The sequence below is a fragment of the Macrotis lagotis genome, chromosome 4 (assembly GCF_037893015.1).
Source record: "Macrotis lagotis isolate mMagLag1 chromosome 4, bilby.v1.9.chrom.fasta, whole genome shotgun sequence".
NCBI lineage: Eukaryota > Metazoa > Chordata > Mammalia > Peramelemorphia > Peramelidae > Macrotis > Macrotis lagotis.
The window spans coordinates 187031259-187101524 of record NC_133661.1 but is presented as its reverse complement, the minus strand read 5'-3'; the positions used below and the strand labels follow the sequence as shown (position 1 = coordinate 187101524).

The 70266-nt window shown below is 41.4% G+C and overlaps 5 protein-coding genes across 6 annotated transcripts in view; 2 read left to right on the top strand and 3 right to left on the bottom strand.

The window, feature by feature from the left end:
• Positions 1–21798: 21798 nt before the first annotated feature.
• Positions 21799–29424, bottom strand: KLHL33 (kelch like family member 33). The gene is made up of 5 exons (XM_074231972.1): positions 29365–29424; positions 28250–28998; positions 25179–26103; positions 24530–24697; positions 21799–24061 (listed from the first exon to the last, which is right to left on the bottom strand). Exons 2-5 carry the CDS (start codon positions 28977–28979, stop codon positions 23557–23559), a joined length of 2328 nt encoding a protein of 775 aa, XP_074088073.1. The 5' UTR covers positions 28980–28998; positions 29365–29424; the 3' UTR covers positions 21799–23556.
• An 11008-nt stretch (positions 29425–40432) lies between these two features.
• On the bottom strand, positions 40433–45932 carry OSGEP (O-sialoglycoprotein endopeptidase). The gene is made up of 11 exons (XM_074234969.1): positions 45721–45932; positions 45018–45137; positions 44721–44896; positions 43048–43143; positions 42626–42675; positions 42382–42460; positions 42094–42159; positions 41876–41966; positions 41445–41520; positions 41207–41305; positions 40433–40892 (listed from the first exon to the last, which is right to left on the bottom strand). Exons 1-11 carry the CDS (start codon positions 45833–45835, stop codon positions 40853–40855), a joined length of 1008 nt encoding a protein of 335 aa, XP_074091070.1. The 5' UTR covers positions 45836–45932; the 3' UTR covers positions 40433–40852.
• Positions 45933–46231: 299 nt separating this feature from the next.
• Positions 46232–48385, top strand: APEX1 (apurinic/apyrimidinic endodeoxyribonuclease 1). Of its 2 annotated transcripts, XM_074234970.1 has the most exons (5): positions 46232–46482; positions 46697–46832; positions 47018–47199; positions 47429–47621; positions 47750–48385. In XM_074234970.1, exons 2-5 carry the CDS (start codon positions 46763–46765, stop codon positions 48268–48270), a joined length of 966 nt encoding a protein of 321 aa, XP_074091071.1. In that variant the 5' UTR covers positions 46232–46482; positions 46697–46762; the 3' UTR covers positions 48271–48385. The 2 variants fall into 2 exon arrangements, with proteins under 2 accessions (XP_074091071.1, XP_074091072.1); XM_074234971.1 differs by lacking the exon at positions 46232–46482 and having other exon boundaries at positions 46589–46832.
• Positions 48386–48393: 8 nt separating this feature from the next.
• PIP4P1 (phosphatidylinositol-4,5-bisphosphate 4-phosphatase 1) lies at positions 48394–52247 on the bottom strand. Its single transcript, XM_074234972.1, has 7 exons — positions 51997–52247; positions 51596–51786; positions 50967–51073; positions 50450–50555; positions 50163–50215; positions 49961–50051; positions 48394–49321 (listed from the first exon to the last, which is right to left on the bottom strand). Exons 1-7 carry the CDS (start codon positions 52157–52159, stop codon positions 49178–49180), a joined length of 855 nt encoding a protein of 284 aa, XP_074091073.1. The 5' UTR covers positions 52160–52247; the 3' UTR covers positions 48394–49177.
• A 15869-nt stretch (positions 52248–68116) lies between these two features.
• PNP (purine nucleoside phosphorylase) overlaps positions 68117–70266 on the top strand; it is a 12356-nt gene continuing 10206 nt past the window's right edge. The window contains exon 1 of the mRNA XM_074234967.1: positions 68117–68266. Coding sequence (XP_074091068.1) covers positions 68256–68266 — 11 coding nt within the window. The 5' untranslated portion in view covers positions 68117–68255. The remainder of the gene's footprint in view (positions 68267–70266) is intronic.

The window sequence follows — 70266 nt, the reverse complement described above, 5'->3', positions numbered from 1 at the left end:
AAAGGTTGGGGAGTGAGAATGAACCTCAAACTTATCTGAAAAAGAGAGTTAAATATTTATTTGTATACAATTTGATGGGAAAAAAAGAAAGCTTATCAAATTCAAAAGGGAAACAGGTGAGGAGGGCTTGGAGGGAAGATATTAGGGCAGGAATAGTTCCAAACAAAACAAAGTCCTCATCCTGAAGAAGAGATTAAAAAAGAAAGGCCAGGATTGGGGTGAGGTGGATGGTGGAGGGATGACCGAGGAGTGGGGGGGAGATGGGAGTGGGGTGGAGGTGGGGCTGCAGCTAGCACCAGCCCTCAAGTCAGGAGTCAAATCCAGACTGACACGTGTGACCCTAGGAAAGTCACATGTCTCAAATTGCCTAGCTGAAAAAAGAAAAAGAAAAAAGGACTGGAATCTAAGGGAGTGCCATTAATTGAGGAATGGCTATATAAAATTGTGGCCTTATATTGGAATATTATTATTTTGTTAGAATTGACAAAAAAGACAAATTCAGAGGATGTGGATAGTGTGAACTGATGAAAGATGAATAGAATCAGGAGAAAAATTTATACAAAAATAACCTTGAGAGGCTTAAGAACTCTAATTAAAGCTATACCTAAACATGTTTCCAGAGGACCCATTGATGAACTGTTCTCCCTTCCTCTTGACAGAGAAGTGATAAACTCCAAGATACAGAAAGAGTCATATGTTTTTGGACACTGTTACTTTGTCAGTTTGTTTGTTTGACTATGCTTAGTTTCAAAGGGTTTTTTGGCCCTTCTGTTTTTAATTGATGAGACAAAAAATGAATTTTTTAAAATTCATAGAGGAAAAGAGAAGGAAATTCAGAGGGAAGCATAGATGAGCTAGACAGTGTTGAAAGTAAGGTGTAATTCATTGCATAATCTTTTAACAGAGAGCGTTATGAAATGGAGACAGTTTCATATATAATTCTCTTTGGTGTTGTGTGTGTGTGTGTGTGTGAAAATGCTTATTATGTATGTGTTCAAATTCAGATTTAAAAAAAAATTAAAAGCAAGAAGAGAAAAACCAACCATCATAGTATGATAGGAGCAACATTTCTTTTCTTTTATTTTTTTAGGTTTTTGCAAGGCAAACGGGGTTAAGTGGCTTGCCCAAGGCCACACAGCTAGGTAATTATTAAGTGTCTGAGACCAGATTTGAACCCAGGGACTCCTGACTCCAAGGCTGGTGCTTTATCCACTATGCCACCTAGCTGCCCCCATTTATTTTCTTATTGCAGTTTTTCTGATGGTTCTAGTTTCCTGACTCAGATTTCTGATGTGGGTGCTTATAAGTTTCCAGCCACATTAAGTCATCTCTAACTTAGTGAGTGCTTGAAACAAATCCATTTTTCATCCTTCCTCGTGGCATAATTGTAGGCAAGTCACTTATTCTATTTATGCCTTAAGCAATTAACTGTTACTTACCTACTAATATACAGAAACAAGAGGTAAAATCTGCATTGATGATAAAAGTTTTCTCCACAGAATTTTTACCTGAATTTTCTGTAGAGGATGACTATGAGAATGCAAATTTCTATTTTTATCACCTAGTCTGATATGTTTGGGTAGATAGACTGGACAGAGTGCTAGGCCTGGAGTCAGGAATACCTGAGTTTGCAGTGTGTGACCCTGAGCAAGTCACTTAACACTGCTCACCTCAGCTTCCTCATATGTAAAATGAATTGAAAATAAAATGGCAAACTACTATTTTTTTACCAGTGTTTTACCAAGAAATATCCAAACAGGGTTTCAAACATAGGATAGGGATGAACAATAATGAATATGATAGGTTTGCATACTAATGCCTGGACATAGAATATATCATTTGGGAAAATTTATATATATAAAATATTTATAGCAACTCTCTGTGGTGACAAAAAATAAAATATGAGTATCCATTGATTTGAAGATAGTTAAATAAATATGAATGTAATGAATGTATATATATGAATGTACTGAAATTTTCAAAGAAGACCATGACATCAGGGAGGTGATACCATGAGAGAAGCATGTGAATTAGATTTGAGTGAGGGATGCTATGTTAAGTCACTTTATCTCCTCCAGAGCCATCTAAGTCCAGTGACCATATATGAATCAGAATGACCAGGGATGTCCCTGGATGGTAAGCAATCTGGGTTAAATGACTTGCCCAAAATCACACAGCTAATAAAAACCAAGTTATATGGCTGGATTTAAACTCTCATACTCCTGATTCCAAGTTAGTATCCTATCCAATGCAACACCTCACTGCCCAGTGCAATGAAATGATGATGTTTGTCCTTTGTTCTTGAAGACCATGACATCAGGGAGGTCAAGCCATGACAAGCATGTGAATTGGATTTGAGTGAGTGGGTCCAGTGCTACATCACCAACCTCACTTTCTCCTTCAGTGCCATCTGGATCAGTGGGCAGATACGATTCAGGAGGACTGGTGTTGGCCCTGGATGTGAGGCAATCAGGGTTAAGTGACTTGCCCAAGGTCACACAGCTAGTGAATATCAAGTGAGGCTGGATTCAAACTCCCCTACTCCTGACTCCAAGGCCAGTGCTCTATCCACTGCACCATCTACTTGCCCTCTGTAATGAAATATTATTGTGCTAAAAAATACGATGAAAGTGATAGTTTCAGATAAACCTGGGAAGAGATGCAATCTGAAATGAGCAGAAAAAGAATGACTGGGTGGCTAGGTGGTGAAGTGGACTGGCCCTGGAGTCAGGAGTACCTGGGTTCAAATCTGGTCTCAGACACTTAATAATTACCTAGCTGTGTGGCCTTGGGCAAGCCACTTAACCCCATTTGCCTTGCAAAAAAAAAAAAACTAAAAAAAAAAGAATGACTTATACAGCAACAATCTTATCTCTGACACTCTCTCTGATAGTGGGCCACTCAACCTCTCTAAGTTTAGTGCTCTTAAAAAAATATACATATATAGGTTCTTATAAAAAAAATATATATATATATGTATGTATGTATGTATGTATGTATGTATGTATATGCAAGGAGAAATCCCTTTCAGAAAGGGAAAGTTTCATGGAGAAAGTTAACACCTCAAATTATGTATTAGTTAAAATAATTAAATTTCATGCACAGCTCCATACTGTTAGCTTGTTAAGATGGTAAAGGGCCAAGCTATCAACAACCCAGGCCTATAACAGCCTCCTAGCTCTTAGCTGTTGCTGCTTAAATAGGACCCCAGGCACCTTTCTGTCCCAGGCTCCATTCATCCAGACCTCATCAGCCCTGAGCCAATTCCAGGAATCAGTCATGGAAATGAATGGAGGAGCACAATTCCTCAGACTTGTTTTTGGTTCTCTGGATTAAGAGAACCTAATTCTATATAATCTGGAGCCAGACGGTCATAGTCACATGATAGTTTTGAAACCAAGCTGTTCATCTAGTGTGATTTGAAGAACCTTGCTCAAAAATATCTCCTTAATCAACCCACTCAGCTTCTTTATTAGAAATTCTCTTCTTTGAGTTAAGAGAATATCCCTAGCTGAAATGCAAATGTCCTAGAAGGATAACATACTAAATTTCTGTAAGTCATATAGCTTCATAGGAATGAGTGTATTAGATTTTACCCACAAACAAGTTTTAGTTGAGAAAGAGGACATTGGAAAGACCTGGGGTTAAGTGACTTGCCTAAGGCTACATTAGGTAGATAATTATTAAGTGTCTGAGGTCAGATTTGAATTCAGGTCTTCCTGACTCCAGGGCCAGTGCTCTATCCACTGTGTCACCTAACTGCCCCTGGAAGCACATATCTTGAATGCTTTAAATTTCTTTCTGTGACTTTGCCAAGTATCATAGTGCACAGAAACTATGAGCATCTTCCATAAATAAAGGCATGAAAGTTTTTGTATTTCTGAACTAAGGTCAGTGACTTCAACTCAGCCTGATTATGCTGAATCATTGTTTTGGGCAATACTTTACTGTGCCACTTTACTGCCCACCATATTCAACAAATCCCAAATGGATAGGGGGTCTAGGATAGGGGGTCATCTCATAAATTAGGGGAGTAAGGAAGAAGATATCTTTCATACCTATTGATAGAAGTGTTCACCAAATAAGAAGTAGAGGAAAAACCACAGGAAAAAATAGATAATTTTAATTATATAAAATTGAAAAGTTAATTTGATTTCAACTAAATTAATGCAAAGTTAGAAGAAAAACCAGCTAAATAGGTAAAAATGTTTACAGCAACTTTCTCTGTCAAAACTTTAACATCTAGGAGTGGCTAGGTGGTGCAGTAGACAGAGCACTGGCCCTGGAGTCAGGAGTACCCGAGTTCAAATCCAGCCTCAGACACTTAATAATTACCTGGCTGTGTGGCCTTGGGCAAGCCACTTAACCCCATTTGTTTTGAAAAAAAAACCCCAAAAGTTTAATATATATATATATATATATACATATATATATATATATAAAGAATTGAGAGAAATGCAGTGTGTTTTAGTGTAGTTTTGAACTTGAATAGTTTGAATTGTTTAAAATAGCACTTTTAGAACATATTATTTTTTTTTAAAAAAGAGCCATCCATGAGGCAGCTAGGTGGCACAGTGGATAGAGCACTGGCCCTGGAGTCAGGAGTACCTGAGTTCAAATCTGATCTCAGACACTTAATAATTACCTAGCTGTGCAACTTTGGGCAAGTCACTTAACCCCATTGCCTTGCAAAAAACTAAAAAAATTTTTTAAAAAACCCATCCCTCAAAAGAGAAATGGTTAAAGGTATGTCCTGCAATTGTGGATTAGCTAGCCAATTGTAGTCCATAAAGGTAATGGAATATTATCTGACAGAAATATTAAATGTGACAGTTTCAGAGAAAGTTGAAAAGAACTAATAGAGACCAAAATAAGCATATCAAGGTGTAATAGTTTTGCAACTAAAAGTACCTCCTCATCCTTTAGGGCTAGAAGCACCTCCCATCCCTATTATGTATTTTAGAGTAGTTAGAAATACTTCAAGAATGAACTAGAAACTCTCCAAGCATGATGTGTGGTTAGCAGCACACTGTTCCCTCTTTGGCCAGAGATGACAAGTCTTTGACCATAGACCAAAGACCCATGATCTTTGACCAGTGCAAGTGCAGTCATTACCAAACCTCACCAAAATTTACCTTCATAACATTTTACCCTTCATTAGCATGTTATTATAGATGCAAATCCATGCTTCTCATCATGCAGTTGCTGACATGTCTAGGAACTAGAGTTGGATATTCCCTTTCCAGTCTCCAGTTCCTCCCTGGGCAGAACTTTTATCCACAACTCCTCCCAATTCTGCCCTTGAGGTAGAGGTTTTCATTTCTCTTCCTCTTTAAAGCTTATAAAGAGAGCATCACTCCTGAGCCCACCAACCAACTAGTCCCCATTAGTTCTGCTTTTTCTTTTTGCATCAATAAAAGCTTCACTCACTGAGAAAGAGATCTGGTCTCTTGGGTATATCTTACCATTGAATCTGCTCTCTTTCTGCACTGGTAAACCTTTAACAACCAACTCTCCCATAGCAAGGGAAATGATTTATGCAGTCATTATAAAATTGCAAATAAAAACAACTTTGAAAGACTTAGGAATGCTGATCAATACTTGCTCCAGAGAACCCATAATGAAGCAGCTGACTCACTTTCTGACAGTGGGTGATATACTAAAGGCACAGCAAATTTGGATTCAACATGGATGAGGCAGGAATTTATTTTACTTCACTTAGATTTGCTATATTTCCTTTTTTAATGAGAATGATGATTTGGAAAGGAGAATAAAACTAACAATTGTGATGCCAAAAAAAGAAAGAGGTTATTGAAGCATTTTTTTAAAATGTGCGGAAAAGAACAGAAGATAAATGGGAGGGAAATCCAAATAAACAGGACAGCTTTGAAATTACTTGCTGAATATGCCCTATATATAGTTTCATAAAGCAAGTTATATATAATAGAGATTCATGGTTTCATCTACAATCCCTTCTCTGTCATAATTTGAGCATGACTCAGATCCCCACTCCTGTAAAAACAGGTGACCTCTAAAGTTGTTAGATATAAAATCTCATTTATTATCATATTAATAAACTAGGCAAAGAGTGGTAAAGTCATTTAACTGGAAGAGAAAAGGAAATTTAAAAAAATAATTAGATACATGCTCAGCCATCATTCCCCAAATAAATATATTCCTTTTTTTTTTACTTCCCCAGCAGACTTCTGTGAGGAAACTTCTTTTTATTCATTTGCTTTTTGTCTATAAGCAAGGGAAAATACTATATCTAAGTTACCTCACTTCTTATAACTACAGTTCAATAAATGTTTTTTGACTGACAGTCAGAAAACCTACTCTTCTACTCTGGTCTTGGCTCTGCTGCTTGTCAGCTCCATGTCTTGATACCCCTTGTTATACTACTCATTTGTTCCTTCTTACTTTCCTTTGTGCCTTTTCCCCACCCAGTGAATGATCTTATTTTTACTTCTCTCTTCTGCTATCTTATCATAATATAACCCTACTGCTTGTACAGCACCCTTGCAGGAATTCAAAGTCTCAGCCCCTTATCATTATTTTAAACTCTTGGAAGTTTGGACCTAATGGAAAATGGAGTCTAATTAAGATGAGTATTAGCTTTCAACACATTTCCTCTTTTAGGAGCTTTTTTTTGTGAATGTGAACTTCAGTTGATTCCCACCCCCTCCCCATTGTACCAAGATCCATAAATTAAAAAAAAAAAGGTTCCTCATCCCTCATATTCATTTTAATTGCTATATGTGGCCTATAAGCACTTTTCTTGTAGGAAGGAAACCTACCTATGTTTTACAAACGAGATGCTAAGGTTGAGAGAAGGGTAATGAGAGAAAGTAACAAGTGACACAGACCTTTTGACTCCAAGTACAGGGATATTTACATTATACTCATTGCAACCCTTGAAGAAAAATCAATGGAAATCACTTGGAGCAAAATTATTCTGTAATAAAAACAGTTCTCTATACCCAAAGGGCAACAAAAGTGTGCATACCCTTCAATCCAGCAATACCACTACTGGGCTTATACCCTGAAGAGATGATGAAAAAGGGTAAAAACATCACTTGTACAAAAATATTCATAACAGCCCTGTTTGTGGTGGCAAAGAATTGGAAATCAAGTAAAATGTCCTTCAGTTGGGGAATGACTTAGCAAACTGTGGTATATGTATGTCATGGAACATTATTGTTCTATTCGAAACCAGGAGGGATGGGAATTCAGAGAAGCCTGGAGGGATTTGCATGAACTGATGTTGAGTGAGATGAGCAGAACCAGAAAAACACTGTATACCCTAACAGCAATGTGGGGCGGGTGGGGGGTGATGATCAACCTTGATGGACTCGCTCATTCTATCAGTGCAACAATCAGGCACAATTTGGGGGGTATCTGTGATGGAGAATACCATCTGTATCCAGAGAAAGAATTGTGGAGTTTGAACAAAGACCAAAGACCATTACCTTTAATTTTTTTAAAAAAAATTATCTTATTATGTAATTTTGCTGTTTCTTATACTTTATTTTTATTCTTAAGGATATGATTTCTCCCTCATCACATTCAAATTAGATCAATGTATACCATGGAAACAATGTAAAGACTAACAGAAAGTCTTCTGTGGGGGGAGGGGGAGGGAAGTGAGATGGGGGGAAATAATAAAATTCTAAATAAATAAATAACTTTAAAAAATAAAATATTAAGTTCAAAAAAATAATGAAAGGCAAACATTATTAGGAGCCCCAAAAGAATCTTAAGGTCAGTGTAAGGCTCCAGGTTAACTAACCCCTAACTCACATTTTGCAGACTGGATCTTCTGGGAAACAACTATCCAATTTCAAGCTATTATGCAGGTTCATCCTTGGAACCTATAGCTTAGAAACTTCTATTTATGTTGTAACCTTTTCTCTAGTCAATTCAATCCTATAGCTCCCTATAAGTTATTCCCCAGTCAATATCTGATTTGTGGGAGAAGTCATAAAGAGGCAAGTTTAGACTTGATGGTGGGTAAAACTTTCTTACATTTAAAACTAAGCAAATGTGGAATAGGCTGCATGGAGATAAAGTAAGTTCCCTTCATTGAAGGTCCTTAATCAAAGACTAGATGATCAACTATAAAACATTCATTTTTCTAGGGGTGGCTAGGTGGTGTAGTGGATAAAGCACCAGCCCTGGAGTCAGGAGTACCTGGGTTCAAATCTGGTCTCAGACATGTAATAATTGCCTAGCTGTGTGGCCTTGGGCAAGCCACTGAACCCCATTTGCCTTGCAAAAACCTAAAACCAAAAAAGAGCATTCATTTTCTGATTGAACTTAATGGCCTCTGAAACTCCATCTTTCTCCTCTCTTCTACTCCAGTTCCACATGCCCAGTTCTATATAGACTATTTCTACTTCAATATCTGACACATTAAACTTAATATATTACAAACCATGTCACCTTTAGAAGTTAAGTTGATGGACAAATACTTTGTTGTAATCGCCCTAAGTTTTGAGTCCACCCTTCCCAAGGGACAAAGTGGCATAGGGATAAGTGTTGAAAGAAATATTTAGATTTTTGTTTTGCTATGTCTTCTCAGTAAACATCTATTTGTAAAAACTAATTGCTATTAACTGGTTGGGTAATACTGGGGTACTAGTCCCTGTAAGGTATCAAGGATCTAAAGGAGATATGAATTTGAACTGGTAATTGATATTGGGGAAAACACACTAAAATGGAAACTTAAGATGATAAAATTAGTAAATTACCTGGTAATCCCTCATGAGTATCCATAGAACTCTAAGGGACAGATAGAAACTTTTTTGGGGTGAACCAACTCATCAATGTGAATCAGAATTGGGATAAAGATTCACAAAATTTACAAGAGCTATACTTATAATGAAAGATGATTATTCTTCAGGCAATTTCATAAAACTAACCTTATAATATCCTGACTTTCAATAGAAAATATAGTCTTTAGATTCAAAAAAGACATTGAGAGAAAAAACACTTTAAACTGTGAACTATATAAGATTGTATGTAATCAAATGCTTAATGATATGCAGAATCTAAATACTCTAGAAGTTCATGGAAGGGAAGATTAAGCTTGTTTGATCTCTAAATGCTGTAGTCTTGCCCTCTGTTGCCTCCATGAGAATAAAGGTCTTAGAAGGATAGAACTATTACTTATCAATCATCATCACTCAAACCTTTTGATATTTCCTGTGCCAAAGACCTCAGACACTTTGCATTATAGTCCAATGCATGAGAGTTCTTCAAAGACATGTACAACAGAAAGGAGCACAAGCACTGACATATAGGGGAAACCATCCAGATAATCTTTGAAGGATATCAGGATTTGGATAGGAAGGAGGTATATGAAAGGGGTTGGGATAAATAGCTTAAGTAAGGGAAAGAAGGAATAAATGTGGCATATGTTAAGGATGATGAGGTTAGCCTTATTAGAAGGGAAAAAAAGGTCTGTTTTGTATTTTTAAATGCACAGAGCAGAACGAAAGTAAATTCAAAAGAAAGCAAAGGTAAGAAGGACAATTTTAAAAATAACACAAAGATATTTCTTCATTAGTTGAATTCTTTCACGATAGTGACCTTGACCCAAACTTCAATTTTATGAGAAAGCAGATACTGATTCTAGAACTAAATGCATATTTTTTTATCAAGTATATAGTACTTTGGGAGTAATTCTCCTGAAGAGTTCAGAACTGAAGCTTTGTTTATCTTTCCCTGACTCTGTTCTCAAATATTCTTCTTCCTTCTATCTAAGAGAATATGTGTAGCTTTGTAGATTAGGTAATTATTTGAATGAAGATTAGCCAAATCAGTTGCAATGCTGTGAACTAGATAAAAATAACACTAATCTTTTGACTAATAATGTTAAATGATGCTCTTGGTATTTATAGTAAGCTATGGTGAGTATTCACAGACTTTTGCTAATGAAGATGCAAATGCATTACAGGAATATCAGACAGAATCAATTAAGAGACTTTGGTCAGTGTCCTATGATGCTTAACTGTAATGCACTGCTATGTAAGTTCACAAAACATATCAAGTTTCTGTTTTGCTAAAAGTGAGTTCTGAAGATCATATAATATTTTTTAATATTTTAACATTTTTACCAAAATACATTTTATAAAATGTGAAACATAATTCATCCTTTTCTTTGAACAATAGAAAAATCTTAAAAACAAATCATTTAAATGAGTGTTGTATTTTTCAAAAAATAGCATTGATTTAAAGAAAAAGCATGTCTTATTGTCATACCCCATTTAGTGAATGTAACCTTAGGTTTTTTTAGTTTGCCAGGTTTGAAGTTGCTTCTTAATAAAATGAACAGCAATGAAAATACATGCCGAACAAAACAGTTACTGGAATAGCTTTTTGCTATGAAGTCTAGACTAAACACTGGATATTATCTGCTTTCAATGATTAGCTAAATTTTGATTTTTGAACGTAGAAAGCATAAATAGCTTATTTCTCTTTGAAAACTAATAGTAAAGGGTTCAAATAAAATTTGTTAACAAGCATTTGATGATTTTTATTTTTAATGAATGTTTAACATATATCCAAAAGCTTATTTCTATGCAGCTTATTCACTAAATACTGCTGCTATAGCAACTTATAGAAAATACTATGTGATGTGCTGCAAAACACGTCAACTTGCTTCTGGATGTTAGTTTTACATTGAATTAGATGTGTGATGATAGTACTTTTTTTTGTACAAAGACAGATCACATATCATATCTTTTGGAAATGTTGAGGAAAGTATGTAAGTGGTTATTTTACCTCTTCGGTGTTCAAAGTGATAACTGTTAGATATTTTACCTAATGCTTTTGTAGTTTGTCTTTATCATCGTGTTTCTTTCAATTAAATTTACTTTACATAAAATAAATAAAAACAGAAAAGATCTTAAAAAAAAAAGTAAATTCAGAAGAAAGCCCAATCAGAAGGTTTTTTTTAATTTTAACATTTATTTCTTGAAAGAGTTTGAATTTGGGGAGGGCAGAGCCAAGATGGTGACAAGAGAGGATCCTGTCTTAGGCGCTCTCTCATAAAACTTCTAAACTAAGGACTCTAACTAAATTTTCGAGAGACAGACCCTACAGAGGGACCCAGTGAGGCAGTTCTCCTACTCAAGGTAACCTGGGAAAGAGCAGAAAGGCTCTGCACCCTGGGGTTGAGGGGTGGCCAGCCAGAGGGGTGGCCCACCAGAAGGAAAGAACTTCAGCCTCCCGCAGGCAGTCCTAGGACAGGGGGAGCCACGGCTCATAGCAGTGGGGGAGTTCCCTGACCTACGCCCTGGGGAACACCAGGGACAAATTGGGGGAGCAGCAGGGGACCTCTGCCAGAAGCCCATCCTTCAGGGCACACAGCAAACAGCCTGGCCAAGGCAGTCCAGATCCAGAAAACAGAAGCAGGCGGAGCTGGTAAGCAGGAGCCTCCAGGGCATGAGCCCATTGATCCTAGGGAGGGGAGTGAAGAGAGAGACTGCAGAGCTCTGCCCCTGGAACAGGATGCTGGGGCTCTGGCCACATTCAGATCCTGATAACAGTCTAGGCCCCCCCCCCCCATAGAACAGTAGGGCCCACCCCCACCTCAGCCCCATGGCAGAGGGGGGGTGCATATAGTCATTCACAGACCAGGAGGGAGGACAGATCCTCTTACACTGAGATCCTTATGGGAGTGTCCCAAAAGCTCAGGAAGCACTCCCAAAGCAGGCTAAGGCTGGGAAAATGAGTAAGCAGAGAAAAAAGAGGAACACCATTGAGAAATATTTTGCCTGTGAGCCCAAGAAGGATCAAAACACTCAGTCTGAAGATAAGGAAGCACAAGGTCCTGCATCTAAAGACTCCAAGAAAAACAGATATTGGAATCAGGCTATGACAGAGCTCAAAAAAGACTTTGAAAATCAAATGAGGGATTTAGAAGAAAAACTAGGAAAAGAAATGAGAGAGATGCAGGAAAAACATGAAAATGAAGTCAGCAGCCTATTCAGGGAAATCCAAAAAAATGCTGAAGAAAATAGCATGCTATGGGGTGGCTAGGTGGCATAGTGGATAAAGCACCAGCCCTGGAGTCAGGAGTACCTGGGTTCAAATCCGGTCTCAGACACTTAATAATTACCCAGCCATGTGGCCTTGGGCAAGCCACTTAACCCCGTTTGCCTTGCTAAAAAAAATTAGCATGCTAAAAACCAGCTTAGGTCAAATGGATAAAACAGTTCAAAAAGTTATTGAGGAGAAGAATGCTTTAAAAAGCAGAATGGGCCAGATGGAAAAAGAGATAAGAAAGCTCTCTGAGGAAAACAAATCCTTCAGACAAAGAATAGAACTCAGGGAGACTGCTGAATTTACAAGAAATCAGGATCAATACTTGAAAACCAAAAGAATGAAAAATTAGAAGAAAATGTGAAGCATCTCATTGAAAAAACAACTGAGGGCAGCTAGGTGGCACAGTGGATAAAGCACCAGCCCTAGAGTCAGGAGTACCTGGGTTCAAATCCAGTCTCAGACACTTAATAATTACCTAGCTGTGTGGCCTTGGGCAAGCCATTTAACCCCATCTGCCTTGCAAAAACCTAAAAAAAACTGATATGGAAAACAGATTTAGGAAAGATAATTTAAAAATTATTGGAATATCTGAAAGTTCATGATCAGGAAAAGAGCCTTGGCATCATTTTCAAAGAATCACTACAGGAAAATTGCCCTGATATCCTAGAAGCAGAGGGCAAAATAGAAATGATGAGAATTCACAGATTCCCCCCAAGAAAGAGAGCACAAAAAACCAACCTCTAGGAATATTATAGCCAAGTTCCAAAACTCCCAAGTCAAAGAGAAAATATTACAAGCAGCCAGAAGGACACAATTCAAATACCTTGGAGCTGCAATCAGCATCTCACAGGACTTAGCAGCAACTACATTAAAAGCTCATAGGGCTTGGAATATAATATATCGGAAGGCAAAAGGCTTGGAATGCAACCAAAAATCAACTACCCAGCAAAACTGAATGTCCTCTTCCAGGGAAAAAGATGGACTTTCAATGAACCAGGGGAATTTCAAATGTTCCTGTTGGAATGGCCAGAGCTGAATAGAAGGTTTGATCTTCAAATACAGGACTCAGGTGAAGCATAGAGACTGGAAGAGAAGGGGAAAATATGAGGGACTTAATGATGATGAACTGCATGTATTCCAGTATAGAAAAATGACACTGACAATACTCATATGAACCTTTTCAGTTAATAGAACAGGTAGAAGGAGCTTTTATAGATGAAGCACAGGAAAAAGCTGGATTTGAAGATAAAATATGGTGTAAAAATGGAGTCAATAGAAAAAAAAGGGAAATGTAATGGGAGAAAGAAAAAGGAGAGGGGGAATAGGCTAAGATATTTCATATAATATGATTTTTCTTTATTACAATGAGCTATTGCAATGATATGGAAGGGGGAAAGGCAAGGGGAAATGAGGAAATCTTTACTCTCATCAGAGATGGCTAGAAGAGGAAACAGCATATATACTCAATGGTGTATAGACATCTGGAGTAAGAAGGAGAGAAGGGGGACAGAGGAAGGAGGGGATGTGAGTGATAGAGGAGAAGGTGGATTATGGGGGAGAGTGGTCAGATATAACATTTTCTTTTTTACTTTTTGCAAGGGGCTGGGATTGGATGGCCTGTCCAGGACCATAGGGCCAGGTAGATGCTGGGCCTAAGGGGTGGTATGGGGGCTCGGGGCCTCTTGGCCCCAGGGCCAGGGATCTGTCTGCTGCCACTCAGCTACCCTACAGCAGAGTCAGAGTGAAAGGAGAGAGAAAATATAGTACATGGTAGTGGAGAAATATGAAAGGAGGGAGTTGCAATCAGCAATGGTAACAGTGGAAAAATATGGAAGTACCTTTTGTGATGGACTTATCATAAAGAATGTGATTCGCCCATGACAGAGTTGTTGGTGTTGGAATAAAGACTGAAGCACATTTTTTATTATTATTATTTTGGGGGTGGTGCAGGGCAAATGGGGCTGGGTGGCCTGCCTGTGGCCACATAGCAGGGTGATCGTTGGGTGTCTGAGGCCAGATTCGGACCTGGGTGCTCCTGGCTCAAGGACCACTGCTATGTCTGCCACCCAGCCGCCCCTACTATTATTACTATTTTATTTTATTTTAGGTCTTTTTTTTTTCTTTTTTTGTGGTTTATGCAGGGCAGTGGGGTTTGGGTGGCTTGCATGTCACACAGCTTGGTGATTGTTTGGTGTATGGGGCCGGATATGGGCTTGGGTGCTCCATCTACTGTGCCACCTGGCCATACCTACAATTATTACTATTATTTTTTTAATTTTAATTTTAATTTTTTTCCTCTCCCCTTTACTTTATCATTCAAGTGAGTCTATATTTTTGGGGGGGAGGGGGTATTTTGTTTACTCTTAAACAAGAATATTTTATTAATGTATAAAAAAATTGTACAAAATGAGAATAAACACTAAATTTTTTTTTAGGTTGTTTTTTTTTTTGCAAGGCAAATGGGGTTAAGTGGCTTGCCCAAGGCCACACAGCTAGGTAATTATTAAGTGTCTGGGACCAGATTTGAACCCAGGTACTCCTGACTCCAGGGCCAGTGCTTTATCCACTATGCCACCTAGCCGCTCCTTGTTTTTCACAATTATTTATGGAATTGTGGATCAAAAAGTCTACTCTTTCGTGAAATATTCTACGCCACCTAGCTGCCCCCAAAATAAATATTAAATTAAAAAAAAAAAAGAAAAAAATCTGAGTAAGGAAAGGAACATTTCCATACACAGAACCAAAAAAGGAAAAAGGGAATTCTATAAGAAATTATGAATTTCCATTTTATACTGCTTGTTCTTAAAAATAATCACCAAAAAACTATAATAAACACTATAATTATTTTTAAAAAAAGTTTGAGTTTTTAGCTTCCTTTTTATTATTTTATTTTACCAATTAGTTGTTATGACAGTTTTTCATAATTCATCCACATACATATTTATAGGTTACACAAGCTTCTTCCACCCTCCCTTCCCACCCCACTCCCCTCTGTGGTGAACAGTCTTGAGAACACTGTACATGTACATTTGTGTTTAGCATGCTTATATATTAGTCATTTTCTGTATGAGGAAAAAGGACTAAGGAGAATGAAAGGAAAAAAATGGTATAGAAAGGAAAAACATAAGGGAATTTTTTTAAAAAAGATCATAGTGTTCATTTAGATTTTGTAATTTGTTTTTTTTGTTTTGTTTGTTTTTTTCTTTGTTTGAATGTCAATGGTGTTTACTCAAGCAGGACAGTTTAAAAATAACATGAAGATATGTAATAAATTTCTTAATAAGTAAATAGTATGCAATGAAGATTCATAGTTTCATAGAATAAATTATTTTATGTTCTATTACATATATAGCCTGGCTCCCTTTTTTTAGTATTTATTTTCAGAATAAAAATATTAAAATTTAAAAATAATTTCCCCTTTTCCAGTCATAGCTGTAGTTCATTCTGGTCTGTCTGTCTGTCTATCTATCTAGCTAGCTAGCTAGCTAGCTAGCTATCTACCTATCTACCTTTAAAGAATGAAAGACTCATGCTACAGTAGAGATAATGCTAAATGAAAAAGTGGGACTAAAACATGGATGGCCTTGAATGACTAAAGAATTTGGATTTGATTCTGTAAAGAGTATAATCAATCAGTAAGTATTTATTAAGTTTCTACTATATTCCAGACACTATGCTAAAGACTGGGAGAATACAAAAAAAGAGGCGAAAGACTGTCCCTGCCCTCAAGGAGAAGACAATGTGCTAATAAATATATACAAAGTAAATTATATACAAAATAAATGGGAAATGATAATCAAGGGAATGACACTGAAACTGAGAGAGGTTGGGGAAGGATATCGGTAGAAGATGAAAGTTTAGATGGGAATTAAAGGAAGTCAGGGAAGTCAGCAATCAAAGTGGAGGAAAGAGAGCATTCAGACACAGGGAACAATCAGAGGGAATATCTAGTGCCACAAGATGGAACATCTTGTTTTTGGTACAGTCAGGAGACCAGGTCCCTGGATAGAAGAGTATAAGTAGGTGATGATAATGATGATATTGTTTGTTCTTTGTTTTTTTTTCAAAGAAGACCATGACAAGCACATGAATTGGATTTGAGTGAGAGGTGTTGTGCTAAGTCACCAACCTCACTTTCCCCTCCAGATCCACGTAAACCAGTGGTCAAATAGGAATCAGGATGATTTGAGATGGCCTTGGATGTGAGGCAGAGTTAAGTGACTTGCCCAAGATCACATAACTAGCACATCAAGTGTCTAAGGAGAAATTTGAACACAGGTACTCCTGACTTCAGGGCTAGTGCTCTACTCACTTCAACATTTAATTACCCCATGGACAAGGGAGTAAGGCATAAGAAGATTGAAAAAGTAGGAGACTAAATCATGAAGGATTTTGAATGCCAAACTAAGCATTTTATATTTGATTCTGTGGCCATAGGGAGTCACTTGGTTTCATTGAATAGGGAAAGATGACATGAACAGACCTATGTTTTAGGAAAATAATTTTTAGTGATTGGAAGATGAATTGGAGTGGGGAGAGACTAGAGACAGGCAGTCCTACCAGCAGGCTATTGCAATATTTCAGTTGTGAAGTGATGGGGGCCTACATTTGAGTGGTGGTAGAGAAAAGAAGGTGATGTATCCAAGAAATATTATGAAATTGAACCTACTGGCCTTGGTAACATCTTAAATATGGGGAATGAGAGATAGTGAGGAATCCAGGATGACTCTGGAGTTACAAGATTAAGGGACTGGGAGATGGAATTGCCTTCTTCAATAATAGGGAAAGTGAAGAAGGATGGTTTAGAGGGAAATATAATATGATCTGGTTTTGGAAATATTGAGTTTAAGATGTCTACTGGACATCCATTTCATGAACCCTGAAAAGTAGTTGGAGATTTGAGATTGGAGATCAGAAGAAATATTAAAACAAAAAGGTTGAAAGAAAAAGAGTATGAACTTCTGAGGTCCCAAATATTCTGTTTCTTTGGCGTAATGTTTTTATATTATATCTCTGAACCCCAGACTATAGAGTTGAAAGTCATCACATAATTGGCTCCTGCTCTGGCATTTGACATTAAGGAAGAGATATATCATCTGCTTTGTCATTGCATCCTAAGGATCATAGAACTTTTGCATCTGACTTGTAGCTGAAACTTCCCGTATCTTTCCTTCTCACAAAGTTATCAGCTTCCCTTTGCTCAGGAATAGGAAATACAAAAGGTCACTAAGAAAGTAATTTCTTGGGGTGTCTAGGTGGCATAGTGGATAAAGCACGGGTCTTGGAGTCAGGAATACCCGGGTTCAAATCCAGTCTCAGACACTTAATAATTACCTAGCTGTGTGGCCTTGGGCAAGCCACTTAACCCCATTTGCCTTGCAAAAACCTAAAAAAAAAAAAGTAATTTCTTGGGGGCAGCTAAGTGGCACAGTGGATAGAGCACCCGCCCTGGAGTCAGGAGTACCTGAGTTCAAATCCAGCCTCAGACACTTAATAATAATTACCTGGCTGTGTGGCCTTGGACAAGCCACTTAACCCCATTTACCTTGCAAAAGAAAAAGTAAGTAATTTCTTAAAGTATAGAATCAAGCAAAGGGAAGTTGATGACTGTGAGAAATCAAGAAACAACAAAACCAAAAGAATGAAAAACTAGAATAAATGTGAACTATCTCATTGGAAAAAAAACTGTTCTGGAAAATAGATTCAGAAGAAATAATTTAAAAATTATTGGACTACCTGAAAGCCATGATCAAAAAAGAACCTAGATGATTCAAGAAAATTACTCTGATATTCCTGAAGTAAAGGGTAAAATGAAAACTGATAGGAATATTATAGCCACATTTCAGAGCTCCCAAATCAAGGAGAAAATATTGCAGGCAACCAGAAAGAAACAATTCATTTATCATCGAGTCTCAGTCAAGATAGAACAAAATTTAGCAGTTTCTCCATTAAGGAATCATAGAGTTTGGAATATGATATTCTGGAAGGTAAAAAAGCTTGGATTGCAACCAAGAATCAACTACTCAACATACTGTCAGGGAAAAAGATGGATATTCAATGAAATAAAGGACTTTCAAACTTTCCGGATAAAAAGACCAGAGTTGAATAGAAAATCTAATCTTCAAATATGAGACTCAAGCAAAGCATAGAAAATTAAACAGGAAAGGTAAATGATAAGACTTAATGATGTTGAACTATCTATATTCCTGAACTGAAAGATGATATTGATAATGTGTACTTTCTCATGTAATAGGGAGATAAGGAGCACACATAGACAAAGCATAGGCAGGAGCTGAATATAAAGGGAAAATATATTAAAAAGATGGAGGTAAAGGATGAGAGAGGAATGAACTTGGAGAAAGGAAAAAGGGGAGGTAGAATGGGGTAAATTATATAAAAGAGGCAAGAAAAAGTTTGCGCAGTGGAGTGAGAGAAGGATAAGTTGACAGGGAATTATCAAAACTGGCTCAATTTTTTCAATTGGATATAGAAATCTATCTTACCCTTAGAGGAAAGTAGGAGGGAAAGAGATGGGAGAAAGGGGTGGGGGGGGAGTTGATAGAAAGGAAGGGAAGATTGTGGGAGTGGGAGTAGTCAGTTGCAAAACACTTTTGAGGAGGGACAGAGTGAAAGAAGAGAAAGAATAGAATAAATTGGGGGTGGGGAGAATAGGATGGAGGGAAATACAGTTAACAATAGTAACTGTGGGGGAAAATATTGAAATATGCTTCACTTTTTAAGACCTTATTTCTCAAACATAGAGAATATAAAAAATAAAAGTCATTTTATAAAAAAATAAGAGCCATTTCCCAATTGATAAATGATCAAAAGATTTGAATAATTTTCAGATGAGATTATCAATGTTATTTATAGCCACATTAAAAAAAATCACTATTGATTAGAGAAATATAAATTAGAAATTCTGAGGTACTAACTTATATCTAGTAGATTGGATAATAGGACAGAAAGAGAAAATGACAAATGTTGGAGGGAATGTAGGTTAAATGAGACATTAATTCACTGTTGGAGAAGTTATGAAATGATGCAATAATTTTGTAGAGCAATTTGAAACTATACCCAAAGGGCTATCAAACTATGTCTACCCCTTGACCTAGCAATGCCACTACCAAGTCCATAATCCAGAGGATATGAAAAGCAGGAAGGAAAAGGACCTATATGTATGAAGATATTTATAGCAGTGCTTTTCTGATGGTAAGAAACTGGAAATTAGGAAGATGCCCATCAGTTGGGAAAGGCTGAATAAATTGTGGAATGTGATTATGATTATGTGGCATGTAGCTATTCAAAACCTGGAAAGACTTATATGAACAGATTCAATGGAAAATGTACTATTAACAAAGTAACAACATTGCAGAATGATTATCTGTGAATGACTTACCTTTTCTCAGCAATGTTGTGACCCAATACAGTTCAGAAGGAATAAAGAATGCTCTCCACTCCCCCAAACAAAGCTGATGGTATCTGAATATATATTGAAACACACTTTTTAACTTTATTTTTCTTGAGATTTCTCTTGGGAGGAAGGGGTCATGTTTGCTTTTACAACATGACTATTATGGTAATGTTTGCATAACTACACATTTTTAACTTATATTAAAATAACTCACTTTCTCAATGAGAGGGAGTGGAATGAAAAGAAGGTAGAGAATTCAGAACTCAAAGTTTTCAAAATGAATATTAAAACTTGTTTTTACATGTAACCGGGGGAAATTAAAATGAAATAAAGTATCAAAGGAAAACAAAACACTAAACTAAGACTGAGAGAAGTTAAATGACTTGCTGAGAGTCAAATAGTAAGTTTATGAGTCAAGATTTGAACTTATTTCTTCCGAACCAAAGGTCTAGCTACTTGATAGTTCAGGCTTTTCATTTAGATTATTGCAAAAGGCATCATGACTGTCCTCCCACTCTCTGATTTCTCTCCTCTTCTGTTATTCATTCTCAACACAGTAATTTTACTGATCATGTAAGATACTCAATAAACTCCAGTGGCTCCTTGTTTTCTCTAGGATAAGATATAAATTCCTATTAGCCTCTCCTTAACTACCTTATAATTTAAACTGCCTTCTATTTATTTCACTTTACTTTCTTCATCACCAATTTTCTCCTCGGTCTTTGCAATATGATTTCTACCTCAACTATTTTACTGAAACTTGCTTTCTGAAATATCATCAATAACTTCATAATCATAAAATTCAAAATCTTTTGAGGCCTCTCTGGCTTCTTCTCAGTTTTTAGAATTATTGATCACTCTGTCCTCACTTGGAGAGTCTCTCCTCCCTTGACTTCAGAAACATCGTATTTTCCTCCTTTGCTACTACCTCTCTCTCACAGCATTCCTTCTGTCTCCTTTGCTGGTTCCTTGTCTTCTTCTGGATCTTCTAATATGAAAGTATTCCAAAGTAGCCTTTTTTTTTCCTTCTCCCTCTATATTCTCTCCCTTAGCCATTTCATTCAGCCCTGTAACTTCTTCACTACCTCTTTCTAGTCTCAATTAAGCATTCACTTCTTCATAGCAATCCTTTTATTCTTATTCTGGTTGATTCTCAACAACAGTTTTTCCAAACTCTTCTCTTCTCTACTCCTACAAGACCCTTCCCCCACATCCTTCTTAGCAGAGGATCTAACTTGCCTACTTTACTCAAAAAATTGAGGCTATGAATCCAGTTCCCTGTTTTTTCACCTTTGAGTCTCTGGGGGGAGAGATTGCCTTTAACTGTGCCAAAGCAAGCTCTTCAATTGTACTTTTTATCTTACTCCCTCTAGTCTTCTCTAGAAGCTTGCCTCTCTTAAAATTCCAGTTCTTTCATTTTCTATTTTTTCTCAATCATTGGTTCCTTCCCTAATGCATACAATCAAGCCACACTTTTAAAAACTTTAAATTGATCCTTCCATGTGTTCAATTTATTACCTTATATTTCTCCTCCCTTTTAGGGCTAAAGTCCTGAAAGTTGGACTATTCTGATTCTATCATTTTGCTGAAATTACTCACTTTAGAATTGCCAATGATCTCAGCTGATAACTCCATTAGTCTTTTTTCAGTTCTACTCTACTTGATTTCTCTTAGACTTTTGAGTCTCTAGACTACGTCTCCTCCTTTCCATGATACTGCACACTTTTGGTTCCCTTACTTGGGTGACTGGTCCTCAATCTTTGCTTGATCAGCATTCATCTTCTACTCATGAGGAATTGAAGATACTCAAAAATCAGTTCTGAATTATTTTCTCTTTTCTTTTCTGTTCTCTTCTCTCAAAATCTCTAACTCTTTAACATTTGACAATTAACCATACTCTTTCATGAAATATTCTTCTCCCTTGGTTTCTGAAACAATGTTATTCTGGGTTGTCTTCTCAAACAACTGCTTCTTTTCAGTCTTCTCTCCATTCTTCTGCTTCTCACCCATGGATTACCCTCAGGTTCTATTTTCAACCCTCACTTTTATTATTGTTCTGTATTCTTCATTGGAAACTTTATTTATTCAACACTCACTTTTAAAAGAATGACTTGACTTTGAACCTTAACTTCCGCATACTTTCAACAGGCTGTATCTTCAACATGTTTTTTTTTTCCAGTGGGAAGGTGGTAAAAGGAGGAGGGAGAGGGATTAGCAATGGAGTCGTCAAAAAATAAAAATAGTGCTATTAAGACATTTTTTTAAAATACATAGAATAGAACAAAAGAAAGGATAATAGGAAACAACAAACAGGATGGCTTTAAAAGTTACATGATAAATTTATTAGATATTTTAAAAGAAAAGTAAGTTAAGTTGTACATAATAGATCTGCAAATTCATGTACATCCTCTTTTTTCCTATTCTGCTTTGTTGTAGAAATGCTTTCTTAAGTTATAAAAATTAATAAAATGTAATCGTATCCCTGGAGCACCATCAAAATAGTTACTTGCCTTTGACTAAATGGACACCAAATGTGCCCCAAAACACAATAAATCTTTGCCCCAATTCTCCTTATCTCAGAAAATAGGTGATTCAAGAAAATCCCAGGGAAAAGAACTAAAAGGGTTAGGGGATCACCTGTACAGTTCTCATGGTCTTCAAATGATTCTTCTATCTGTCTCTTGCTTACCTGGGAAGTCTTAAGTCAAAAAATGTTTTTTTTTCCATCTACCTCACAATCCATCTTAGGTCTGGGCATGATGCCAGTTTAGGAAAGATCTAGGCACTAGAGTTACTTAATTCAGCTTCCATCCCATAAACTACAACCCCTTCCACTATAGGTTCTTTTAACTTCAACTCTATCTCACTTTCCCTTTCCCTTGACCAAATACAACCCACACCCACATAGATATACATATTTACTTCTATCAACAGTATCACTGAAGTTCATTCCTAGACACTGGCACTTCATAGGATTATAGATTTAGAACAAAAAGAGACCTTAGAGATCTTCTCATTTTAAATATAGAAAAGTGAGTACTGAAAATACTAAGTGATTTTGCTCAAAGTCACACAGTAAGTTTTTGAAGCAAAATCTGAACCCTGGTTGTCCTTACTCCAAATCTGGCACTTTATCCAATGCATTTCCTCACCTCTTACACCCCTAGTCAAGAGCTGTTTTGCTTGAGACTTCAACCTTATTGGAACCTAGAAGTTCTCCACAAGGAGAAGTGATGATTAAGATACAGGAAAAAACCATACTCAATCTAAGGGGCTATTTAAGGAGGAATTTGGTCTGGTCAAAGGGTTTAAACATTTTGAGGACAGGACTATTTAATAAGGTGAAAGGGAAAGATGAGGAAGAGAAGGACTCACTGTAACCCCCCTCTCCAAAGTTTATAGGATTTTCCTTGCTTCCCAATTTCTTTTATGATCCTTCCATACACTACTATATTACCTATGTGAAGCTACACAATTCCATTAGGATTTTGGACCTTGGTTCTTTATCCATAAAATGAGGGCCTCTCTTAATTCTAAAACCTAGGATAATCAGAAGCCATTGCCTGTGTCATACATAGGCCTACTGTCAGGTCCATAACCCTTGGTTGGAGTTGAACAAAGTTTTTCCCCCACCTAAGGTAGGTATTCTTTACTTCCCTATCTCAGGGGTTCTTAATTTGAGGTTCCAAATGTCCATTTAAAAATATTTTGTTAATTATATTTCAATATAATTGATTTATTTCATATTCCTATTTATTTTAGATTGTGTACAATATTTAGAAATATTATTCCGAGAAGTGGTCCATGTGTCACTGGACTGCCTAAGGAGTCCATCACACACACACACACACACACACACACACACACACACACACACACACACACACAAACACACAATTAAGAAATCCTGCTGTGAAGTTTTTCCTTCCAACATATAACCTATTGGTTTTCTTCTCTTAAATTCTTCCCTTCTTTCTCACATCCTCAATCTGCATATACTGATTCTCCATCTTTTTCTCCTTCTATCCCACTCTTTTCTCTGCCCCACTATGGATTTAAGTCTGAACTAAGTCAGTTCCTGGGGTTTGCAGCTATTCAGGAGATAGACGAAGGACACAGGCAGACATCTCGGCTCGGGGCCGGGGCAAGGTTCCCAAGCAAAGCCATCGGCCTAAGCCAGGGCAGTAGGAGTGGATGAGGTGGGAGAGAGCATATGTTTGGTGGCTATAGCCTCCCAAAACTAGCATCTCCCCTTGAAGAGCAACTCCAGCAGCTCCCACATGGGGAGAAGGCAGGGGTTCCAGGCTCATCCAGGTGTCAGTTCTGGGTTCATAGGCTTCAGAACTAAGCAGGTCTCCAGCCTCACCCAGGCCCCCTGCTACGTAGAGTCGTCCACCCAGTGCCACCATGACGTGACCTGCCCGAGGGGTCTTCATGGGACTCAGCAGAATCCATGATGGCTTGCGAGTAGGGTTGTAATTAAAGAGGGAGGCCAGGTATTGATTAGTCCCATTGAAGCCTCCACTCACATAGACCTGACCATCCAATACAGAGGCTGCATGTGCAAAGCAAGGTATGGGGAGGGGTGGTGCTGTCCTGTAGGAAGAACAAAGGACTCTCAGTGGAAAAGGGCAGTAGATATCCTCAAATTCCTTCTTAGATCTGGGTCTCCTCTCTCCTTCTTAACTCTAGATGTTTCTAGCCCCTTCATGCCCCTGCCCATCTTGGGTCAGTTAAATGAGGGCACTCTGATATGAATGTGGATAAGTCTGGGTATCCCATTATCCCTAACAGAGATGGAAGTACAAGCAAAGAAACAAGATTTTTGTTCCAGAAGGGATTGAACTAGATAACCTCTATGATCTCTTACAACTCTGAGATTCTATGACTGAAATGACAACTTCTATCTGTTTATTTTGACATTAAAGGAATAAAAGGTCATCTTGTTTAGGATAAATAACTACTGAAGTTTTAGGAGAAGTCTCTCCATCACCAATTTCACTAGCATATAATAGGCACTTAGTAAAGATTTGCTAATTGATTGTTCTCTTCTCTCTTGCTTACCTCCAAGAATCTAGCTTGGGATCATAGGCTTCCACCAAATCCAAGGCAGCCCCATTGTCTCTCCCACCCAAAGCATAAAGATATCCATCATGAGCCACCAGTGGGAAGAAGGATCGGGCCTGCCACATTGGAGCCAACTCTTCCCAGTGATCTTGGCCAGGTGCCCACCTATGAACACACACAGGAAAGAGAGATGGATAGAGTTAGCTCTGGTCTCTAGAAGCTACTCCTGAATCAACAAATGTTCCCTTTCTTCTACCCTCCCAGTAGAGATATCTGACTTTCATCCTTGAGCTCCCCTCTCCAGATCTGGCACCTATTAGAGAGGGCAATCCTGCAGCTCTTACATGCCACAGTTCCCGTGTGGACATGTGACCAAAACAGACACAACGCAGCAGAGTCTCAGCTTCAGGTTCTCTGCCAATGGGATGTGCTTTCAAAATAGAAAGATAAAATAATCCCCAAAGTTTTCCTCATGTAATCCCCTACCAGGTAACTATGGCTGGAAGACGGAGAACTTTGGAGATATCTGATGGCTGCATCAAAGATTCCACCTGGTTGGAAACAGCCCTAGAAGAAGGGTGGGGACCTAGATAAAAAAGACTGTCCTGATCTGTATTCTATCCCAACTACATCTTCTCTCCCATACCTGAGGACTGAAGCCAAGGTGTCTGAGTGACTGTAGTAATGCTGCCCTCCACACACGTATAGTTCATTCCCAGTGAGACTGGCAGCACCATGTCGGAAGCGCCCAGGAGGGGGCAAGGCAGGTAACTTACCCCACTCCACTGTATGTACCAGCCCTACACCACTGCAGAAGGCCCGGGCCCACCACACCCCTCGGGATGGCTGACTCTGAGCAAAGTCTGGAGAGATTCCATCTCCACCAATCACCACCAGTGCCCGATCAGGCTCCCGCCTCCTTTCTTGACCTGGCACCTCTGCCTCTACCAGAATCTGATGCAGCAAGGATGAGGGCAGAGGTGGGGGCAATCCCGCAGCTCTCACACGCCGCAGTTCCCGTGTGGACATGCGACCAAAACGGACACAGCGCAGTAGAATCTCAGCTTCAGGTTCTCTGCCAATAGGATCTGCTGCCAACCAGTGCCATGCAGCCTCAAAGGCCTCAAATTCTTCCTCTATATGTAGCTCATCACTGGCCAGCAGGTTGGCTAGAAAGGGAAGAGGCAGATCTGGGAAGGTAGGGCAGGAGGTCACAGCAGGCAGATGGTTGAGGAGATAGTAATGGGCTTTGTCCCAGAGTCTCTCGAGTCCTGGGGCTTCAGCCACAGGAAGCAAGGCTAAGCATCGGAGAGGGTTAAGGCCTCGGGCCAGGGCTCTCTGGCACAAGGCCAAGCAGGAGCCACTTTGGTACTGCAGGGCAATCTGGGTGGCCTTCAGGAGCCCAGGCCAGTTTGTTTGCAGGGCCCCTGAGTAGGCAAAGGAGACAAGGAGCTGCAGGTCTGGGGCAGAGACTGTGCGCAGGACAACAGCTGAGCCCTGGGATTCCCTCATCCCACTCAAGAGCATTGCCCCGAAGAACTCGCTCCCACAGACCAGAGCCACTCGGTGAACTGTGGGTATAGGAAATTTGGAAAAACATGGGGTCAGAACAGATACTGGGGCCCCATCTTGACCCTGACAGTTTTACAATGCCAACTTCCTATATTGTTCACTATAAAATATAGAAACCCAATATTTCAATCCAACTAAGGATTGTAATAGAACATTATTTAATTTTTTATTTCATTTTGGGGGGTGGTGCAATGGAGTTAAGTGACTTGCCCAAGGTCACATAGCTAATAACTATCAAGTATCTGAGGTTGGATTTGAACTCAGATATTCAGACTCCAGGGCTACTGCTCTATCCACTGCATCATCTAAAAGAGAATTAGATTTAGAGTCAGGGGACTTGAGGCATAATCTCAACATTGCTCCTCCTTCTTTGAGAACAAAGGAAAAATATACCTAGATAATAAAGAGCAATGTTGTGATTACACACAGGTCCCTTGACTCCAAATCCAATTCTCTTTGTACAATCACACTTTGACTCTCCTTCTCTAATTACATTTCTTCTATCTACCTGACTGATAGATAGTTCATAAGCTAGAATGTTAGAGCTGAGTCAGAAGAGACCCTGATTTGAATCCCATCTTTAGCACCTAATAACTGTGTGACCCTGGGCTGATCCCTTAATGTCCATGAAGTTTCAGCTTTCTTCTTTGTAAAATGAGTATAATAATGTATTCTACTACCACTCCATAAGGTAGTTGTGGGAAAAATGCTTTCTTTGTAAACTATACAAGTCTAGAATAGTGCTTTAAGATAAGAAGTGTATTAAGCCCCCTAATAACCTCTGGAGGCAGACTTTTTTCTTATCCTCATTCCCTGAGTCTAGAAAGTTCCAGTGACTTGTCCAAGATCACACAATTATTAAATGTCAGTAGGATGATTTGAACTCAGATCTGCCTAACTCCAGATCCTAAGCTCTCTCCACTTCAACGCATAGTTTCCTCTCTGGCTATTGTTACAAAAGTCCATCTTAGATCTAATTCCCCTTCTTCTTCTCCCTCCCATTGTAAAGATGAAGAAACTGAGGTTTAGACTAAGTAAGTAGGCATGCCTAAGTTCAAGGAGTCAATTTGTAATTGAGCTGATTTCCTTTGAGTCTGACATATAGCAGCAACTTGGGGAATGTGCCAGTATACTTTCTGCATTCATTGAAGCTGTTTTGCAGTTAACATTACTTCAATGCCAGTAAATTGGTCCCTTTCCAGGACCTCATTGTTGGCAATCCTATGCTGCTCAGTTGGATTCATTAGGAATGCTGCTTAAACTTTTCAGGGAATCAGATGTGACTTATGGTCGGGGGCCAGAAACACAGTCCCAAAGGTTTCAGTAGACCTCAATAGACCACAAGGGCTGGATTTTTCATTTGGCCTCTGGCCCCTAATGCTTGTTATGGCACCCCACATATTTGTTATTGTTCAGCCGTTTCAGTCACATCCAACTTGTCATGGTCCTGTCTAGGGTTTGCATTGGCAAAGCTATGACAAGAAATATTTCAGAAAGATATGATCTAGAATGCCAGGGTCATTTTGGAATGGGAGCTTTAGGATCACACCAAATTGAATTCAGAGCAAATACTTGCTTAGCAATTGTAGGAGACCCAGGTCTGCCAAAGGGTGTTAAGAATATATATCAATTGATAATCACTTTTCCATAACATTCCTTCCTCTAGGATTGTGTCTGATCAGAGCATGACCAGATCAATGAGGCCAAGGTCTTAGGTTTATCCTTCTTTGCCCCAATTGGCTGCTGCTTGTGTCTACTGCCACAGATTGTACTAGCCCCAGCCAGCTGTCTTGAAACTGAATGTTGTTTATCTCAAGAAGACAGAGTTAGAAAGAGTGCAGGGTCAGTGTAAATCTATCACCACTACTGGCAAAACAACTCAAAGCACATGTTCTATTTGACAATAAATCCTTGGCAACTCACATTTGTAAATAGAGAACGCAAGGAAGTTATATATAGACTTAAGTCTATATATCCTTCAATCTTTTGCATTCAAGTTTCACCTTAATCCTTTTACTTTAGTGAATACCCAGAATTCTGTCGGCAGCTGCCCTTGCCTCCCCTCAATTCTTCCTCATCTCTCTCTCTCTCTCTCTCTCTCTCTCTCTCTCTCTCTCTCTCTCTCTCTCCTGTCCAGGTGCTTACCCTTCAGGTGGCAGCCCTCTGCTTCCAGCTCCAGGTCACAGCCAATACCCTCACGATGGAGCTGCTGGATGCCACTCAAATTCTCTCTCAATTCCTCAGCTTGATCCGGTCCCTCCTGCTCCTTGTCTCCTTGGTTCTGATCCCCTTCCAGTTTCTTTACCGCTGCTGCTGCTACCCGAGGGGCCCCCAATATCTCTGCCACGGCCACTATATCCCCCAAAGCGGTGGGATCTACCACCCCCTCATAGGCAAAGGTCAGTAGGGCCTCCCAGCCCCTGGGGGCCACATCCAGCTGTACGGGTGGTCTTGGGGCCCTCTTCTCTTGCAGTCGGGAGCGAAAGAAGCTGCTGACAGAAGCCAGGACCACCCCGTGTGCAGCGTACCTTCGACCTTGCACGATTATCTCTTCATCCTGCAACAGGTTGGAGTCGCGAAGCCGTCGAGCTTCTGCAAAGAACTGGCCTGGGTGCTCCTCACTCACTAGCTCCTCGGGTTCCCCTTCTTCACCTTCCTCCAGGGACAAGGTGGGAGAAGGAAGATCTCCAGAGGCAGAGGCCCGGGAGCCGGGTTCTTCCAGAGGAAAGGGGAGCAGACCTGGGTCTTCATCCGGGGAGGAGGGCCAGGTGGGGCTTCTCTGGGTTGTTAAGGAGAGGCTGGGGCAGTCCTTCCCGGACTGAGGGGAGAGGGACCCCTCGCCTGGCCGGCAGATCTCGGTGCCTGGGGAAGTCATGGCCCGGCACTAGCTGGGTCTGAGGGGAGATGAGAGAAGGGCGAGAGAGATTAGGCGCCTGTCAAAGCTGACTGCAAACTTAGGTAAAATGCACCTCCATCCCTGTCACCACCCACCAAGTCCGTGAAGTGCCAGACCTTGCGTCCTTGAGGCGTCCTGCCACACCCGCCCCAGTCCTACCCTTTGCTCCCACTCCAGGACAGTCCCCTTTGCTCAGTCTTTCTGTGGGAGCCAGGCAATCTCCCAATAAGAAGGAGATAGATTCAGAGCCCCAGGGAATATTCTAGGAACCCTTCCTGATCCTGAGTACTGCAGAGTGTTTGCCCACCTATGTCCTGTCCCTTGCTAAAACTGGTCACCTTCACAAGCTCGCCATCCTTCTCACCTGAGTGCTGGGCTTTCCTCTGAGCCCCAGGGAGAGGGAACTTGTGGGGCCACCCTGGCCTGTCGTCTCGCATGAGCTAATTATAGACGGGTAAGGGGGTTGAGGTTACCGCTGCCTGGGTTTGGACACCCAATCCCCAGATGACCTCTCTTCCACTTGTGGATAGGGAGCTGAACATAAAAAAAACTGTCAGGTGGAGACTGAAAGGGGAGGAGTGAAAAGAACCCAGGGAAGCTGTTAGAGCTGGAGGACCGTGCTGGGAGGATAGGAAGGAGAGCAAAGGAAGAGAGATGTGGATTGGTCTCAGGCAGATGGCGGGGAGGCTCTTCTACTAATTGAGAGAGGTTTTTTTGGGACAATCTCCCCCCCACACACACACACACCCAAAGCTTTGACTATTGATTTTTCTGTTCTCTAGAAAGTCAGGATCCAAGAGGAAAACTATGCTACAGAAGAGGCAAACAGAAGCCAGGTCTATCCCTATGGAGAACCAATAGTCTAAGGGTAGAGGGCAGAGGGCAGGGTTTAGGGCCACAGATCTAATAGGCCCCATCTCCAAGGTCTTTTGGGAAAAGAATAGTGTACTCCAAAATATATTCCTGATAGAATGTTCAAATAGTGTATCCTCTTTTTTCTTCTTTTCCACCCATGATTGACTGACTCTTGGAATGGGGAGTGGTGTTGTGTGGGGCATAACTTCAATCTTGGTCCCAGGAACCAATCCTGAGATTGGCTGAAGTTCAAGACTTTGGGATTCCCCGGGAGTCATATCTCTAGGATCTTTCCCCTAGAGCTCCTCTTCACAATCCTTCTTCAACTTTAGAGTTCTTGGAGCTGCAAAATTCCACCCAAATCCCCCAGAAATTCTCTGAGTCAGATGTTCATGATGAGAAATGGACTGAGAAGTGGGGGAGTTAGACTCTCCCCCACCAGGATTAAAAATTTGGGTCTGACCTAACAAACAGAGCTGCAGGGGAACATGCACATGGCTGAAGCTTATAGCTCAGGTGAGGATGAGGAGTACCTGGGTGTGAAGCCTGTCCAGGTTCCTCATCTGGCTGTCTATGAAACCCTCACATCAGTGGTCTGATTCCTCTACCATAACTCCTTCAACTCCCCCTTGGAGGCCAGACATCCCAGAAGAGGAAATTAATTCTATGAACCTCAAAGCAGTCAGGTTATCTTGGACTCAAGCTTCTGAGGGACCCTGTTGAAAGATAGTGGTCACCTCTTCTGACTGCATCAACTTCCCCTTCCCCTTCCCATTCTCCCTACTGCAGATTCCTCCCTTGGCCTCTCTGAAACAAAACTAAACCCCTGGGTTTGGGGTATCTTTCCTGCTCCTGATGTCCCATTGAGCAACTTGAGCTCACCTCTAGCCTACAAGTTTCAGGACTCTGGGCCTCCCTATGAGGTTTTTTTTTTTTTTAAGTTTTTGCAAGGCAATGGGGTTAAGTGGCTTGCCCAAGGCCACACAGGTAGGTAATTATTAAGTGTCTGAGGTAGGATTTGAACTCAGGTACTCCTGACTCCAAGACCAGTGCTCTATCCACTGCGCCACCTCCCCATGAGTTTTATGACAACTCTTCAGGGCCTGAAAACTTCCATTGAAATATGCCCTCCCTGGAAGCACTGTGAAAAGTTAGGCCAAGTGAGAATTGCCAAATCTCATCTATCCCTTGTACTCAGGAAAGTATGAGTTCCTTAAAATCCTCATTTCATACCACTTCAGTCCTATGACTCACCATTATTCTTTTTTTTCTCTTTCTTATTTATTTGTTTTCTTCCCCCAACTACATGTAATGGTAGTTTTCAACAATCTTATTTTGCTGTTTTGAGTTTTGTATTTTTCTCCCTCCTCCCTCCCCTGACAGAAAGCAATCTTATATAGATCATACATGTTGTTCTTTAGTCCTTCATTCTCAAAGAAGACCATGACATCAGGGAGGTGATACCATGACTTGCACATGAATTGGATTTGAGTGAGGAGAATGCTGTGCAATGTCACCAACCTCACTTTCTCCTCCAGAAACATCTGGGTCCAATGTCCAGATATGAATCAGGATGACTGGAGATTACCTTAGATATATATGGTAATCAGGATTAAGTGACTTACCCAAGGTCATATAGCTATTAAGTCTCAAGAGTCTGAGGTTGGATTTGAACTCCTTTTGACTTCAGGGCCAGTGCTCTATCCACTGTGCCTCCTAGCTGGCTGGACATACATGTACAACTATGCTAAATATAAGTTGATTCTGAGGACTCCTGGGCAAAATGACTCCCATTTCAGAGGGATAGGTATACGTCTTCTCAGGAAGAGGAACAAGAAACTATTTATCTGAAGAACAGAGAGAAGAGCCTGCAAAAATTATGAAAAACAGGAAAATGGTGACCAAGCTGACAAGAGTTCCATGAGCTTTGGCTGGGTCAGGGGTGTCATTTTAAAGGCTAGAGAAAGTCAGGGGAATGAAAAAGACCAAAGACACATGGAGGGAATAGGAAAAACTGTAAGCTGTAGGAAATTTAAACCAAGAGAAGTTAAGTGGCCTAGAGGGAAATAATCAGACTGGACTTGGGAGACATTCTTGAGGAAAGATTGCTATCTTTCACTGGGGTTTTCTCGCTCTAGATGTGCTTCATGCTCAACATCTGGAGTATCACTCTATCTTCAGCTACCAAGGATCATAGTCCAGGCTGGCAAAGATATGCACTGATAGAAAGACTTTAACATAAAAGGAGAAACAATTTAGGAACAATGGTGTTGTGGCCTGAGCATTAGAATCCAGAGATGTTAAGACTCTTCCAGAACTTACAAGAGCCATCATTCTCTATCTTGCTCACCACCATCATTGGTCCATCTATCTCAGTCATTTTCACCAATGGCAGAGTCAAAACCTTTGAGTCTTCTATTCTTTCTCCCCTCTCTCCATTCTCTCCTCCCCTAACCAATCCCTACTCCCATCCATGAGATCTGTCAGTTTCATTGAAGCAATCCAAATTTAATTTTGAACACCCCAGATCAGTCCAACTTTCTTCCTACCATCCTAGACTGGGGAAGGAAATTTTGCTTGGTTCCTAAGCAATCCTGTCTTCACTCCCCCAACAGTATGAACATACTTCTTGATCTCATGAAGTTTGAGTCTAGGGTTCAAAGGTTCCATTGACCTCATTTTCACCTTTGCCAATGTTATTGCTGTGGTTATGCATTCTGTGGGCTTTGCTGAGGCCTTCTGTGACTTGCTCTTGGTATAGTACCCAACCCCACCATATTCCACTTCACACACTTACCCTCCCTTCTCTTTTTCCAAAAGTGCTCCTCACCTTGACAGAGAAAATCTTTGACTTCTTCCCCTGTGGCTTCCCCTGATTTTCCCTACTTGAGTACCTGTGACCCTCTCCATGCCTATCCTCTTCCTTCCCATTTCCTGCCCACCCTAGGAACATGAATTGAGGATCATGGACATTGTGACTGTGAAAATTCTGTTAGGTGTCTGACATGAAATGGTTGATCCAAGGTAGGCACACTGAGGCTATTGGAAGAGGGTGCAAAGAGTAGAATGGAAGGTGTAAGGGCTTAGGGAAAAGCCCTTAGATAAATGAGAGAAGACTAAGCTTAAACTGGGGAGGATATTTTTAAAAAGAGGAAATCAGGAGGGGGGAAATATAGAAAATTGAGGCAAAGTAGTGCAGAGCCTAGGGGAACTCAAATGGAGAACTTGGAACAAGAAACCTATGGTGGAAGGAGGTACAGTATTTCCCCTCAGTCTTTTTTTTTCAAGAAATGCAAATAAAAAAAGAAATGCAAATCAATTTATTTGGAGGGAAGGAACAGAAACTGACATTCAGTGAAGTTTTTCATAGCAAGTTAAGTACTTCCTATTATTGAACCTTTACATTGTTCATTCCCCATTCATAGAATTTTGATACCTCCATTCTCCATGATGAGGTCTCTCCCTCTTTCAAAATTTAATTTTTCCAAGAAAACTTCCAAGAATATGTCTTTTGTTTCACCACTTTCAGAAATCTCCCCAATACAAGAGAGCTCAAAATGTAGTGGTTCTTAGATAATAGCTTTCTGTTCCCAGGCTTATATCTTGTAAATGCCTTAAAGTTAATTTAGCGCTCCCTATAGTTCCAAGCCCTCTGGATGATGCAGAAGAAGTTATATTTTAAAACTGAAAGAAATTTCAGAGAACATCTGGTTCAAAACTCATTTTATAAATGAAGAAACTAAGGATCAGAAAAGGTAAGTGATCCAAAAATCATATAGAACCAGATTTGGATCTTCTGTCTTCAAATAAATTACTAAATAGTAATTGCTGTAGATTATTTCAATCATGTCTTCTCTCTCTGTGATCTCATTTGGAATTTTCTTTGCAGAGATACTGGATTGGTTTGTCATTTCCTTCTCCAACTCATTTTACAGATGAGTAAACTGAGGCAAATAGACAAAAAGATTAAATGATTTGCCCAGGATCACTCAGGTAGTACTTGGTACTTAGAGACCATATTTGATTGCAGGAAAATGTCTTAGTCTCAGTGCTCTATCTACTCCCTGGTAGATCATGGCCTCTCTTTTTCACCTCTCCCATAAGTACTTTCCAAGTTTTAGAGCCACATTCTCCTTTACTTTCTTTCTTTTTCCTTTTGAGGAAAGACAGGTGAACCATATCTTCATTCTTTTTGAGCTTGGCTCCTAACTCTACCACACCCCAGCTTCAGTAGCTTCTCCTCCTCCCCTCAACCTTGAGGCTGGTCTCTTTAGTTTGGGAGGGGGCCATTGGTTCTCAGGGAGAGATCCCTGAGGGATCCCTTCTGAACAGCTTCCTCAAAGTCTGATGTTTGTCAATGTGGAGTCTTATTAGAAGGAATGAGAGGTCATTGATTGGAGAAGAATTAGGATGGTATTAGAGAGAAGCAAAATTACCTGTTTCCACTACTGAACATAAAAATTTCTGACCTTTCCTTTTTACGTATTTTCTTTTGCCATGGTCTTCTAGGCTCAAATTATTTTCTTCTTCTTTATTCTTCTCTCCTTCATCAGTTACTTCATTGAGACCCTGCTTCCTACAAACCTCAACCATCAAGTCACTGGCTTATTTAGAAACTGAAGTGAGGAGAAAGGGAAGGGTTCTGGGAGTTATGAAGTCAGAGATATATTTACAGGGTTGTTTGTTTCTTCTGATTTGAAATAGATAACTGGAACAAAGCTGGATTGGAGAAAAAAAAAACTGAAAGCCACATGGTAGTAGTAGAAGATAGAATACTAGACCTAGAGCCTCAAACACCTACAAGTTATATGACCCTGGGCAAATTATGTAACTTCCCTGTGCCTTAGTTTCCTCATCAATAAAATGAAGGAATGGGATTCAATGACCTCTAAGATCTCATGATTTTGACTTACTAAGTAAAGAGGTAAACCAAAGGATGCTGGGCTGAAGTTTTCTTTACAGCCGTTCTTCTTTTCCATGACCCATTCTTTAGAGATCATTTTCCTGGAAAATTTGCTCCCACAATAATGATGTCCAGATGGCAGCTTCTTTGTAATATTTTTATCTTCTTCCCCTGAGCCACAGGGATCTTGGCTGGGGCTAATATCACTGGAAACCTCAAAGTGAACTAGGGTCTGGGAAAAATACTGAAGGAAATGAGAATCCTATATGTATATGTGTTTGTACATGTGAAGATGCCACCACTTTCCTCTTTCCACTTTGCTTCCTCTTTCTTCCCACTTTGCTTTTACTTCTAGGACCCAAACACAGTCATCCTAAAGGGACCCTTCACACTAGCTTTTGAACTGCCACCAATGATAAGTCTCTACTCACCTGCTTCTCGTGCAGAATTACCTGGTTCCTCTGAAAGGAATAAGGAAACTGCAATGAAGAGAACATAATGAGCAAGAGTAGTACCCACTGATTCTTCATTCATAAACTCACATCTGTCAGGTATTCATTTGCATATTATCTTTTAGTATTGTTTGAATATTGAAATACAAACAAGTTAAGGCTGAATCATTCCATCAGGGATATTATAGAAGGAATTATTTTCTGGGAGAGGGTTGGACCTTGTTGTTTCTAGTCTGCACTGATGCCTTTAGAAGGAATCTATTCTCATTTTTCTTCTCAGACTCCTGTGTAGTGGTATGACATGCTTCAGGGAATATGACAGATATGACTGTGGTGAACAGGAGTTGTGCAGGCCCAGAATGTCCATATGGCTGAGACTTCAGCAAGCTGTCAGAAACTTGGCTCCTACACCTGTGGATTGTCTAACTACTATCAGGTGAGTGCCAGGAAGAAAAGAGATGCTCAAGTGAGGATATGATATGGAGATAACTCATTAACAGCAGAAATTCTTCTATTCTAGGAACTCTGGGGGAAGTCAAGAGGGGGGGAGGAGATAAGGGGAAAATGAATGGTTAAGGACTTCCATTTCTATTTCTGACCAACCTTATTTCTCTAGACCAAGAGCATGAACTCTGTTGTCTGCTGGAATCTTCAGGGCTACCCTCTCCTCTGCTCTCTCCTGCTTTATCTCTGCTCCTAAAGTTTTCCAGGTCAGTTAGCACCTTGGAAAGGACAGAAGTGGAGACAATGGGGACCCTACAGTTAAGTAGAAGCCATCCATTTAATGATGTGTGTTTTGGGGTGGGGATCAGACACGAGATGAAGATAGATGGAGTTGGGTATAGCTCTGATTGGTTATTTTTTCAAAAAAAAATATATATATATACACAGCTAACCCATAAATGACTTCACCAGGACTGAAGTAGAATGGGTGGGATTACTCTCGCCCCAGCCCAAGGCTGCTGAGGATATTCTCTTCTGATTTACCTGTCTGAAAATGTTTAGTCCTCTCCTACCACTGACATGCTGGTAAATGTTTAACAATCAGCTTTCCAAAAAAAAGCTTATGGTATTGACACACTTGAAATTCAATCTGCAGGCAAGCCCTAATTTTGTGGTATTTATCAGTTTCCAGGGTATAAAAGCTCACACTGAATTTTTAATAGGCTCTCCAATATCTATGGGAGTCTGCACTAGAAACCATTGCCTCCCACTTTTGTGACTGGTGGAAGGGCAGGTAGGAGAAAGATTAAGAGCAAGTCATAACATCACCTCCCTAAACTCCTTTCTCTTTCCCATACAAGTGTCAAGGGTGTTGCAGGAGATTGAAGTGCATGTTTCTGTTTGTGTGTGTGTGTGTGTGTGTGTGTGTGTGTGTGTGTGTGTGTGTGTATGTGTTTTCAGGAGGAATGATGGAAAAGGGCTAAAGTCAAACTAGGTTTGTATGGCCAAATCTAGCCAGCTACTTGGTTTTGTGCATTTGGGCTAAGAGTGATTTTTAAATATTACAAACTATATAAACCATACTTAGTTGAAGGGCCTGGCTTTACAAAACAGGTAGGTATTTTGCCTGAGGTCAAGGTTTGGCCACTCCCTGGCCTAGAGATAGGCAGCATCTGAGATCACACCTGACTACCTCAGTGACCTTGTTGTCTTCCTTTCTTCCTTGGATATTCCATCTTCCCCAATTCACCCTACATTGCTTAATTCTCTGACCATTTGTCAGTCCAGCCTGGCACCGGTCTCATGACTCTGACTTCTGTGAGCTTTACCAATGTGCAGGATCATGTAGAGAACTTTCAGTGAGATACTCCTTGACCAGGCAGGCATACTAAATTGCAGAGAACCTAAGGGGGAAAAAAGGGGAGGAAGACAACAGAAAAGAGAGACTCCAGTAGCAATAATCCATGACCATTTAGTAACAATGAGGAAACAGGGGAAAGAAGAAAGATAGAGGACACAGGGCTTCAAGTCTCCTTCCAACCTGTTATAGTAGGGAAGAGTCCATAGATTTCTCCATAAGTTTCTTTCCACATCTAACCAAAGTTAACTAGGGAGGGGCAAATAGCTTATTAGCTACCTTAATGCCATTCCTGCCTTCCTCTTCTCAGGCCTGTGTCTGGTGTGAATCATCCAGTCAATGACCAGCTCTGGACGATTTTGTGAGTGCCTTTACCAAGAATATCAGTCTAAAGGTGTGTGGGAGTGTAGCCTCAGTAAGTGGAGACATGGGAGTAGGAAAAGAAAAAGAGATTAGAAGTACTGCAAAAAAGGTATTGGGACACAACAATGATTTTATTTCTAATTAAGGCCTAGGGAAATAAGACAAATATTTGTCATCTGGGTTAAGAACAGTGGGATTAGTGAGAGATTCAAATCAGGAGACCTCCCATCCCTAACCACTACTGGCCACTCAAGAGACCCATGGCATTTGAGATTTAGAGGACTGTGTGAAATGGTTGAATGTAGGGAAGATACATTCATTTTACACAATCATCTCTGCCTTGGAGCTTTGAGCTGAGGCAGTCTCAGGCGCAGAATACTAAGAATCAGTACTCTCATCTATTCATATAACTGCTATAATTCTCACTCACCATACTGTCTCCCACATTTCTTCATTCATCTTTTTATTATCTCTTCTCCAGGTCTCAGGTCTGGACTGGCTGAAACCCAATGTGTTAATCTTAGGATAGAAGCATTATTGGCAAGAGCTGCCCACATCTACTGAAAAGGACCATGTGGGCTGAGTGTGGGGGAAGGAGGGCTCAACTACACGCCCTACATTCAGTGTAGTGGGGAAAAATGGTCCAGGAGTTTGTGCGATTATAGGAAAGAAAAAGGAGTTTAAAGAGGTGACATAACTTGCTTATTCTCTCTCCTACCTGCCTTCCACCAGTGAATCCAGTGTTTTTGGACTCCAAAAATATGGATGCCTTGGGAAAAGGGTTGAGATAAGAGGGGAATAGTAATGGGTAGGGAAAAGGACAATTAACATAGGAATGGGATGCCTCGGTCACAGAAGGGGAAAAAAATGTAACTGCTGCTCAGTAATCCACTGGGATAGAAAGTATAGAGTTCTTTCCCAGAAACAGATAATTCCCTTGGAATATTGGGAAATCTATGGGATTAAGTGGGGAGTAATTGATTGGCTGGAACAGGGGGATAGCCTCAGCTTCTCTCCACCTTTCCTCAGACCAGTGGTCTGTTCCAGACCAAGTAGAACCAGAAACAGTGGATATATACTGTAGGGATTCTACAACTCCCATATTCCTATCTTTCAAGTGAGGGACAATTCTGAGAATGAGATGAGGTAGTCAAAGTAGCATACAGAAATAACAGCTTTTCACCATATGATGATCTCACCCCTTAAAATTCAAAAACTAGATCCAGGGCCTTCCCTGGATTGCCAGTCACAGGAGAAACAAAAGTTAATCTCATCTCTTCTGCACTAATTTCCCTCACATTTTATCTCTTATGCAACTTTCCCTGTTTCTGTTCTGTAACAGTGGAATTTGGGAGAATGTGGGATGGAGGAGAGGAGCTGTTTACCTATCCTTATCTCTTACTTTATAGGTTTGATAGGACTGATCCCCTATTTATTGATTTGCTGGAAGAAATGGACTAGATGCCCCAGTGAAGTTTTTGTGAGCAGTCCAAGACACTAGGGGGGGGCTTGAAGCTTTCTTTGGGGTCAAGGCCTAGCTCTGGTCCTTGATTGTATGACAAGAGGAGTGCTTAGCATTAAACCATTCACCTAATCCATTCTCCATTGTCTCCTTTCTACTCAGATTCACTCTTCTGAAAGGATTCCAACTAGTCTTCTAGGAAGTAGAAGTTTCCTAAACTCGGGAAAAACCAAAGGAGATAGAGATCAAGTCCACCCCTGACAACTATACTGAATTTGCTTTCTTGTCCTCTCTCCCACAGCTGAGAGGCTTAAGGTGTCATGATCAAATAACCCATACCTTAACCAGAAATGTTGAGTAGGAAGACAGAGGATAAAAGGATTCTGAAATAGGACTTAAAAAAATATTACAGCACTAACAACTAACCAGGGGAAAATGGAGTAGCTCTAGTGTTCAGTGGGAAGGCCAGGGCTGAGTTGAACCAAGTGGGAGAGGTACAAACTTATAGGATACAATGCAAAGAACCAAGAAAACACAATATTTCCATGGTCCTTGAACCTGAGAATTCTGAGTGATAGCAGGAACTACCTTTGCTTTGGGTTAGGTCTGAACTAGAAGATCTTCCTCTATCTGCAGTTGAAAGGTATTTGAAAATCTGGTGGCCTCACATCAGCTACAGGAATCACCATTAGAAGGAAAGCAAGAATCTATCTTCCCTATTGCTTCTGCTCCTCTTGGGAGCATGTCTTGAGGCAGGACTTGCAGGCTAATCAAAGGAAGGTATGTAGGTCTCTGGAGTTAACCAGGATGATCAGTTTTGAACAATGACTAACTCATTTCTGACTCATTTGTCCCTCCCTCCCTACATTCTGAATGTCAGATGCATCTCCATGAAGACCTGCAGCAATATTTCTCAAGAGGATGTCCTTATTGTTATGAGTCTATGAAGGTCCCAAATGGCAAAAAAAAAAATAGATCCCAGGCACTAGGGTGGGGAATTTCTAAATCCCCAGGGAAGCCTACAGTACTTACTTTTTGACAACACATCACAATAAGAGCCTGTGTGTGATCTCAAGATCAGCCAATCCCGGGGCTCCATATATGGTGTAGCTGTTGCTGTCTCGGGGCTTGGCCACCCCCCATCATGTTTATCCTTAGACCAATAGGACACACTTACTTTGTACTGTCAATGAAGCTGCAAAGGAGGGAAGGGAAGGTCTAGAGAACTAGAAAGCCCTAGCTCCAGGGGGACTACAGAACGGGAGCCTTAGGCAAGGGCTAAGCCATCAACAGGGTACAACCCCCAAAGAGGGGTACTCACCCAGACCTCCACAACCTCAAAACTATTTATCAGTTCCCTACTTCTCCTAAATTGGATTTTAATAAATGTTTGCTGAACAAAATATCTTAGAAATATCCAGGAAGGGGCGGCTAGGTGCTGCAGTGGATAGAGCACCAGTCCTGGAGTCAGGAGTACCTGACTTCAAATCCAGCCTCAGACACTTAATATTATTACCTAGCTGTGTGGCCTTGGGCAAGCTACTTAACCCCGTTTGCCTTGCAAAAAAACCCTAAAAAACAAAAAACAAAAAAAAAATATCCAGGAAAGGCTCTCTCCTAGTTCTCAGCCTTACATTCAACCATTTTTGCTACCAAATTTCTGATGTCAACGTTTTTGTGTATTTTCAATTTATTTTCTTTATCATCCTGGAGAAGTTGGCCAACATCTTTTCTAGTCAGTAACACTTTTATTTAGTTAGCCTGTCAAAACAACAAGCATTTATTTAGTGTACCTCTACGTATGTGGCACAAGGCAATTCACATAGGTTCTAAGAAGTCCCTGTCAGTGATAGATACAAAAAAACAAATGTGTTTTATTGCTTGATCATAATGAAAGCAGCTCTCTAAAAGAGGTAGTGGAGAACTTAATCTGAAACTCATTATGTGGTCAGAGAACAGGAAAGTTCCACACATTCAGCTTTTCCTTGATGATGACTTTGTGAGACCCTCTCCTCACTAGGTCCTCCAAGTCACTTCTACTTCATCAGTACGGTACCTATGGAGGAAGATGGTAGATGAAAGAATGGGGACATTGAGTCAGGTTCTTCAGCATTCTTCCCAGACACAGAATCCTAACACCCCTCCCCTTTCTCTTTATTTTTAAAAAACATTACAATCTTTTCCAACCACCACTTCTAACCTGAAATCTCCCTTTGAAACAAAGAGAAATAATTAGGCAAAAACATCCACTCCAAAAACCTGTATCTGAAAATATATACAAATATTAGAACCTTTCTCCACTCATCAAAGTACATGGAACTCTCTCCAAAATGTGTGTGAAAGAGGTTGGAAAGTGGAGGAGTATCTTACCTCTGAGTGACACCAGAATCACTGAGTGCTGTCCTATGTCCAGCCTGGAACATCTCCCAACCAGCTTGAGCAATCATAGCTCCATTGTCAATGCAAAATCTGTGGGTAAAAAGAGAACTACATGAGTCTTTGGGAATTGAGGAAGGGAATCTCAGTCCTACAGTCCCTTGGCTACAATAAATGATTCTTGGAGAAGAGAGGAAGGAGACAGGAGAGAAAAAAGAGAAAATACTCTCACCTTTCATCAGTGGCAAAGAGCTGGGCACCACGTTCTTCACACATTGTCCCCATCATCTCCTGTAGTCTCATGTTACCTGAGTTATCAATGGAAGTGAGGTTTGTTTCATTCCACTTATTTCTCTGACTTAAATTACCAACTAATCAACAAATCTCAGTTCTATTCTTCTTATGGGGAAATTCAGAGGAATTGGAGGTGGAGTAGGAAGGTTGGGAGGTAGGCTAATATACTTCCCACCCACCCTCACTCCTACCAAACTAAAGTAGCTCTGGAATTCTTGTTGGAATATATGATATTAGCACATGAAGAAAACATATCTGGATGTGTGTCTGTTTATGTTTGTCTATGCACATGTGTGTGAGAGAGAGACACACACACACATACACACACCTCTACACATACACTCACACACATAATACAGTGATACTTACATCCCACACCTCCCACAATGAGAACTTCTTGGGAGCCACAGTGTGCCATGGCCCGTTCTGTGATTTCCACCAGCATTGCAAACACTGTTTCCTGGATTGGGAGTGGGGAGAGGAATAAAAAGATGCAACATGTGAGAATCATTTCAGCTCAATTCCATGCTAAATCAAAAGGCTTCTTCAGTCTCAGTATCCTACCATAAACCGTTCCCCTCTAGTACCTGAAGAGAGAAACACAGATCTTCAGGAGTACATTCATTTGCAGCCAGCATTCGATGAGCTGCTTCCTAGGAAATGGAAAAAAAATCTAAAGGTAGGATGTGGAATATAATGAGGGTAGAATTTAGTTTCAGACCTGAATCAAGAGAATTAATAACTATTTCCTTAAAATTCAGGTTGTCTTTAGGATGAGGTTTGGAAACCTACATTCCTGGGATCCATACCCCACCCTTCCAGTGGTAGTCTGCTGTATTGGAGGGATGATCCATATCCTCATTTCTTATACTCACCTCAATATAAGACAGGATCCCTGAGAATGAGACATCCATTCCCTTCACAGTGTATGGTAACTCTACTAACTTTTGTCCTCTGTATTGAAGAGTACATAAAACATCAGGTCCAGGGAATATGAAGGCTTCTCCCTCTTCCCAAGTACATTAGTATGTATAGGGAAGGCCCTGAAATCTTACCAGTCTCCCTTTTCTGGCCTCCCCCATACCCCTTAAGAGTCTCCTCACCCCATATCCCCCTCACCGCTTTGCCATCTGCTCAATGTTGTAGCCAGGGCTGGGATCATTGGAGATCTGATAGGGGAGGAAACAAGAAAGTAGTGAGGTGGGAGGGGGTTAAGCTAGAAGTACAGGGAACAAAGGGCAGGCCTAGATTGCTTCACTATTGTGATCTTACCACTGTAAAGTCAGTTTGACTGTTTAGAACACCATGTTCTCCCCTCAATCCCCACAGAAGCCTAGTGGACACTCTCACATATTATGTTTCCCTTAGGCACCCAAGTCTTTTTTTTTTTTTTAGGTTTTGTTTTGCAAGGCAAACGGGGTTAAGTGGCTTGCCTAAGGCCAAGTGTCCGAGACCGAATTTGAACCCAGGTACTCCTGACTCCAGGGCCGGTATTTTATCCACTATGCCACCTAGCTGCCCCCAAAGTCTTTTTCTCTCACCTTTAGAACTCTGGCAAATCGATCCAGACAATTACCAACAGCAATGTCGATGGTTTCCCCAAAGATTCGGTAGCGATGCTCCGAGTATGAAATCACCTAAAGGAGGTAGGGGTGTCCATGAAAACCTGAGTCTGGGAAGGACATTACAATCAATCAATATAAAACTAAGACTTCTAAGAAACAATGAGGAAGATATGTCTCTACTTTTTGAAAAAATTATTCTCAGTATTTCTACTATAAGAAATAGCCCAGAGAAGTCAAGAGTACACTTAACTAGTCCATATGAAAGCTAAAAGCAGAAATCCCCAGTTACTGATATTTATCTAGCCTGTGAAATTCCAACACATCCTTTGAGAATATATCTTTTGATGACATGATCCCGCCAGTATGAGGTGTAAAAGTGGTTATCCTACATGTAAGTAGGAAGAAAGGGTCCTGCAAGAGTCATTCAAAAGATTAGGGGGTAGTCTTAAGTATATGCCATGGAGTAAAAAGAAATATCTAGACAACAGAACATATTTCACTGATTTACACTCATTTTTTAATCCAACATCTGATAGTAATTAAAGAATCCTAAATCAGGAATAGTTATCTCAGTAAGGGGTAGAAGTAGAAGTTTAGTGGCAAGGAATAATGTACAGAAAGGGAAAACTCATTCAGTCACATTAAGATCCCTGCTCCAACATCTCTCTGGATTTGATTCTCTCTCAGACTTTATGGTTTCCCCATGTATTACTATGTCTCACTATATTTTGCAATTATGCATAATGTAATTATATTTCTATCTAAGTTCCTTTATATCAGAAGTTCTTAACTTTTTTTGTGGTCACCAATCTCTTTGGCAGTCTAGTGAATACTACGGACCCCTTTTTGACAATAATGCTTTTAAACACACACAAAAAAGAAATACTTGGGATTACTAAGGGAAAAATAATACTGAAATATGATTATCAATATACAAACATACATACAGAAAATACATATAAACATATATATATATATACATATATATTTATAAAAACAAGATTCCCAGATTAAGAATTTTTGACGTAACAATATAACTAAACATTTTGATGGATACATAGTATAGTAATTCACAAACAATAAGCTTGTATTAAGTGTTTGAATCAATGCTTGTTGACAGGAAGCTAAAACAAAAGATGGTTAAATGAAAGGAAAACTACCAGGGTTAATTTTCAGAGAGAATTGATGCTGTTGTCCTTTTTACCCTGCTCTGAGGCAGTATTGATCAATATTCTTAGGTCTAATTTTCCAGAATTTGGTAAATAAACTCATGTTTCCCTTAACCAAATCCTTCAAACTTTGATCATAATCATTTTCAGCATTCATCTTTCTAGATGAAAAGCTCCTAAACTTTTAAATTTACTTGGGTGCTACCTTTTCTGTTGATCATTTAAACAGAATTTCCTATGACTTTTTTAGCATCTGGTTGTATTTTAAAAAATGACTGCTGACATGACTATAGTAGCACACATCAAAGCTTTGCATAACTCTTCTCCCGCTACTCATTTTAAAATGACAGTGCCTTGCGTCTGGGAAGGACATTACAATCAATCAATATAATGTCTGGGAAGGATGTTACAATCAACTGATATAATAATTAAGACTTCTAAGAAACAATGAGGAAGGGCTAAGTGATGTTTTCCCAGTACCTGAGTATTTCCACCACTGACATAGAGTACAATTGGGTTAGTGGCTCCAGTGATGAGGCGGCCCATCTCAATATGACCCACGCAATGATTCACAGCCACCAATGGCTTATTCCACAGCTGTGCCACAGTTCGGGCAACAACAGCCACCGAGACGAGTGGGGCACCCATTCCGGGGCCTGAAGTGAAGGAGAAAGAGGGATCAGCAATCTGCAAGAGACCAGCCCACAAGGACAGGGCACTTGAAGGTGGACAAGTCTCAGTCCATTCCCACCCTGAAGGCCCCTTTCCAACCCGTACCCTTGGTAAAGGCGACACAGTCAATGTCCTTAGGGCTGAGTCCAGCTTCAGTCAATGCTTCATGCAGCAGGTCCAGCACACAAGCTCGGTGATGCCTGGCAGTGTCTCCCGGAAGGAACCCTGGTAGAGGTTGGGTAAGAGGGTCAGATATAATAGGACCATCTTTTAGAAAAATGTCCTCCAATTCATAATAAAGGGGCCCAAGAGGAAATTCTACTGCTCTGAGCCAGAGGCGCTGGTTCCAGCTCCAGCAGAGAGACCTGGACTGGAGTTGTGGCGCCGGTCCTGGGTAGGTGGCTGGGGCCCGGGTTTAGTTGGCAGCAATCTTCCTGTTAAAACTGAGGAAGCCGGCCCCGGGGAGCGCCCGCTCCCCAGCAGCTCAGTGAGTCGCCCTTCCCTGCCGGCAAGGCCAGCTCCCTCAGCGTCGGGGGCCGGAGCTCTAGACTTGGGGTCGGAGCCCCCATTCTGACACTCAGCTGCTCTGAGCTTCAGGGGCCACAACTCCGCCCACAACTACCCACGTGTCGGATGCCAAGCGTTCTGTGGTCTTTTAAAGAGATCTCAGGAGCCGGCGTCCCCCCCCCCAGCCCAAGTGGGGGCGTGTTTCCCGGGGCTACTTTCCAGGTTCGGGAGAGCCCGGGGGGGGGGGGGGCAGGGACGGCACCCCCTCTCCCCAGAACCCCCGGACCGCGGACCCACTGACCCGTGCCCGGCGGGGTGAGGTAGGTCCGCCGAGGGTTGGCCAGGACCGCTCCATCTCTCACGATGCCCACACCGATCTTGTTGGCGCTGCCCTCAAAACCAAGCACCGTGGGCATGGCTGGGGCTGAGGGGTCAGAGGTCGGGGGTGGGTCCGTGGAGCTGCCCCGCCCCTCACTCCATCCGCGGCGCCGGGCCGCCACGCTCGCACGAGGGGGCGGGGCCGACCGGAACGCGTCAAGCGCGGCCTCTAACGGCCGGGCTCCGTCGGCCCCGCCCCCTCCCCTCCCCCCAACCGCGACGGGGCCTTAAGAGCGGTCTGGCCGCCGCTACTGCCGGTACGGAGTGTCGGCGCCTTTTCCTCGCGGCCCCCTCACCGAGTCGCTGAGACTCTTCTCGCTCATGGCGGACGCTCCTTTACCTCCTCTTCATTCGACGGCCTTCGGTGGCCGCTTGGAGGATGGAGTGGACTGTAAGGCAAGCGGCTAGGCAGCCCCGGAGGAGAAGCCCGGCCGGAGACAGGCATCGCGTCACGTGGAGGGGCGGGCTCACCGCGCCGCGGCTCAGCCTATCCCCGCCACTTCCTCTCCTCGGAAGCCCGCGATCCGAGGCCATGTGACCGGGGCCCACGAGCCCACGTGGGGAAGCGCGCGTTCTGCTCTTTGTGTCGGGCTGGGAAGGAGCTTCCAGCTTCCCAGCGGGGCCGGCCTCGCGGTGACCGCCCCGGCGCTCCTGGCCTGAGACGGGACCGGACCAGCCGCGGCAGGCGAGAGGCGTCCGCGGGGCGGGGAGGCGGCCCCCGGAGGTTCTGCGCGCGAACTCGATGCGCCGGGCCCTGGGGGCCCTGGGGCTCCCGGCGTGTTTGGGGAAGGAGGGAGGCGGGCGCGGAGGAAGGGCTTTCCAGGCCCCGGCGGGAGGAGGGGCTCCCCAGGGAAAGGCCCCGCCCCGCCCGAGCCCTTCCCAACTCTCTGTGTCCACAGGCCAGGATTCTGCGTTGGGCTGCGGGGGGCCTGGGTCGAGGGGCGGCGGCGCTGCGGGCGAGGAAGATGCCAAAGCGCGGCAAGAAGCCAGCGCCTGTGAAGGATGGGCTCAGCGACGAAGAGCCCGAGGTCAAAGGTAGCGCCTGAACCTTGGCTTGCTTACCCCCCACCCCCCACCCCCGGGAATTGGGAGACAAAAGCACCGATCTCCATCAATGGGGAAAACGGGCAGAAGAGGTTTCCCTGTCGTGGGCCCTCCGAGCTGAAGTGGCTGCTACCCATACTGAGAATTCTGACCTTTCCTAATACAACTTTTACCAGAGCCTGCACCCAAGAAGACCAAGAAGGGTGCTAAAGCAAAGGAGGCAGCCGGGGAGGCATCTGCCACCTATGAGGATCCCCCAGACCAGAAAACCTCACCTAGTGGCAAGCCTTCTACACTCAAGATATGCTCCTGGAATGTGGATGGGCTCCGGGCCTGGATCAAAAAAAAGGGTCTGGATGTGAGTATGACCCGCTGGTTGAAAAATCACCTTTGGTTCCCAAAATTGCTGAATTCCTTTTAAGAGGCATATATTCGTTATTTGCTTGGCTTTTAAGGTTTTCTTCTTTAAAATGCTAGTCTTATTTTGAGAATTTAGGCTTTAGGATGAGATGAGTTGGGGGGAGGCAGAGGGTGATGGACTGGGATGAGTAAGTCTTTGTAACCTGCCTTCTTTTCTGCACGGACAGTGGGTAAAGGAAGAAGCCCCTGACATTCTTTGCCTCCAAGAAACAAAATGTTCAGAAAGCAAGCTGCCACCTGAGCTTCGGGATCTGTCTGGTCTTAGCCACCAGTACTGGTCCTCACCAACTGATAAAGAGGGATATAGCGGTGTTGGTCTACTTTCCCGACAGCGCCCACTTGATGTCACTTTTGGCATTGGTGAGATGTTATAGCTTTGCTGTTCCTCATCTCTACTCTCATGTAACCCTGGAAGGGTTTAAAATATTCTCCAGTCTTCTACTTTCTAATGCTTGACCTTTATCTGGGTTTTTGTATTCATTCCATAGGTGAAGAAGAACATGATCAGGAGGGCCGGGTGATAGTGGCTGAGTTTGAGGCATTTGTGCTGGTGACAGCCTACGTACCTAACGCAGGACGAGGGCTGGTTCGACTGGAGTACCGACAAAAATGGGACGAAGCATTTCGCAAGTTTTTGAAGGGACTAAATGCTAAAAAAAAGCCTCTTGTGCTCTGTGGGGACCTCAATGTGGCCCATGAAGAAATTGACTTGCGCAATCCCAAGGGAAACAAGAAAAATGCTGGTTTTACCCCACAGGAGCGCCAAGGCTTTGGGGACATGCTTAAGGCTGTGCCACTGACTGACAGTTTCCGCCATCTCTATCCAGACGCAGCTTATGCTTATACTTTTTGGACCTACATGATGAATGCCCGAGCCAAGAATGTTGGCTGGCGGCTTGACTATTTCTTGTTGTCCCGGTCCTTACTTCCTGCCTTATGTGATAGTAAGATCCGGTCCAAAGCCTTAGGTAGTGACCACTGTCCTATTACTCTCTTGCTGGCATTGTAATTCTACAATTTAAGCTTCTGATTCTTTAGCAACCAGAAATCCAGAACTGTTTCTTTAATTTTTAGAATGCTATTGTTAAGTGCTCGATTTGAGAATAAAGAACCATAGAGGTCCAGCCTTGTTGTCTTTTTCCTATCCCTTCTGGAAAGAGAATCATAGAAAAGGAGCTGAAATCTCCTTACATGCCCACAATAAAGAAAAAAATGACAGGAGAAATAAGGTAGAGTCACAATTTCATTTATTTACAAGCACAGGATGAGCCCCTCATCCCCAAAGACAGACAAACCGGCCACAACCGGTAAGAGAGGAAGGACTTGGGGAGAAGGAACACAAATTGGGGAACATACCCCACATTAAATAGCTATATACATCAGTTCCCATAGTACTGTACAGAGCAGCGGCTGACCCCACCCCCACAGGGCATGGAAAGGGGTGGGGAGAGGAGGCCAAGAGGGCAGTCAAATTAAGAGTTACCCCCCTGGTGAAGTGCAATAGCAGCAGCAAGGTCCTGGGGGTGCAAAAGGGAGGGAAACTCCCAGGGCTGCCTACCCCTACCTTGCCCTGGAATGTTTGAGGGACAGGAATGGCTCCTTAGGAGAGGATGGAGAAGGAAAAAGAGCTACAACCATTTTCCAAACCTTGGGGTAAGGATACTGTATCTCCCACTCCATCCCAAGCACAGGCAGCCCTCAGAAGGGACTAAACAGCCAGCACTGGCCAACCCACCCTTCTAATCTTGTTTGTCTTTGAGGGCCCAGGTCCTTCCCATCTCTTTCACCTATAGAAGAGGAGGGCAACAGCCTGGCTTCTCTTATGGAAGCCTAGGGGACATTCCCATTCCCCTCTGTAGTGTCACTTTCCCTGCTATCGAGAGGAGCCAGGCACAGTTAGTGGGTCATCTGGGGGCTCAAGAATAGTTCTGGACAGGGTGGCTGACCTTCATACAGGCCCAGTAAAGAGCCCGGCCTAGACAGAGCACAGCCAGCAGGATGACAAATGCCCACGCTGCATAGATACCCCCATATTGTCGAGCATGTTTCCATGTGCCAAACTAGGAGAGGAATATGGAAGAAAAAAAAGAATCAGTGCCAATCTGTCAGTCCATTACCTGATAAAACACCACATCCAAGCTAGCTCTAGTTAACCCTTCATCTATAAGCAATTACAGCGGAAATGAGACAAAACTAACATGGAAGTAGTAATTACCCACTGGGTAATCTCCACTTTAAATTTTTTGGAAAAGGAAAATTCTACATGGGGCAGCTAGGTATTGCTGTGGATAGAGTAATGAGCCTTGGGATCAGAAGGAACAGAGTTCAAATCCAGCCTTGGACATTTATTAGCTATGTAACCCTTGGGAAGTCACTTAGCGTCCCCCAAACCAAAAAAGAGACAAAGTTACTTAAACTGGCAATTTGAAAATTGTTCCTATCTCCTGTTATTTCATTTGAATTGTTCTGTGGAGTGAAAAACCATCCCATTCAATCTTGAAGACTTCATCAATCCCCTATCAGACTTTGTTTTGTCAGGTAAACCTCAGGTTTTTGGTTTTTTAACTACTCTTATGAAGGATTTTTTTTAACTACACTTATGAAGGGAATGAAACCCTTGATTCTAGTCGTGAACCTAAGAGTGTAAAACAGTGAAATGAAAAGTGAAGGGTCAGAGAAGATATAGCTAATTTACTCACGGCTAAGCCTGTGGCAGTAACAGCCAATAGTAGCCCAAGTAGGAAACAGCAAATGCATCTCTTCCTGGGATATCTTCTCCCAATGGATGAGCTGTCAAGGGATAAGCATAGAGGACAAGCCTGACTGTAATCCTTATAAAGTCCCCACCCCCCACCTACTCCCTGATAGCTAGGTCTATGATATCAGTTCTAAATCACTTACACTTTCTTGCAGTGGGGGCACCGGGCCAAGGTTCGACCTGTAAACTCTGACCACTATAGAGAAAACAGGATGAAGAGTCAATTTATGTTAGAGGTAGAGAGAAAACGGTTCTGTAAGGTCAGTTCTTTAAGGGATTCCCTTAGAAAAACACAAGGATTGAATATGGGAAGGACATAAAAGGGCAAATGTGGTGATTTCAACATCTGACTTTCCCCACCACATATTCACATTACAAGTAGGATTATATTCTCATAAATGTCTACTAGCCCTCTCCCATCCTTCCTCACCAGAAAGGTATTCTTGCAATGGCCGCAGGTGACACTGACACCAACAGGTTGTGGTTCTGGACTCAGAGGTCCTGGATGTACTGGACCCAGGTTGATGATTCTTTTACTATTGGGGAGTGGTGTTGGGGGAGGGGGGTGGAGGAGAGGAAAGAAGGATACAGTTTAGGACACTTCGAATCCCAAGAATTGTTTTCCTCCCTCTTCAGAGATCATCTGTATAGTGTCTTATTTGCCTTAAATACAAGACTCTCTGCCTTCCTAACCTAACCTGTTACACCATGATAAAAAAAAAATGACCTAGACATCAGATCACCCATTTTCCCCCAAAATATTTTATTTATGGATCCAAAGATGCTAACTCTTCCCAAGAATCATGCTGAACTTTCCCCTATAGAATCTTGCAGTTCTACCAGCATGCCCTTTCCTAAGCTCCTTCTAAACCCCACAAATTCTTTCACTCTTAAATGCTCTACTCTCCATCCCTCCTCATTTGGCTTTCCTAGTTCTCTGCTCTCACCAGGTGGGACGAGGACAGGCAATCCGCTGTGAAGTCACTTTGCAGATGAGAAGACAATTACAGGGACACCGAACATATTTCTTCCCAGGTGGAGCATTCTTGATTGGCTAAGGAATAATAGTGAGATAAGAACCAAATGCCCTGAACTCAATCCCTCCCAAACATACCTTTTGAGGAGGGCCCAAGAGCAATAATCCAGGAAGCTGGTAGGGATCCTGATTAGAAAGAAAAGAAGAGGGCACACAGTGGATAGAGCACCAGCCCTGGAGTCAGGAGTACCTGAGTTCAAATCCAGCCTCAGACACTTAATAATTACCTAGCTGTGTGGCCTTGGGCAAACCACTTAACCCCATTGCCTTGCAAAAACCTTAAAAAAAAAAGAAAAAGAAAAGAAAGGAAGAAAAAAAAGGTACACTGCGGGAGAATGGGAAAAGGACCTTGGAAAACAGGAGTGAATTCAGATATATATCATCTGCAGAAATGAAGAGGAAGCCTGAGATGGATATGAAAGAACAACTGTTCTTACTCTGGGGTACTGGGAGGAAGAGAGGAAGGATGGATGTCTGCATTTGTGTAATTCCTAGATTTATAGGCAGGAATCAGAAAAAATCCTGGATAATGAAACTCACTGTAGCTTCGTTGCAGTTACCACACTTAACAACATGTTGGTGCATCTTGCCTTCCACATTGATAGGAGAATTGCAGACTCGGCATGTGATCACAGGGGCACTGCCACTATCTGGACTGGTCAGAGGTGAGTACGGCGGTGGGTCCTCCCCGGGCAACACAGCTGGGTGCCCCTCCTGGAATGGAGGGAACGCTGTGGAAGGACAGGCAGAGTGGGTCACCCATGATCATCCAGCTGTCACCCTCACGTCCTGCCCTGTCACCAGCCACGGCCCTCGTTCCACAGGCCGGGCCCGCGGCTCCTCCCACCCCCTTTCTTTCCCACAGGTCCGGCGCCTCCCGTTCCGGCCCCGCCCCCCAGGGCCCCCAACTCGGGCCGGATCGCAGAGCGGCCGCGGCTCACCCTGAGGCGGGGCATGTTTCCCAGATCCGTAAGGCGGCGCAGAGGGAACCAGGCCTCCTCCAGCGCCGGCCCCGCCCCCGCCGGGCCCCACCAGCCCGTTGCCGCTGGCGCCGCCGTCGTTGGGCTCGGAGAGCAGCGGAGAGCGCTCCCCGTCCGCCGCCATGGCCGCCGCCGCTCGCTCCGGTTCGGGAGCGGCTCACTGGGCCGGTGTCACCGCCGCCGCCGCCGCCGCCGCCGCCGCCGGGTCCCCGAGGCGCCTGCGCCCCACGCGCCCAGCCCTCCAGCCCCCACCCCGCTTCCCTCCTGGGTGGCCGCCCCTTTCCGTTCCGCCGATTCACGTGACGGTGAAATCAGCAAGTTCACGGGGATCTCATTGGACCAGGCAGCCCTATTCCCTCGGCCTATGACAGCCTCTGTCGCCTCTCATTGGTAGCTGTTCGCTGACAGCCCCTCGCACGTGATCTAGACAGTTTCACGTGACCTGAGAACCATGTGGCCATTGGTGCCCCTGATCATCACGCTACCGCCGAGCCAGGGGGAGGCGCCCTCCCGATTTCGCCCTTACCCTCGGCACGTGCTCAAGAAAGTCGCCCTTTGATTAGCTGCTTTGCCCAGCTCCCAGAAGCACGTGACTCTAGATTGTCCCTAGTTGGTGGAATCTCTTTAACCTCCTGATGAGGTCTCATGCATTTCACTTCCTTTTCCCCGCCCCCCGGAGACATTCACTTCCCAGAGCCCAGCGTCGCTCTCTCTCATTGGCTGCTGGCTCTCCCTCGGGCCATCCAACCCTGGAGCCCACAACCTCTTTGGTTGAGGTTTAGCTCCGGAACTCGGCGCAAGAGGGCGTGACGAGGCAGAAGCTGGGGCCTGGGGGGGAGTGGGCTTGGTTTAACGCAAGCTTGTGGCTATTCGGAAGAGCGGTAACGCGTTTGACAGATGCTTCCTGTTTGTTTCTCAGGGCTTTCTACTGGGCTAGTCCAGTTCTTTAAAATTGTATTTTTGAAGCCAGTTAGGTCGACCCACGTTGAGTTACTCCCCTAGTCACATAAGGAGTTTCAGCCTGGCTATCTTTCCCATCTGTTGAACTGTGTGCCTTTGAGGGAAGAGATCTTTTCTTATCTAAGCACACTGTGCACACTTTCTCATCTCCTTTATAAATCCTTAATTTTTCTTTAAGGCTTGACTTAAATACCTATATGAAGCCTTTCTTGGTCATCCAATATGAATAGTGACTAAGTTTCCTATATATTGTATATGTAAAAATGCTTTGCAGATTTTAAGGGACAAAACAAGTGTTGCTATTATCATAAGCAGCATTATTACTATATTTATGGATGCACATGTTTTATAAATGGGAGGGCAGAGTCTGCTTTACCTCGTGGTTCTACCCAAAGTTGTGCAGAATGACCAACCAATTATGGGAACTTAGTAAATTGATTGTTCGATTTGTACCGAAAGTGATTAATAAGAGTTTTTTAAAATTACAATTTACTTCTTGTCGGCACAATCAAAATAACCCATTCTTAAGAAAGGCCAAGTGTTTCTCCTGATGTAGATTATTCTGACAGGGGAGAGACATAGTCCAATGCTAAATTCTTTGTTCTTTCAACTACAGTGTTGCCTCTTGACATAGGCTGCTGTGGGGAAGGGGAGGGGAGGGGAGGGGAGGGGAGGAAAGGAAGTTGTAGTTGGAACTGGTGGAGGGTACTATCATTAGAAAGAGATCACCTAGTTCAACCCCTTTATTTTAGGAATGAGAAAAATTGAGCCCTGGGTGTTTTTAGTGCCTTGCCTTAATTGAATGATCATCTATTTCCCAAATCTTCATTATTTGCTAGAACAGTGGTGTCAGACTCAAAATTAAACTTTTAAAAATGTAAAATTATCAATTATTTTATTTTGTTAAATATGTTCCAATTATATTGAAGCTGGTTCAGGCCACACTCAACTAAAATCTATGGGATAAATTATAAGTAGACAATAATCATTTGTTCAATAATCAACAAATAATTCTGAGATTCAAGGTTTCCTAGTTTTTTAAACTCTTGTAAGTTCCTGAAAACAAGTAGGTAGGTAGAGAAGTAAACTAAAGCTCTTGAGCAACCTGAATGGCTTTGCTTGAATGCTTAGTTATTTTTGTGATTTTTTTTTCCTGGTTGGTTTCTCAACTTCAGTTGGTTTCCATCTTCTCTATGATTAACTAATTCTCTCCCATCCCACCTGCCATCTTCAATATAAAATCCTATATTTGACTTTTAAAGCCTTTAATTAACCTTGTCTCTTCCTACCTTTCCAGTCTTTTTACATCTTATTAACGGCATTAAAAAATATTTTGGGGTGTGGTCTAGTTTCTGGTTTGAATTAGTGATGAATCCACAAAAGACTTGACTATGGCCAGGGAGTATTTAGGGACAAAAAAAGTTTCATCACATTTTACTCTGGTTAGTAGAAGCTAAAGGATATAGCAGCAATAGCAGCAGCAGCCCAGAGGGAGAACAAAATAAGGAAGAGAAATTATGGGCAGTTGCAAACACATTTGGGCTGACAGTAGCAGTCTCATTGGGGTGAAGGCCAGGTTTATATAGGGGAGCAGCATATTTTGTACTTGCTGGGAAAAGGTGGGAAAAGGGTAAAGGGAGAGTTAGAGGAGAGGGTTGGGGTTATTCCTCTTACTTCAGTAGATTTATATCTCAGAAAGGGTTGAGGTAATTCCCCTCAAACGTTTCAATACCTGGGGCATAGCCAAGATGGCAGAGTAAAAGGCAGGGACTTCCAAGAGTTCTCTCCCAAACCACTTCAAAAACCTTTAAATAATGACTCTAATCAAATTCTAGAGTGGCAGAACTCACAAAAAGCCCAAGTGGAATAATTTTCCAGCCCAACACAGCTTGGAAGATCCTAGGGAATGGTCTATTCCACCTGGGTTAGAAAGGGTCCAACCATCCAGAAACAAACCATGGGCCCCCTGAGACCCTAGGGGCACTTGAGTCTGTGGCAGTGGGGTGGTTTCCAGACAATTTAGCCCAGGGATTGCCAAGGACAATTGGGAAGATCAGCAGAAAATTCTGCTGAACCAAAATGAGAACAGAGCCCAGTCCAGCCCAGGCCTCAGTGCAGACCTGGACCCAGGGGACCAGGAACAGGCCTGGGGATACACTCAACTGCTGCTTCCAGTGCTTAGTCCAAGGATAGTAAAACAGGCGAGGGATGGGGTAAATTGCAGAGTTCTCTTTGCTATCCCCAAGGCAGGACTCTTGTTGCTTTGCCCATACTCAGATGCAGGTTGCAGTTTGGGGCCTCAGTCTTAGGAAAAGGAGCAAAAGCACAACAGAGCTTAGTGGCTGCAGCAGAGCAGCCTCCTGGGAGAGAAAGGAGTGCCTGAGGTCATCTACACCTCAAAAGCTTGGTTTTGTGCATCCTCCACCCTGGAAGCAGGATCCCAGCTTAACAAATTTAAAATCATAGTTATAGACTGGGGAAGTCATAGACTGGGGAAATGAGCAAAGAATAGAAGAAAAAAAAATCTGACTAGAAATAACTACTTTGGTCCTATAGAGGATCAAAATACACAATAAAAACACAGCAAAGTCAAATATATGAATTGATCTTAGGCAATGGAAAAGCTCAAAAAAGATGTTAATAATCAAGTAAGGGAGGTAGAGGAAACAATGGGAAGAGAAATGAGAGCGATGTAGAAAAATCATGAAAACCAAGTCAGCAGCTTGATGAAGGAGATATTAAAAAATGTTGAAAAAATAACATCTTAAAAACCAGTTTGGGTCAAATAGAAAAAGCAGTCTGAAAGACCAATGAGGAAAAGAATGCCTTCAAAAACAGAATTGACTAGATGGAAAAGGAGGAGATGCAAAAGCTCTCTAAAGAAAATAATTCCTTAAAATGTAGAATGGAGCTAAGGGAAATTGATGATTTTGTGAGAAATCAAGAAGCAATAAAGTAAAACTAAAAGAATGAAAAAAAAGAAGAAAATGTGAAATTTCTTATTGGAAAAATAGGTGACCTGGAAAACAGATCTAGAAGAGATAATTTAAAAATTATTGGACTAAGAAATTCATAACCAAAAAAGAGCCTAGACCTCATTTTTCAAGAAATTATTCAGGAAAACTGTCCTGATATCCTAGAAGCAGAGGGTAAAATAGGAATTGAAAGAATCCACCAATCACCTTCTGAAAGGGATCCTAAAATGAAAACTGCCAGGAATATTATGGCCAAATTCCAGAACTCCCAAGTCATGGAGAAATTATTACAAACAGCCAGAAAGAAACAATTCAAATATTGTGGGACTACAATCAGGATAACACAAGATTTAGCATCTATCTACGTTAAGGGATTGTAGTGTTTGTAATGTGATATTCTGGAAGGCAAAAGAGTTTGGATTACAACTACCCAGCAAAACTGAACATACTCTTTCAGGAGAAAAGAAAAACATTCAATGAAATAGGGGAGTTTCAAACTTTCAACTAGAGTTGAACAGAAAATTTCAACATAAAGTACAGGACTGAGGTGAAGCACAGGGAGGGTGGACAGAAATGGTAAATCATGAAGAACTTAAGAATGTTGAACTCATATTTCTGCATGGGAAGATGATACTGATAACTCATATGAACCTTCTCACTTATTAGGGCATTTAGAAGGAGCATATATAGATAAGGCATAGGAGGTATATTAATTTTATTTGTGGCAGTGGGGGTGGTTTCCAAACATTTCAGCCCAGGGATTGCCAAGGAGGTATATTAATTTTGAAAGTATATTAATTTTTAAAATAGAGTTAAAGGAGAGAAAAGGAAAGGAGTAGAATGGAGTAAGTTATTTTACATAAAAGAGGCAAGAAAAAACTTATGCAGTGGAGTACAAGAGGGGGGGAAGGTGAGGGGGGGTGAATAAGCCTTGCCCTCATTGGAAATGGGCTCAGAGAGGGAATAACATTACAAACTCAATTGAGTATAGAAATCTGTTTTACCCTAGAGGAAAATAGGAGAGAAAAGGAATGGGAGAAAGGGGATGGGGAGGGGAGGGAGGGATGTAGGTGATAGAAGAGAGGGAAGATGTGGGGGAGGGTCATCAGATGCAACACACTTTTGAGGAGGGATAGGGTGAAAGGAGAGAAAGAATAGAATAAATGAGGGTGAGGGTGAATAGAATTGGAGGGAAATACAGCTAGCAATAGCACCTGTGAGAAAAAAATATTAAAGCAATTTCTCTGATGAACTTATGATATCCATTCCCCAAAACAGAACTGATGGTGTCTGAATACATATTGGAACATACTTTTTCCCCTCTCACTTTATTCTTGAGGTTTCTCTTTCTTTGTGGGAGGAGGGGTTATGTTTATTTCTACAACTTGATTATTGTAGTTTTTCATGGCTACACATTTTTAAACTACACTAAATAGCTTGCTTTTTCAATGGGGGAATAGTGGGGTGAGAGGAAGGGAGAGAATTTGGAACTCCAAGGTTTTTGGAAGTAAGTATTGAACCTTACTTTTGCATGTAGCTGGGGGGGGGATTTAAAAAGAAAAATTAAAAAAAATAAAAAAAAACAAAAAACCAAACATTTCAGTTTCCCCTTTACCTTGGAATTAGCCCTAGGAAAGAAGCTGAGACACTGACATTTTGGTACAGTCCAGATGTCCACAATGGGGCATGGAAATTGGATGAAAGGGTAGCACAGATTTCATATTTCTCTTAGTATTCCCTCAACTTCATTATTTCCCTTCATATACTCCTTGCTGTCCCCAGCTCACACTGATACTCCTTTCAGTATTTTCACTGGCTGTACATGTTTGGAATAGTTTCCTTCTTTATCTCAACTGCCTGGGTTTCTTCAAATTTCAGTTCAAGTCCCACTTTCATCAAGAAGCCATTTCCAGACCTTAAACTTTGTATCTTACCTTTGAGACTACCCCGATTTATCCTGTCAAGATCAATTGTGTATATAGTTGTTGGCATATGATCTCCCCCATTAGGCAGTAAATAAGAATAAGGAATGTCTTTTACCTTTCTTTGTAGCTCCAGTATTTAGCTCCCTCTATAAACCACAGGATTTAATAAAAGCTAGCTGATTGACAGATGCTAGTTAACTGACTTTTCAGATACAAATAGTTCAAACTTAACTCCTGTGAATGAGTCTATTCAGGGTTTTACATACTTTACAAGGTACAAAAAGATCAGACCATCATCTATAAAATGTAACTACTATATGAAAGGAAGACATCTTTATAGCTCTATTTCTCAGGTTACTTTGCTTTTTTGCAGTTCTTGAACAAATTATTTTACTACTACTGAGTTTTTTTTTAATGTCCCTTAAACCTGGAATTCTAATCTCCTGACTCCTAATCTCTACCTCCAGGCTTTGTTTTTGTTTATTCATTCTGAGAGGGAATGGCATTACAAATTCAATTGAATATGGAAATCTATTTTACCCTAGAGGAAAATAGAGGAAAGGAATGGGGAAAAGGGGACAGGGGAGGGGAGGGAGGGATGTAGGTGATTGAAGAGAGGGAATGGGTTGGGAGAGGTTAATCTGATGCAACATACTTTTGAGGAGGGATCTGGTGAAAGTAGACAGAGAATAGAATTCGTTTGTTTGGTTTTTTCCAGTCCTGTCCAACTCTTCATGACCCCTTTTGGAGTTTTCTTGGCTAAGATAGTGGAGTAGTTTGCATTTCCTTTTCCAGCTCATTTTACTGATGAGGAAGCTGAGACAAGCAAAGTTAAGTGACCACGGTCATTTGGCTAGTGTCTGAGGTCTAATTTAGGAGTCTTTCTGATTCTAGGTCTAACACTCTATCCACAGTACAACCTTACTGCTGGCTCCCTTTAAGTTGTCAACCCTGAAAACAAATGGCCAAAGAGTCACAGAGATTATAGAACTGCTGTTAACTCTGAAAACTCCAAAAAGCTCACTCTGAAAAAAAAACAACAGATAACTAATAGTGGTCTTAAGCAAAAAATGTTCTTTATTCTGTTGGAGGAGGGAAACTGGACACATGTGCTGGGACCTACTCTGATACCAATTGCTTTAGTTGGGCAAATCTCAATACACATACCAATGGCTACAAAGTAAGCTGTAGCCCTGACAATGAAAGGTAACAGCTTCAATGAAACAAGTTTCATGATCAGAGCAGGTACTGCAGCAGGTACTTCTCCAAGCTCAGGAACCACATTGTGCTGGTATGAAACCAGATTTTACTTCAGTTGAGTTCATCCTGAGACTGAGTAGAAAGGATTATTGTTATGCTAAACTTGGGGCCCAGCTTGCTTGCTGGACCTTGGCTCTGGAAAACAGAGTATCTCCCAAGAGTAAAAAGAGAGGGGTGGTCTTCGGCATGAAGATCCTGACAAAGTCTCAGCTAAAATTCTGACTTCTGGGAAGCAGATAGGTGGTGCAATGGATAGAATACTGGTCCTGGAATCAGGAGAACCTGACTTCAAATGAGGCCTTAGGCACTTGATAATTACCAGGTGGATGACCTTGGGACGTGCCCTATATAAAGTAAAACTCTACCTTCTCTAAGAATCCTTTCCTGGTTCTCCTTAATATTATATGTCTTGCGTCTAAGGGCAGGGACTATTTTCCTGGCTGGTATCTTCAGCTTATCAAAGGGCTTAGCTGAAGACACTTAATAAATGCCCATTGAATTAATTTTTTTACCTATTTACCTTTTAGGATAACTTCTTATGGTTGAAAGTGGTGGAAACTAAGAATGGAAACTCAGGGAAAAAAAAAACTCAGATCTTGGACAAAAAGGGGGGGGGGGGACAGAGTTTCAAGCTAGGGTCCCAAGAAGCCTTCATTCTTCTAGGGGACATTTCATGTAGCACTTACTACTAAGTGAAGGGCTAATCTGAGCAGTGTTAAAAGAATTTTGCGAGAAAGAAAGGTTTGTCTTCCCTGCTTCCCCAATTCATTATCCAAAATTGCTAATGACAAGGAATTTCTCACACCAATTTCTTTTACTGCAGCTATTCTGTACATGTTCTCCATTTCTTACTATGATAGCAAGATGAAGTAAGGTCTCTGATCAGTATATCAAACTCTTCATTCTCACTTATTCAATAAACTGCAGCATTTCTATTATATGTAAGTAACTATTAGTCCCTATAGAGAATCAAAGTAAATTAGATGCCCATTCCTGCCTTCAAAGAATTTTCAATCCCAGAACACCTACACAAATAACTTTCTACAATCTAAAAGTAAAACATGAGATCTTTACATGTAAAGACGTTTCACTTTCATATGGCAATTACATTTTGTAGAATGATGGTTTGATCATTTTGCACCTTGTAAAAGTTAAAAAGGAGAACCCTTCAGGAGACCTGTGTTTTCCTGAGTAATGGTCTCTGCTTTGTCATTCTTTCCCTTCCTCCAAAGTTTTTACTTCTTAAGCTACATATATGTGGCAAAGAATCAAGTGTTTTGCTTTCACAAGGATGAGAAAGGGTACTGCCAAAATCCAACATATGTCTGTGAGGATAATACATTACAAAAACCAGACTGTATTGTCCCTTGCTCCTGGAGAAGGACATCGCTGTTCTTGATCAATAGTACAATGAGCAAGATGGGGAAAATGTATGGGGGGGAGGGGCATGAATCAATTAGATGTGTGACCCCAGCCAGAGATTGGTGAGAAGGGTCTGGAACAAAGCCTTTAAAAAGTGACTCTAGGTCCAGAGTTATTTAGGGACAAAAGAAAGTTTATTTAGTATTATTGTGTTTAAATAAGTAAAGAAATTCAGCAGTAAAACTGGCTAGAGCTTTTAGGGAACTCTTAAGAAAATAGCAAAGCTGGGGTGGCTAGGTTGTGAAGTAGATAGAGCACAGGCCCTGGAGTCAGGAGGACCTGAGTTCAAATCCAGCCTCAGACACTTAATAATTACCTAGCTGTGTGGTCTTGGACAAGCCACTTAACTGCATTGCCTTGCAACCCCTGCCCCCCCACCAACAAAAGAAAAATAGCAAAGCTAAAAGAGAAAGGAATGACTTTTTAAAGCATGACCTGGTATCTGATCTGGGGAAGTTGGAAAGGACTTAAGGCCATGCTAGAGAGGAATTAAGGAGTAGATACTACATAGTCTTTGCATGTCCTGAGGAGTCAATTGAGTATCTTCCATAGTTTTGGTAAGATAGCTTTGAATGGGATGGGACTTTAAGGTATGGGTAGGCTTTGAGTAGTTTCAATAGCATAGAACAATGCAATAGAGGACAGTGTTAATGTAAGGCCAACATAGAGGGAAAAGATTAACTTTTGACAGTTTTTTGACAATTTTTCTTGGCCTAATATTTCCTCTGCTACAGCTAGATTTGGAAGGGAACCAAGCACCTCATTCCTTGCTGTAGGGTAGCACTTAGGAATGCCTCTCTCTCTCTCCCCCTTGCCTCTTATCTGTTTTTTCCCCCTGGAGTTTTGCCCTCCAAAGCTGCTTAAATTTTTTCCCTGGAGGGAAATATGAATGTATGAGGGAGTAGAGGATGGAGTGAGTTTGGACTCAAGGTGTAAGGAACTATAGAACACTGTTACTACTTAACTATTTGCCCTCTGAGGGAGTCCACATTTCAACAATTTGGCAAAAAGTAGAGCTGGATGGGAGTCTAGATAACTGGATTCTAGTCCTTCTTCCCACTCAAACCTGGGTCTCTAGTTCCTTCTGTAAATGAGTGGGTAGAATAAAGCACTGGCCCTGGAGTCAGGAGTACCTGGGTTCAAATCCAGTCTGAGACACTTAATTAATTACCTACCTGGGCAAAACACTTAACCCCATTTGCCTTGCAAAAAAAAAACCCTAAAAAAAATAAATATTATTAGTAGTACTGTGATTGATTGATAACTAGGTGCTAAGATTTCTTTAAATAGGAAGCTAACAAAAGCCTTTTCCTTTGGAGAGTGTGTGAGATGATGGGCAGCTTCTCATTGTCTCCTACTAGAGGATTGTGTCCCCTCCTCCAAAAATGAAGGTGCTTTTTTTTTTTAAATTTAGGCTGAGTGGGGTAGCTAGGTGGCACAGTGGATGAAGCACCAGCCCTGGAGTCAGGAGTACCTGGGTTCAAATCCGGTCTCAGACACTTAAAAATTACCTAGCTGTGTGGACTTGGGCAAGCCACTTAACCCCATTTGCCTTGCAAAAACCTATAAAAATATATAAATAAAATAAAATTTGGGCTGAGTTTCTGGTGTTATAATCCCAACCCAGGTTTAAGATTCCAAAGGCCCTCAGTTCAAATTGAATTAATCAGGAATTCTCTTTGTTCTCTTAACAAGGTGCAATGGGAAACTGGATTTATGGAGAGATTTTGCCAAATCATCAAATTGATTAGATGATTTCTCCATAAATATGTGATAAGTGGTACATTATAGCAGAACAAAGAGCAATGGGAAGCAGAGATTACTTTTGACTGATACAGCAGGGAAGGTTTTATGGAAGAGATGCAGTTCATTTGGTGAAAATCAGGTTCAACAATTAAATACATTTGCAAACATTTGATAAATGTCTTAGAAGTGCCTTGTGTTGGGAAGATACTATCGAGGAACTTACATTTCTGTTCAGAAAACCCAGAAGTATGTGAAAAAAAAACAGAGCAGGTTTTATTAAAACAAGATTACAAGGAGATTCTGCAAAACACCAAATGATTCAGAAGTAAATGATTAAGAAATTCAGAGGAATAGGTTGGGGAAAAATTGGTTACAAATGAAGTTTTCTATAGAAGATTTAGGATTTGATATGGCTTTCAGGGATAAGGAACATTTGGATAGATGGATAGATGGAAAGGTCTCTCTAGCCAAAGAAACTGTACATGAAAGCCAGAAATTGTAAGATGTGTCCTTCTACCAATCTGACCCAATTTATGATAAATTTGTCCTATAATTAATAATGCAAAATTAAGGTCTTTCTATGTATCTAGAAGTTTCAACATTTGGAATCTGTATATTTGAAGTATGGTTACAAAGATCAACTTCTTCATCACTTGGACTAGTTTACTTAAGAAGAAAGAAAATAGACTGAAGAACTAAATTCAGTCAGGTCAAACTCATAGAAACAGATCCTTTCAGGTTTCCTATTGATTTAGAAAATCACAATTTAGCATTGTTATATTTTTATTTAGTTTGTTAAACATTTCCTAATTATATTTTAGTCTGCTTCAAATGGCACTCTGGAATTTCCCTGACCTCTTGAGTTCTGGATAGATAATCTAAAAGATCTCTTTTAATTCTAGAATTCTAGGATTCTATTCCATTCAATTCAACACATTTAAAAGATGCTTATTAATAGAAACTGAAGATACAAATACAATGCTGCAACAATGCTGTTATTGTTAGTAGTGGTGGTGGTATCCAAGTCAGAACAGTTAGTAGTTGCTTCAGTATTTAAAGAGGACCATGTCTCATATGTATATTTACTAAATGTGAGGGGGAGTGTTGTGCAAAGACATCCTTATCACTGCCTTTTCCAGAAACATTTCACTCCTTGGCCTGATGTTATAAGAAATAGGAATTCTAGTGATGTCTGGATGCTATGAGAGTCCTTTGCCTTTGGAATCTGGGTTCCCTTCCCTTCCTCCTTTGGGATATGGAGCACCACAGTGCTTCAGCAATGCCAGACAAAATACAGTACGTGATTTTTCTGCTGACAAATGGGCAACACCATAGTATATCCAAGCCTATCTCTTGATGTTCTAATTGATAGCCTGACCTTTCTTAGGCATGCAACCATACTCCTGGAACCCAAAGACTTTGGTTATCCAGATGATCAAGAAACTTCCACCCAATTTACCAAGATTCACAATTCTCTTCATCTTTTCCCTGCATCATGGAAAGCAGGGAAGTCATAGAAAGAATGCTACATAGGGGTGACTAGGTGGCTAGGTGGTGCAGTGGATAGGGCACTGGCCTTGTAGTCAGGAGTACCTGAGTTCAAATCCCACCTTAGATACTTAATAATTACCTATCTGTGTAGCCTTGGGCAAGCCCCTTAACCCCATTGCTTTGAAAAATCTTTAAAAAAAAAAAAAAAGAAAGAATGCTACCAGATCTCTAGATGTTATTGTTTATAGTTGAAACTACAATGGTATCTAAGCGTTTTTGAACTTCTGACTTTTGTTCTTGATTAATGAAAATATTCTTGGCAAATATTTTTGAATGCCCCCTCAGCTGTCTCTCTTAATCATGGCCCCAGTTCTGAAAACCAACAAAATTAAACTGAGGTCTTATTGTATTATTCCTAGCTGCAATATCCAGGTGTCTTAGGACCTATTTTGAACACCCTAATTTTTCCAGAGAAAATGCTTTGGGCCTGAGGGATGCTTAACCAAGAGCACTGAGGGGAAACCAAGAGGTAGGGACTTGCTTCATGTTGAACTGCTGACTCTTTCCCAAGATCCAACTATGAACTTTTAACTGCAGCAATTTTAGTTTACATTATTGGAGCTAGAGTTACTAAGACTGCATGCACCAGACTTGCCCTCCAATAGATCTTCATTAAATTTAGATTTAAATTGTACTCATTAAAATTATGGGCTTAGAAAGAGTTCATCCCCTTTTACTCTTCTGTCTTTTATGACAGTCATTCCAGACACATAGATTACTTTCTTCTTAATATAAGAGTTTACTATCATCAAATTCCACCTGCTGTCATTTCTTGACTCCTTGAGCAAGGGAAGATAAAAATTACATACCCAATGTCCATTCCTAATATTTTTCCTCCCAGTGCCTCTAGATTCTGCAACTGTGCACATGTGTAACAAGGGAGGAGATCAAAATGCAGCAACTGCATAACTGACATTGTATAACATTACTCTGCAATAAGCTGGAGAACTTTCTAACAAAAGGGACCTGCTCTTGCATTGAGACTTTACCTCATTTGGCTCTGATACCTCATGACCCATTAAATATGCCTGGTCTGTTCCTTTTAGCAGTTAGAGGGCAACTAGTCTGAGGAGATATTTGGGTGTGACTCCTTGGAATTTAGCCTTTGAGACTCAGGCTATTAGGGATGTCCTTCAACCTTCCCCTCATGCAGGTTGTGGCTTAATCAGGGATCCAATACTCAGAAAAAGCAATGGAAATGATACATATGATAGGAAATGTACCTTGAGCAGATTAGGGATTGAATAGGTTATTGGATTATGATAGATTTTATAGGAAGAGACTAGGGGCGGCTAGGTGGCGTAGTGGATAAAGCACGGGCCCTGGAGTCAGGAGTGTTTGGGTTCAAATCTGGTCTCAGACACTTAATAATTACCTATCTGTGTGGCCTTGGGCAAGCCACTTAACCCCATTTGCCTTGCAAAAACCTAAAAAAAAAAATTAAAAAAAGATAGAAAGAGACTAGATATTCTGGGAAAGTAAGAAGTAAAATGAGATTCCAGGTGAAGGGTTAAGGGATAAATGAATCCCCTCTCTAGAATTTGTAATCTGAAGAATCCCGGGTGGGTGGGTGGGAGTCATTTCTAGGACTATTGTTGACTCATAAGGATAGAAACCATAATCTCTGAGAACTCTTTGACTTGATTTTGAAATATTGGACCACTAATAACCCTCTCTCTGTGTTGTTTTTTTTACCTGTCTGGTTGCAGTGTATGGTGCATAGAGTTCCTTAGAGGAAGAAGAAAGGTTGTAAAAGGTAATAAGGTGTAATTATCCTAATGAGAGTGATTGTTTGGTTACTGAATGCTGGCCAGAAGCAAGACTTCCCAGGGAAGTGATTTCTTATTACTTTTTTTTTTATAAGAGTCTGGCTGATGAGCTGAATGGAGATGTCACAAATATCTAGAAAATGGAATTTTCAATATTGTATTCCTGCCAACATGCTAAGCCAACTAAGTCACTAAAAGGAAGGAGAGACCAATGATATAAGCCAAACAGTATGAGGAATGAAATTAGATAAAGAGATTAGGCTCTGGAGAAATAGAAAGATGTTCAGACTCAATTGTATCCAGGGACTAGCCTAAAGATAGAATGGAAAAAAAGAAAGGAATGGAAATGAGAAAAAGGCTATGAAGAAATTGAAGACAGTAGAGCTAAGGATACATATGGAACCAACAATGGTATCAGGCAAAAGAACAATTTTGATTCAGAAAGGGGACAATGTTCTGAGTGAGGAGGTTGGAAAAAACAAAGGGATAGGGGTGGCTAGGTGTCTTAGTGGATAAAGCACTGGCCTTGGAGTCAGGAGTACCTGGGTTCAAATCCTGTCTGGTCTCAGACACTTAATAATTCCCCTAGCTGTGTGGCCTTGGGCAAGTCACTTAACCCCATTTGCCTTGCAAAAACCTAAAAAAAACCCAAAAACAAAAAACAAGGGGGTATAGACAAGAGGAGGTTGAGGTTCCTTTAGGAGTCATGAAGGACGATGATCAAGGATCAACAAGTAGATAAACAGGTATAGGAAGTCAGAACATGGATAACATTTTTACTTTCAATTTCGTTCTCTGGAATTAGACCAAGATTCCAAATTTCATAATTTAGTTATTTCCTTCTTTCTATTCATACATGCCTCCTTCCAGTACATGTTTTACTTTCTGGTAAAGGCCCCAAATTTGGTAGACCTGTTTTTGCTTTCCTAATTTCCCCCTTTCAAGGTTGGAATTAATATCTAGGTGTCTCAAGTCCTGCATCTTCAGTCTCCTCCATTCCCACAATCCCTTATGCCACTAAGATATGCATCTTGTCTTAGTTGTAGAGCAGTGTGTGGGGTGGTCTACATTGTGAGATTTTTTTCCATTTGCTATCTTCCTTAGGCTGGCACTTGGTCTTTCTGTCTCCATTGCTAGATCTTTATTCAGTTCACACCTACTAACCACTAACTAGGGCTCCTTAGAGCCCCTAAGGCTCTATCCCTGACCCTTTTTGTTTTTCCCACTATGCTATCTCACTTGTTGATCTCAGCTCCCATGGATTTAATTATCAGGTCTAGGAAAGTGATTCTCACATCAATATATCCAAACCTAATCACTCTCTGGAGCTCTAGTCTCAGGCATCAAATACTTTTTGGATATTTCAAACTCCACATTTCCAAAGGTATCTTTACCCTCACACAATTTTCCTTTTGTCAATTTTCCTATGATTGTCAAGGGCACTTCCATTCTCAGTCATCTAGGCAGGAATTACTTGTGCTCACCCTATATATCCAATCTGTTGTCGAGTCTTACCATTTCTACCTTCACAAACTCTCTTTTCTATACTCCCTTCTCTTCATTCATTCAGTCACTATCTGTGTTATAGAACCTCATCTCATCACCTATACTATTGAAAATCTTCTGGACTTTCTCCTTGCCACCTATCTCTCCTCACTTCTATTCATTTCCACCATTGTCCCTTTCCATGGCCACCCCTCTCCCCATCACTGTGTCTTCTCTCTGAGATTACCTTTCATTTACATTGTGTATATCTTGAATGTACAAAATATTTTCTCCATTAGTTTATAAATCACTTGAGAGTAGGGACTGTTTTTGTCTTAGTTGATTAGCCTAGTAACCTCTTAATAAATGTTTGTTGACCTTTCTTAGAGGGCTAATTATGATTTAGAAATGGAAAGGACCTGAGAAGCCATTTAGTGCAATCTTCCCTTTTGTTTTACAATTTTTTTTTAAATAATGAAAAAATAGATGCATCCAAGTAAAGTTACTAGCCCTCCTGTACTCAAGTAGTAAGTGACAGAAGATGGGAAGTTTGTGATGTTCCAGAGGGGCTGAATGTGGTCTGGGAGAAGATGAACTCTGATCTCAGATACCCCAGCAATCTTGGCCTCTTCTATGCACTGCCCAGGCATAAGCCACCTAGCTAGACTCAGCTCTCTTCTAACCTTCAAATCCCATAAAAATAAATTTGCAGCAGAGCTATAAACTTTTTCAGTTCAGGTTAAAGAGGGGGCAAGGTGGGAGGGGGGGGGAGCCTGCAGCTAGATTTCACACCCCAGGGCAAAAAAAGAGAAATACTATCTCTTTAATCATCTGGGTGAAAGTTAATTTATTTATTATTCCTTTCTGAGTCTCCTCCCTCTTTCTTCCCTGCCCTCCCAACCTAATACTTGGCCTAGTGATTGAATCAAGCTTGGTCTCCAAGGAGACGGGCTAGTTCTTGCGTTTGCAACAGCCATTGGCTGGGGACCTTATGGCTGGGGCTTAAAGCCAAGAGTGAGTGATTATGTACAAGCCCTAGCTGACTGGCGCATTCGCAGCACTGCTGAGCCGAGCAGAGCAGTGAAGAGTAGACCTAGGCAGAGGAAGGAGATTGCCACGAGGGAGCCATGGAGAATGAGTAAGTCAGGCCTAGAGGCCACCAGGGAGACAGGGGAGGAGAAACAGATGTCATGGAGACTTGGGAGACTGGGTGAAATGATCCAGGAAGCCTGGTGGGGGGGGCAGGTGAAGAAAGAGGGTGCATGGGCAGGATAGAGTGCTGCCAGCAGCAAAAGGATCGATCCCTGAAGAGGATAGTAGGGCTCTGTGCTCTCACCTTTCTCTCTAGGATGGGAAGGGGGTTGGGGAGATGTGGGTTTTGAGACCTGACTCCTGAGAGAGGGCTAGGAGTCAGGAATGAAGGAAGCTTAAAACCTGAGGACAGTCCCTGTCCAAATTAGGAGCCAACCACCATCTGGAGCTGATTCTGTAATTTTACCTGCTCCAACCCTGTACCCAGGCACACATATTCACACATCCTTCCTTGTCTGTTCTGAGGTCAGCAGATCACATCTCTTAAGAAAAGAATAAATGTTTGGGCATTCTTTGTGTCCAAAGACCAGGAATCATTGTCCCATTGTTAAATCCTCCAGGCTCTCCCTGACTGATTTTGAGGTATCCCTGTGAGTGGGCCAATAGCAAGAGAGGTCTTATGGAGAGAGGAAAGACCTTCTTTTATTTGAGTCTGGGTATCCACTGGCAGAAAGGGGGGGGAGGGGGACTGGGCTTCCTAGGAAAGGAAATGGGTCTCTTGGACACGTGGGAATCCCCCAGAATCAGAGAATCCCCAAAGACAATTCATTCTCTGGTGGATGGGGCCCACTTTGGGGTGTGGGTGCAGGCCCCGAAGCAGAAAGACATTTCTTCCGGCTTTTCTCCTCCTTTCCACTTAATTCGAATATTTATACCTCTTTCCTTCCTTTGAGACTTCTTAGCAGGATGGCTTTGTCTTGGAGAAGGAAATTCAGGTTTTGCCTTTGAGGTCCAGATTTCTTGCCAAGTGACTCAGGGGTGTTGAATAGTCAATAAAAAAAGACTGGATTTAGTATGAAAAGATCCTTTCTATATCCTGGCTCTGCTACTACCACTGAGACCTTGGGTCCAAGTCACTTAGTTTCTCTCTGCCTTGGTTTCCTTAACTGAAAATTTAAGATCCCTTCCAGTCTGGAATTTATGATACTATCATTCAGTCCCTAGGCTTATGGGTGTGGTGACTTACTCAGAACCCTCCACCATTTCCTCCTCTCAACTCTTTTGAGATACAGATCTTCCCTTTTTTCTTTCTTTATTGTTTCCTGATTATCTCTCTGTGTTCTCTGAATTTAGGATTCACCTTTGCTATTGACCACTTCTCCATTTTTCCCATTCCTGTCTGTAACCTCCTGAAGCTATCAGGACCATCCTTAGCTACAATTTTCCTGGTTCTATTTTTGAGGCAGATAATCCTCTGGAGACTATTGGCTGTTGCTAGAGCATTGGTCCCTCCCTTTTCTTTTTTACCTCTTGCTGAGAGGAAGATAACTTGGAACTGAGAGACTGAAGGATTCTAAATTGCTACTGCCTTCAGACTATTCTTTAAAACTATAGAGAAGACTTGGAAACTGAGGCTCTGAGAGGTTAAGTGACTTGGCTAGGAATTATTTTTTTGATGATGGTGAGCAATATTTCTTAAGGTTAACTTTAGTTAAAAGAGACTTCTATTTCTGTCCTAGGAAAATGAAAATCTGGCTTCTTGGTAATTTTAAGGAAAGGAATGGATTAAGAATTGGTGGAAATAGGAATCTTTTTAAAAAATCTGCTTAGTACTTTGAAAAAGTACATCTATTTACCCATAACTTCTCCTGAGTTATGGCAGATTTTATTACAACTCTTATAAATGAAGAAAGGGGAAATGAGGTGGTTCAGTAGATGGAGCAGTTGGAATCAGGAAAACTCATGTTCATGGCTCAAATCTAGCCTCAGACACTTCTAGCTTCTGTGATTCTTAGCAAGTCACTTAACCCTGTTTGCCTCAGTTTCCTCATATAGGATGAACTGGAGAAGGAAATGGTACACCATCTCAGTATCTGTGCCAAAAAA

What these genes read in the sequence shown, in the direction of transcription:
- KLHL33 (XM_074231972.1), bottom strand. Translation starts at nt 28,979, where the DNA reads ATGACTTCCCCAGGCACCGAGATCTGCCGGCCAGGCGAGGGGTCCCTC. An exon ending in AGAGGGCTGCCACCTGAAGG is followed by an intron (nt 26,104 to 28,249) that starts GTAAGCACCTGG and finishes CTATACCCACAG; the next exon opens with TTCACCGAGTGGCTCTGGTC. An exon ending in CCCAAGCTAGATTCTTGGAG is followed by an intron (nt 24,062 to 24,529) that starts GTAAGCAAGAGA and finishes TTCTTCCTACAG; the next exon opens with GACAGCACCACCCCTCCCCA.
- OSGEP (XM_074234969.1), bottom strand. Translation starts at nt 45,835, where the DNA reads ATGCCCACGGTGCTTGGTTTTGAGGGCAGCGCCAACAAGATCGGTGTG. An exon ending in CTGTGTCGCCTTTACCAAGG is followed by an intron (nt 44,897 to 45,017) that starts GTACGGGTTGGA and finishes CCTTCACTTCAG; the next exon opens with GCCCCGGAATGGGTGCCCCA. An exon ending in GATTTGCCAGAGTTCTAAAG is followed by an intron (nt 42,676 to 43,047) that starts GTGAGAGAAAAA and finishes CTCCCCTATCAG; the next exon opens with ATCTCCAATGATCCCAGCCC.
- APEX1 (XM_074234970.1), top strand. Translation starts at nt 46,763, where the DNA reads ATGCCAAAGCGCGGCAAGAAGCCAGCGCCTGTGAAGGATGGGCTCAGC. An exon ending in CGAAGAGCCCGAGGTCAAAG is followed by an intron (nt 46,833 to 47,017) that starts GTAGCGCCTGAA and finishes AACTTTTACCAG; the next exon opens with AGCCTGCACCCAAGAAGACC. An exon ending in TGATGTCACTTTTGGCATTG is followed by an intron (nt 47,622 to 47,749) that starts GTGAGATGTTAT and finishes TTCATTCCATAG; the next exon opens with GTGAAGAAGAACATGATCAG.
- PIP4P1 (XM_074234972.1), bottom strand. Translation starts at nt 52,159, where the DNA reads ATGGCGGCGGACGGGGAGCGCTCTCCGCTGCTCTCCGAGCCCAACGAC. An exon ending in GAAACATGCCCCGCCTCAGG is followed by an intron (nt 51,787 to 51,996) that starts GTGAGCCGCGGC and finishes GTCCTTCCACAG; the next exon opens with CGTTCCCTCCATTCCAGGAG. An exon ending in TTACTGCCACAGGCTTAGCC is followed by an intron (nt 49,322 to 49,960) that starts GTGAGTAAATTA and finishes TTCCTCTCCTAG; the next exon opens with TTTGGCACATGGAAACATGC.